The sequence below is a fragment of the Vicia villosa genome, unplaced genomic scaffold (genome assembly GCF_029867415.1).
Source record: "Vicia villosa cultivar HV-30 ecotype Madison, WI unplaced genomic scaffold, Vvil1.0 ctg.002156F_1_1, whole genome shotgun sequence".
Taxonomy (NCBI): Eukaryota; Viridiplantae; Streptophyta; class Magnoliopsida; order Fabales; family Fabaceae; genus Vicia; species Vicia villosa.
Window position 1 is genome coordinate 146,324 of NW_026705854.1, and position 72,089 is coordinate 218,412.

Sequence of the window (72,089 nt, forward strand, 5' to 3'; positions counted from 1 at the left end):
AGCTCAATTTCATGACTTCTCAAGGCGCTGATAAGCTCTTCCAGAGAAACTTCATTCAGATTCTTCGCAATCTTGAATGCAGTCACCATCGGACCCCATCTTCTGGGTAAGCTTCTGATGATCTTCTTTACATGATCAGCCTTGGTGTATCCTTTGTCAAGAACTCTCAATCCAGCAGTAAGAGTTTGAAATCTCGAAAACATCTTTTCAATGTCTTCATCATCCTCCATCTTGAAGGCTTCATACTTCTGGATTAAGGCAAGAGCTTTTGTCTCCTTGACTTGAGCATTTCCTTCATGAGTCATTTTCAAGGACTCATATATGTCATAGGCCGTTTCCCTGTTAGATATCTTCTCATACTCAGCATGAGAGATAGCATTCAGAAAAACAGTTCTACATTTATGATGATTCCTGAAAAGCTTCTTTTGATCATCATTCATTTCTTGCCTTGACAGCTTTACGCCTCTGGCATTTACAGGATGTTTGTAACCATCCATCAGAAGATCCCATAGATCACCATCTAGACCCAGAAAGTAACTTTCCAGTTTATCTTTCCAGTATTCAAAGTTTTCACCATCAAATACCGGCGGTCTAGTATAACCATTGTTACCGTTGTATTGCTCAGCAGAGCCAGATGTAGATGCAGGTGTAGGTATAGTCCTTTCACTTTCATCAACCATCTTTTAAATGAAGCGTTTTTCTCTTCCTGAATCTTTTCTAAACACGGTTAAGTGCTTGCACCTTAGAACCGGCGCTCTGATGCCAATTGAAGGATAGAAAAACACTTAGAAAGGGGGGGATTGAATAAGTGTGACTTTAAATCTTGGACGATAAAAATAAATGCACAAATATTTTTATCCTGGTTCGCTGTTAACGAAGCTACTCCAGTCCACCCCCGCAGAGATGATTTACCTCAACTGAGGATTTAATCCACTAATCGCACGGATTACAATGGTTTTCCACTTAGCCGCAACTAAGTCTTCCAGAGTCTTCTGATCACAACCTGATCACTCCAGGAACAACTGCTTAGTTCACTCCTAAGACTTTTTCTAGAGTCTACTGATCAACACGATCACTCTAGGCTTAGTTCACTCCTAAGACTTTCTGCTCAGCCAACTGCCAAGACTTCCTAGAGTATACTGATCAACTGATCACTCTAGTTCCTTACAACTTAATGTAATCTATTCAAGAGTTTACAAATGCTTCTTAAAAGCGATAATCACAACTGTGATATTTCTCTTACAATTTAAGCTTAATCTCACTAAGATATTACAACAGCAATGTAGTGAGCTTTGATGAAGATGAAGATTCTGAGCTTTTGATTGAACAGCGTTTCAGCAAGTTAATTTGAATTGTATTGGTGCGAAATCGTTAACCTTGCTTCTCATCAGAACTTCATATTTATAGGCGTTGAGAAGATGACCGTTGAATGCATTTAATGCTTTGCGTGTTCCGTACAGCTTTGCATTTAATGTTATACGCTTTTGTCAACTACCTCGAGCCTTGTTCACGCTGTGTCTACTGACGTAGCCTTTATTAGCTTTAACGTTCCTTTTGTCAGTCAGCGTAGTCTGCCACGTGTACTTCCTTCTGATCTGATGTTTGTGAATACGACGTTTGAATATCATCAGAGTCAAACAGCTTGGTGCAAAGCATCTTCTGATCTTCTGACCTTGAAGTGCTTCTGAGCGTGATACCATCTTCTGATCTTCAGTGCTTCTGATCTCATGTTCTTCTGATGCTTCCATAGACCCATGTTCTGATTCTGCTTCGACCATCTTCTGATGTCTTGCCAGACCATGTTCTGATGTTGCATGCTGAACCATTTGAGACACATCTTCTGAGCGCTGAATTATGCGTACTCTTTATATATATTTCCTGAAAGGGAAATTGCATTGGATTAGAGTACCATATTATCTTAAGCAAAATTCATATTATTGTTATCATCAAAACTAAGATAATTGATAAGAACAAATCTTGTTCTAACACACTTCTCTTGTGTGCTTGAAGTGTCCCGTGTCGATTTTTGACAGAGAATTTCTTGTTGATTTTGTGTGCTTGCCGTTGAGAGGTTTGGATGTGATCTTGGGGATGAACTGGTTAGAGCATAACCGTGTTCACATCAACTGCTATGATAAGTCTGTGAGGTTTTCTTCTCCTGAAGAGGAAGGTGTAGAGTTGTTGTCCGCTAGACAATTTCGTTTGTTAGTAAAAGAGGATGTTCAAGTGTTCGCATTGGTTGCTTCGATGTCTGTTGAGAATCAGGCTGTAATAGAAAGGTTGAAGGTAGTATGTGAATTTCCTGAAGTTTTCCCTGATGAAATTCCCGATGTGCCGCCTGAGAGAGAAGTTGAGTTCTCTATTGATCTTGTACCTGGTACTAGACCTGTGTCTATGGCACCGTACAGGATGTCTGCTTTAGAATTGTCTGAATTGAAGAAGCAGTTGGAAGAATTGCTTGAGAAGAGGTTTGTGAGACCTAGTGTGTCGCCGTGGGGAGCTCCAGTGTTATTGGTTAAGAAGAAAGATGGAAGTATGAGACTTTGTATTGATTATCGTCAGTTGAATAAGGTGACAATCAAGAACAAGTATCCACTTCCAAGAATTGATGACTTGATGGATCAATTGGTTGGTGCTCGCGTGTTTAGCAAGATTGACTTGAGGTCGGGTTACCATCAGATTAAAGTGAAAGATGAGGACATGCAGAAGACGGCTTTCAGAACACGTTATGGACATTATGAGTATTCCGTGATGCCCTTTGGTGTTACTAATGCACCTGGAGTATTTATGGAGTACATGAACCGCATTTTCCATGAGTATCTGGATCGTTTCGTGGTGGTGTTCATTGATGATATTTTGATTTACTCTAAATCAGAATCAGATCATGCTGAGCATTTGAAGTTGATATTGCAAGTCTTGAAAGAGAAGAAGTTGTATGCTAAGTTATCCAAGTGTGAGTTCTGGCTGGAGGAGGTTAGTTTTCTGGGGCATGTCATTTCTAGTGATGGTATTGCCGTGGATCCGTCTAAAGTTGATGCCGTGTTGAGATGGGATACTCCTAAGTCGGCTACCGAGGTTCTAAGCTTTTTGGGATTAGCCGGTTATTATAGAAGGTTCATTGAAGGTTTCTCTAAGTTAGCCCTTCCGTTGACTAAGTTGACTTGTAAGGGTAATGCTTTCGTGTGGGATGTTTCTTGTGAAGATAGTTTTACCGAGTTGAAGAAAAGGTTGACGTCGGCACCGATTTTGATATTGCCTAATCCGGAAGAATCATTCGTGGTTTATTGTGATGCTTCTAAGATGGGTTTAGGAGGTGTGCTCATGCAAAATGGTAAAGTTGTTGCTTATGCATCGAGACAGTTGAGAGTTCACGAGAAGAACTGTCCTACGCATGATTTAGAACTTGTTGCTGTAGTGTTCGTATTGAAGATTTGGAGACATTATCTTTATGGTTCTAGATTTGAAGTCTTTAGCGACCATAAGAGTTTGAAGTATCTGTTTGATCAGAAGGAATTGAATATGAGACAACGAAGGTGGTTAGAACAGTTGAAAGATTATGATTTCAGTTTGAATTATCATCCAGGAAAGGCTAATGTTGTTGCCGATGCTTTGAGTCGCAAGACTTTGCATATGTCGGCAATGATGGTTAAGGAGTTGGAATTAATTGAACAATTTCGAGATATGAGTTTGGTATGTGAAGTGACTCCTACGAGTGTTCGATTGGGTATGTTGAAGATTAACAATGATTTTCTGGATAGTGTCAGAGAGGCCCAGAAGTTGGATGTGAAGTTGGTTGATTCGATGATTGGAGTCGATCAAGTTGAGAATGGTGATTTCAAGTTAGATGCGCACGGTGTGTTGAGGTTCCGTGATCGGATTTGTATACCTGATGATGTGGATTTGAAAAGATCTATTCTTGAGGAAGGTCACAGGAGTAATCTGAGTATTCATCCCGGAGCTACGAAGATGTACCAAGATTTGAAGAGTTTGTTTTGGTGGCCTGGAATGAAGCGTGACATAGCTCAGTTTGTGTATGCATGTTTGACTTGTCAGAAGTCAAAAGTTGAACATCAGAAGCCTGCTGGTTTAATGCAACCGTTAGAAGTTCCTGAATGGAAATGGGATAGTATTTCCATGGATTTTGTGACAAGTTTGCCGAATACCGTGAGAGGACATGATTCGATTTGGGTGATTGTTGATAGGCTTACGAAGTCGGCTCATTTCATACCTATTAACATCACTTATCCGGTTTCGAAGTTGGCGGAAATTTATGTCCGTGTGATTGTGAAGTTGCATGGTGTCCCTTTGTGTATTGTTTCGGATAGAGATCCGAGGTTCACTTCAGATTTTTGGAAGAGTTTGCAAGAGGCGTTGGGTTCTAAGTTGAGGTTGAGTTCGGCGTATCATCCTCAGACCGATGGTCAAACGGAGAGAACGATTCAATCTTTGGAAGATTTGTTGAGATCTTGTGTTCTTGAGCAAGGAGGTACGTGGGATACTTATCTTCCATTGATCGAGTTCACTTACAACAATAGTTACCATTCGAGTATTGGGATGGCACCGTTTGAAGCGTTGTATGGTCGGAGATGTAGGACTCCGTTGTGTTGGCATGAATCTGGTGAGAGTGTAGTACTTGGACCAGAGATTGTTCGAGAAACTACCGAGAAGGTTAAGTTGATCCGTGAGAAGATGAAGGCTTCTCAGAGTAGGCAGAAGAGTTACCATGACAAGAGGAGGAAAGATTTAGAATTCCAAGCTGGTGACCATGTATTTCTAAGAGTTACGCCAACGACTGGTGTGGGAAGAGCCTTGAAGTCGAAGAAGCTCACTCCTCGTTTTATTGGACCATATCAGATTTCAGCGAAGGTTGGTAATGTGGCGTATAGGGTGGCTTTACCGCCCAATCTTTCGAATTTGCATGACGTGTTTCATGTGTCGCAACTTCGAAAGTATGTTTCGGATCCTTCGCATGTAATTCATATGGACGATGTGCAAGTGCGGGATAATCTCACGGTGGAGACTATGCCTATAAGGATTGAGGATCGCGAAACGAAGACTCTTATAGGCAAAGAGATTGCTTTGGTGAAGGTCGTTTTGTCGGGTGCTACCGGTGAAAGTATGACGTGGGAATTGGAGAGCAAGATGCGCGAGTCGTATCCTAAGTTATTCGATTGAGGTAATTTTCGAGGACGAAAATATTCTAAGTGGGGGAGAGTTGTAACGACCGTTTTTCTTTAATTATTTATTTATGTGGATTAATTGTGCATTATGTGTTAATTATATGTTTAATTGATTTTATGTTGTTTTATTTGGGAATTGTTAGTAAATAATATAAGGTAGTAAGTGTTGTGATTATTGGGCCTAAGTCGGTATTAGTAAGTGAGGGGTGTTAGTTAGAGCCCATTAGAAATTTAAGATAGTAAGGGTTTAACAAAACAAGGGTTTTAGGGGTTTTAGACTTAGAAGCTCATTTTGGCAAAGTTGTGAAAGAAGAGAAGAGTAGAGTGAAGAGAAAGAGGGGAATCTCAAGGTTGAAGCTAGAGTTGTCTTCAATCCAAACCTAGGGTAAGGGTGGGATTCTTTCATGCTAAAGGGATGTATGATGATGTTTTGAGTGGGGTTTTGATTATATGTTGTTATCCATGAATGTGTAGAAATTGAATAGAGATTGTTAGGGTTTATGCTAGACTTCTATGTGATTGTGAATCTAAGCATGATTGAAGATGTATTGATGTTAGAAGACCCATAATAGGTGTTATAATTGTGTCTATAACATGTATTATATTGATATTCGTGATGCTTGGTGTTTTCCAACTTGATTGGGTTAAGATTGGGGGTTTTTGGATGGGTTTCGTATGCTGTTTTCTGTGTTTGGGGTTTTCTGAAATCGCCAGTTCGCGCCGCGAACCCTGGTACGCGCCGCGAACCCTTGGCAGAAACTTTGGAAGTTCTGGATCTGCTCAGTTCGCGCCGCGACCCCTTGTTGGCGCCGCGAACTGCTTGGCAGAAAGTTGGGGATTTTTGGATTCGCTCAGTTCGCGCCGCGAACCCTGTTTTGCAGAATTTTTTCTAAACTTTGAAATGATGTATCTTTTGAACCGAAACTCCTTTTTAAGTGCCGTTTGGACCTACGTGAAGCCCTAATTGATGTCTTTCTATTGAATATGTTTAGTATAACTTTGGAAACTCTTGGAATCTCCTTGAATTGGATTTTTGTTGACATTTGATATCCGGAATTGATTATGTCGTTTAAGTTGATCATGTCGTATACGTAGATTATGTTGTTTGAGTCGACTATGTCGTTAAGTGTGATTGTGAATGTGCATCATTGAGTCACATTCATTGCATTGTTTGAGACGGCCCTAGTGGCAATTGTTTGAGACGGCCCTTTGTGGCGAATGTTTGAGACGGCCCAATGGCAATTGTTTGAGACGGGAGTTTACTCCAATGGTACCACATGCATTTGCATTGTTCGAGTCGCATAAGTAAAGTCGTATGATGAGTCGTATTTGAATATTTGCGTGTGCATAACATGAGTGTTATCTTGTTCCGATTTGATGGTTGTTTCGTTGGGCATGTGTGATAAATGACTATGTATGCCTTAATTGAGATAGAGATTATTGTCGTGAATGATGTGAATATTAGTAAGTGATGTATGTTGAGAAGTGGTGACCGATGTATGATTATTTCTCCGCTTTGAATATTATCATACGCTTCTTTATAATGAATGATATCTCACCCCTTCTGTTTGAATGTTGCCCTCCGTTGGTAACGTGCAGGTAATGACGCAGAGTAGTTGTGTACCTATAGCTCGAGTCGGTGTGTGTCAATGCTCTGATACGTAGCACTCGGAGAACGTTGGATTACTTGCTTACGTCTTGTTTCTTGTGTTTATCCTTGTTAAACTTGTCCCTATGTTATGCTAAGACTTGTTAGATGTATCGTGCCGTGTTTGGCCAAGATATTATGAGTTGTATTGTTTGTTGACATGTGATTTTTCCGCTGCGATGCAAGTACTTGATTGGCTGACAATGATTAATGATTTCGATATTGTTCTCCTACATTTGTGTTATGTATCTAAGTGATTGAGCATGAAGTATGTATGCGATGTTTGTTTTTTAAAATGTGACGCTCCGAATCGTTATGTTCTAATTGCTTGAGATTTTGTACTCTGATATTCCTGTTTATTGCGGGGTAGATTTGGGGTGTTACAGATCTTAGACCAATACTTCGGATACAAATCTGGAAAAAGCAAGGAGAATCGACAAGGAGGTAGCAAAAAACAAAGAGGGTCGAGGATGTGAGGGGCTTTACCAGCAAAAAATGGCCCAGGAAGTCGCCCTAGTCCAGAGAAAAGGGGTCAAACCAAGGAATTACCTAATAAAATCAAATGAGCCCATGATTATGGAAGTTGTCCTAAGAAGTGCATCTCAGACAGAAAAGACCAAAGAATAATCTAAGGGAAGGTTTCCAAGAGCATAGAAAACAACATATGTGGGACATATAAGACATTAGGAAGAAGAAGTTAGGAAGTCATCATAATTTAATGTGTATTGATATTGTTGTATAATTGCGATTGAGGAGGGATATATTTACTCCAAGAGTAAGTGTAGAAGACTTACTCCAAATCTTAACCATTGATTATCATTAATCTAACGATTTTAATTGATCATTTAATCTAATAATTTTTGGAAATATTTTTGTATATAAAAAATTAATTAAATTCGTTAGATTAATGATAATCAATAGTTAAGATTTGGAGTAAGTCTTCAACACTTACTCTTGGAGTAAATATATCCCTCCTCATTGCGATTATATGTATATATTTTATAAGTTTGTGATTGTACCGAAACTTTTATATATTCAGTCATGTAATGAAACTTCATTCATGATATGTTAAGATGTGTTAATTTATATTTATATTGTAGTATTTTGATGATAATAATGTCAAAAACATAGTTAAAAATTCCACACACATGCCCACAAACTACTCTACTTCCTCCCGAATTTTTAAAAAAATCAAAGTGGCAAATATTTGCGCATACAGACCATTTGAATATAGTCGATACCCAACTGGGAAGTGTTACGGGAATTCTTAAATATGTAGTACATCGCTTTACCAAAATTCTGAAAATTCCGGTAAAAAAGTATCCAAACAATTGGTTTATACCAAAATTTTCTAAAAATCCGATAAAAAAGGATAATATTGGTACCTGCATTTTAATAATTCCGGTAAAACTTCATGAATTATCCAAAAATATTTTGGTACATTGGAACACAAATCTTGTATAAACTCAAAAAAAATGGTGAGTAAACAGGGATTTTTGTAAAATTTGATATTTTGAACCAAATATCTAAATAAACGCCAGTTTTTATAAAATCTGAAAAATGATTTTATTGGTTTAGAAATATTATAATAAAATTGTAGACAATGTGGCTAGGTTTAATATTTAGAATGTCAGGTAAAATATTCGGTCTCTTCCAATTTGATCAGAGGTCTCTTGTTCTATATTATGGCCTTTTGGAGAAGAATATGAAAATTTCTCATCCATAATCCATATGTCTATCTTCCAAGGGTTTTTTCATTGGGAATTACTCTTCGCGCCCTTAGTGGTGCTCACTCACCCTAGTGGAAAATCATAATGTCTCTAAAATTCCAAACTTAACCTCCAAACGCATAAAAAATGCAACCACAATCAAGTCTCTGACCCAGGCCAAAATAGAACTGAAAAATTCTTAAGGTTAATGTCTGTATTTTTTATGGAGGTTGTAATACGGTGAACTGACTTTATTTGAAATGTTGCGGATAGCAAGAGCCGCCACCGAATTTTATTTTATCCAATTTTAGGAAAGGCTAAAAGAACAGGAAAAGACCTTTTAAAAAGATTTTGAGTTCGGGGGTAAGTTATACAAAGGGAAGGTGTAAGGCACCCTTTGCATCCATGGTTTTCCATGGGCTCTTAATTGCTTAGCTCACTTGTTTGCTTGTTTGAAAAGATTTTGAATAAGTTTGAATAAGAACTTTAGCTTGTAAATAAGCGTAGTCTTTTTGAAAAGTTTCTTTGAAAAGAAGTGGGAAAAGATTTTGAATTTGAATTTGAATTTGAAAAAGAGCAAGCAATTAATAGCAACTACCCTAAGTTTAGAAATTTGTTCTTTTAGCTTTTCAGGGGAAAAGGGTCTATCCATACCATGAGAGGGCAGGAAGTCTTTCAATTGGATGTTGAAGGGTCATCGAAATTATCGTTCGCCATAAGACTGTCTCATGCCATAAAGAGGGCAGGTAGTCTAAGGGAAGGATATAATAGTCATTTTTAGGCATCATGCGAGGATACCTTAGCAATTGGGACAATCATCTTTATAAGGCAACCTCGAGGGAGTTTCAATAACTTTGAAGGCAACGTTTGCTTTAGGTATCCTCGGAATCGAGGGACTTGACTATTTTTAGGCAACAAAATTAAGGCAACAAGGCAACAGTAATAAGGCAACAAGGCAACTAGAGGGATTACCCTAAAGGTGTGTGGGTGCAACAATCACGTGGTTAACTTCGATGATATTTATCTTGTAATTAGGTGATCTATACTAACCACGCAATTAAAATAAAATAAATGCAGAAATAAAATTTCCTACGCTATTACAATAAACACCTGTGGAAAAGATGAATAATAATTAGTTTTAAACATCTTTATCTTGAGCTTTGATCTCCCTCGAACCTTCGATTGACTCTGAACATCTGAGAACTTTGATTTTTCGAGGCAAATCATATTTTAGGCAAAGGCACAATAAAATTAAAATGTATTTAAAAAAGAAAGGAAATAGCAACTTAGCTTTGGGTTGAGCGTAGTCGGAGGATACTGGGGTAACCCTGAAAATCTGCACAAAAGAAAATAATTTTTAGTGTATGAATGATCTACAACCCTTAATTGATTAAATATCTATAAACCCTAAAAGAAAACTTATTGTGAGCAAAAGGGTTTATAAGGCTTAAAACGCGTTAGTGGATAACACCTACCAATAACAGTGATTAGTGATCATGATAAAAACGGGGTTTAAGGCATTAAATTAACCCAAAATAATTATCTAATTAATTAGTTTAAAGTATATATAAACATAATAATTTGTATTGCTAAAAACAAGAAGTCGAATTTCCGATTAAATAAATAATAAGTATGAAATTATTAAAAAAAAACTAATTTGTTAAAAACTAAATAAATAAAAAATAAAAAGTTATATTAAAAAAAAAAAGAAAAGTAATAAAGAAAATATTAAAAATAAAAATATAGAAAGAAAAATAGAAATAAAACTTAGTTGGGATCTAGTGTGAGAGCTTCATGATGGTCCATGGTGCAACTGCATGATCCTGTGCGTTGGATCTGGAACGTTGGAGATCTAATGGTGGAAAGATGAAGATGTATTGAGACTGCGTGAGGTCGCGCGTAAATGAATACATGAAAGATTTTTGTAAAAATTAATTGACGCCTGGGGGAATCAAACACACGAGCTGACGGTCCCAATTCCTCTCTTTGCCAACAAGTCCATGTGCGTTTGCTGTAATTGGATCAGACGAAGAAAAATAAATAAATAAATAAATAACTATTAAATGGAAAGTCAGAAAAGTTCAGAGTGGGACCCCCCTAGCGCGTTAACTGGCGTATCATCAAAAGAGAGAGAAAGGGAAATTCTGGGCCAGCCAATGGGACGATCGCACGCATGGTCAGCCCAGTCAGCGCCACTGTTCACCTCCTTCAACCTCATCACCTGCGACATTACCTGCGGAAATTACTGCAATATTTCCTGCGGATTTTGTTGCCATGCTGCCTTCATCAAACCTGCGTATCTGAAACACGAAGAACAACAACAACGAGCCATTCATGGGAACCCAGATTACCTAATTATGACCTCCTGAGTTCAATGGAGGAGTTGGTTTTGGCTGAAAACATTCCTAACCATGGATTCGAAGGAGTCGAAGCTTTTAACCTCAACCATGGCACACTGTCAATCCTGCATGAGAACTTGCAAACAATGGTTCAAAATTATCCTAAACATTATCATGAATAAATATATACGCATAAGATTAATCGAAAACGCATGAATCACGAGTTTGAGTTTATGAGAAACTTAGCAAACCGAAGGAGAGGAATGGAGGCGTTCTGTCCCATGGCTGGCTTCAAATACCACTTGTATATGCTCCTGGGATATTCAGAGGTACCATGTAATGATTAATTGGCATGGAAACCGGCTGAGAAAATTTTTTGGGCTTGCCCTAGTTTTGTGATTTTTTAAGGGTTTTGTGTGAGTTCTTGAGGCTGCCTCTTCCTCTTGTTTCCATCCTCTCTTTTCGTTCTAAATGATAGATTATATATAAGGACTAGGATTAGGTCAACAAGTTTAAGAAAAATCAATTGCTTTGATTGAGAAAATATTTGATTTGGAAATTGCATCCCAACTTTCTTTCTCGATCCAAATCTATTTCTATGCTTGCTTTCACGTGTTATTGGACCTTGGATGATGGTTTGAATCTGAATAAGTGAATAATAAATAATCCATGGAATATTCCTTCATTAAATTATAATTTTATTTGGTTTAAATTGATTTTAAGTGAATAAAATCAAAATAATTGAAATAAAATCATAAAATAATTTAAGATTGGATCATGGGCCATTTTTAAGCTTAGGATTTCGTGGGTAATCAAAAAGTTATGGCCCATTACTCAAGAACATGAAATTAGTCAATTAAAGCTTTATGCATTTTCTCAAATTTTGCCCAACTTTAACCATGTGTATATCTCTCAATTTTAACCCTATGGAGATGTTCTTGATATTTTTAGAAAGCTTAAGATGTCCTCTAAAACCTCCTTTTGGTTTCATCTCAATTGAGTTTACCATGTTCGAGTTATGAGCTTTGAGAAAAAATGACTTTTTGCGATCCTTTAGAAGGACCTGTAATGTTTTGGCTCATATCTCCCAAATGGTGCGTTTCTGGCCTTGGCTTGTGAGAGACAAATTTGTAGAGAATTCAATTTCCTTCAAAATGAGCTTGGGATGGGAAATTTGTGATGTTCCATGTGGAAGTTATGGCTGGTCAAAGTTGGGTTGACTTTCTCCTTAAAAACCCTAATTTAGAAACTTTTGAATTTGTTGATTTTTTATCTTTCCTTGATGAACCATGATCAATTCTTGATCAAATGGTGAATTATACTTCAAAATAAGAATGTTGACAAAAAATCAGGAGTTTTGACTGTACTTTGACCACAGTTGACTTTTAGGTCAAATTAGTCGACTGTTGACTTTCTGAGCAATTGAGTGATCAATCTTATGCCTCAGAGCTTGAAACTTGGCATGAGGACCCTTTGAAGCATATGATAGGCCATGGAATCCATTTGAGGTCTTAGAACTTGATTTTACTTTGAGAAATACAAAACCCTAGTTTGGAGGTTGTTGTTTAGGAGAGAGACTGCATGCTTCCTTCTTGTGTATTTTTGAGCATTTGAAAGTCAAATGGACTGAAATATGAATAAATATAATAGGCAAATTTTGGGGTATGACAGAGGTTAATGTTTGAATTTTATATGAAGGTTAAGTTTCGTACTTGTTTGATTTATATAACGCTTTAGACCTTCCTTATTCATTCTTCATTTTAGAAACTCTACTCATAATTCAAAATAGAGCTCATGAGCAAACTCCACTTCCATCTTTTTTCAAGATTTCTCACTACTTCTAATGCATTGTATTCAATCCTAGGACATCACTCATCCTCTACTCCCTTCCATTCAATCGAGGTTTCTAATTATGTAAGCTTTTTCATAATTTGGAAAGTTTTTCATTTCGTTCCTTTTTTTGGTTTGTAATGAATGTGTTACCTAAATAGGTTGTTTGTGGTTAATTAGCTTGCTGATAAAAGCATAGTGAATTGATTTCTAATGCAAGCATATAGATTTTTCAATTTTAGAGCGTAGGGATTTTGTCTGTTCGTGTGTTGCGTATGGAAGTTAACTTCCGAATTTTCCTAATATGCTTTGTTTGTTTAATTTTGCTTGTACTATCTCCCGATTTGAATTATTTGATTATGATATGATTTTACTGGTTTAATTAAAGGTAAAATTTATGACAACCAAGAGAGATTGAGGCATGGTAGAATGGCTAAGGATGCTTTCGTTCAGAGGGAAAAAACTAGATCCTCTCATCCATACATTGGTGCCACTTCATTAGATGTAGAAGTATCATCTTACAGAGTTCACGTGTCTCCGGCACCGTCTTTCTAGTGACATGAGTCCCATGTTGCTGTCCTAGAAGTCCAACCTTCTATTGTAGTTCCCTATGTTTATTGGGAGGCCATTAGACACCTCACTATTTTGTATGTATTCTTTTAAACATGTGTTATAAGATTTAAACATATATGAGATGGAGAGGTAAACTAAATTTTTATTTATTCTTTTAAACGTATGTTATAAGATTTGAACTTTTTGATGTTGTTGTATTTTTTACCGCACCGTGAGTCATTAAAATGTATCAACCACGGTAGGAAAATTGCAAAGCTGGCGCAACCTGGTGAAATATGGTTTCAAGATGTCATGCAACTATCTAGGCTGCAATATTAATGCATGATTAGATATAATTTTATTAACTATGGTTTGTTGTTTGCTTTTTTCTAGAGATGGCACTCAGAGACTTCTTCATTCCATCTTTTGACCAGTGAGATGTACGTCACACTTGATGATGTGTCATCCTTCTTGCATCTTTCAATCAGGGTAAGATTATTGAACTACTCCATACTCACTAGACTTGATGCATTGGAGATGATGGTGCAATATTTGGGAGATGAATTAGGTGATTCCCAACAATATAAAGATGACAGCAAGAAACATCTTATTTATAGTAATATATTTGAACCTGTACAGTTGCTAATATTTCATAACACTTGTGTTGTGTCGTTACTAATATTTCATTTGAACCATTTTAGGCATGAATCCTCCAGCAATTTCCACGTCTCTCCGATTGGGAATACATGGATTACTACGAGGAGGCTTTGCCAAGTGCTTGCTCCTTCATCTTTCTCATAAGGAATCAGGCAACCGAGTTATTCTGAATTTATCTTGATCGCATCGAGGTAGATGATATAAACTTCACATCATACATCGATCAATGTGATACACCCCTTTCAATGAGATATCCTTCTACTCTGGATGACTGGCTTATGGGTCATGACTGATGTATCCACATCTACCTGAGTTAGTCATTTGTTAGTTCGGGTATCTTCATGGTATTCATAGAGCCCCCACCTTTGATATTTCTCTCTCACTCCACTACAGAGATGTTAAAGAGATATTTGTAGAGTATCATTATCATTTAGTCCTAAAGGATGCACGTAGTGTGTCAACTCCTCAATCATGGAGTACTACATACGGCTACATCCAATGGTTTTTTAGAATGTCACATCCTTACATGACATCGGATGCAGAGGGAGAGCCACCTAGGCCAACTCATCGGGAGATATTGGAACAGAAGCAGGCTAGGGCTGACCATGTCTTTGATATATTGTCGATATATTAGTGTGTTGTGCCTATTGGGTGAACGGGCATAGAGAGAGGAAAGTTTCAGAAAGACACTCATGGGAGGACCACTATAGAGGCCATGATAGCTGAGGTGGTGCATGTCTTACAGTACATGAGGCGGAGGAGGAACTGGGGTCAGATGTGCCTGATAGTTGACTTTTTCTTTGTATGGTTAAATATATAAATCCCCCTGCAATGTTAGCGAATTCAAGTTTTAGCCCCTCGTAAAGTTTTTTTCCCACCCTGTCTTATGTTGATTCCATCATATATAACCCCCATTAGCCAGATGTCATGGAATCTTTGGAATTTTTTTTCAACTATACATAGGTGGCAATTATATTTACACATATAACATATTTGTTTAATTATTGGCTGATGACATAAGCCCTAAACAAATCATCACTTCTTTTATACCCCCCTTGCAAAATCAAAAATAGGGTTTACAAAGAGAACGAAGGGTTTGCGAAGAAGACGACTGAGTAGATGACGAAGACGACGACGGAGCCTACAATGTCCAAGGTATGTTGTATTTTTAAACTTCATCATTCTTAAATTGTAATACGGTACTTCTGTTATGCTTACTGATTAAGATATATGCACAAGATTTCGAACCTTTTACTATTACATTTCACCATGGGGGTGAATTTATTAGGGTTAATCCTGATGAAATTATTTACAGAGGGGGGTTGATTTGACTATAAATGGGCTTGCAGTTACTAACTGGATAATGGATAGTATTAGCAAGTTGGTGAGTGGGTGGGGGTATAAGAAAGGTACTTTTCGTTTAGGGACTAAAGTGTTAGAGATTCAAAAGGAATATATATTGATAAAAAAGGATGATGATGCATACGATTTTGCATCATTCTTTAGTGCAATGAATGTTGTTGTACATTTATTTGTGGAACATGATCTGGGAAGCTTGGATTCTGATGTTAAGGAACCTAACTGTGTCAATGAGGTCAATGAAGGGGATGAGTTAGAAGAGGAGATAGTTGAAGGCTTAGATGACAGTGAGGATGAGAGGGCTACTGCTCTTCATGATGGCTTTGAAGGAGATATCCCTGAAGGACTTAGTTTTACAGTGCCAATGAATGAAGATGTAAGTCTTAGTAGGCTTTTTGGTAGGCCCAATAAGAAAATGGATGGGGACGAATACCATAGTGATGAGTTAAATAGTAATGACCCGGATGATTCTTGTGATGAGGAAAGGCCCAAGTATGAAAGGTTTAGAAAAGAAAACCTCAACAAGGACTATAAGTTTAAGATGGGTATGGAATTTAATTCACTTGTGGAATTTAGGGAGGCTATTCGTGAGTGGTCAGTCCTCAATGGGAGAGAAATTACCTTTGTAAAAAATGAAAGTTATAGAGTTAGAGTCCAATGTAAAGCTAAATGTGGCTTTTTGGTCTTATGCTCTAAAGTGTCCCACAAACACACTTTTGCAATAAAAACACTTATGGATACCCACACATGTGCTAGGGTTTTGGATAACAAATCTGCCAACTCTAGGTGGGTGGCTAAACATGTGGTAAAGAGGTTGCAAAATTCTGATAATGTTAGGATAAGACATAATGCAAGATACCAGGAAAAATTTTGTTGTTGGGATTACTGTTGCAAAGGCATGGAAGGCAAAGTTAATAGCTAAGAAGGTGGTTGAAGGTGATATAGATAATCAGTATGCATCCATATGGAGGTATGCAACTGAACTAACAAGAGTTAATCTTGGTAACATTGTCAAGATCAATGTTGAAAGACCCATTCCTTCCATACAACCCAGGTTTGGATCCTTCTATTTTTGTTTTGATGGACGTAAGAAAGGATTTAATAATGGATGCAGACCCTTTGTGGGAGTTGATGTATGCCAATTGAAGACACAGTATGGTGGACAACTATTAGTTGTTGTGGGGAGAGATGCTAATGATCAATACTTTCCATGGGCTTTTGGAGTGGTTGAGATGAAACTAAGGAGAGCTGGAGGTGGTTCATACAACTATTGATGGAAGACATTGGTCAAGAGATGAGATATGTATTCATCTCTGAGTAACAGAAGGTATGGATATTCTTTACTGTTATTAATATTGTGATTTAGTTGTTATTATGTTGTAATTCTTTTTGTCTCTGCTGCAGGGATTAGTTGCTGTATTCGGGGAGATGTTTGACAGGATAGAACATAGATTGTGTCTCAGGCATCTATATGCCAATTTCAAGAAAAAATTTGGTGGTGGATCCCTCATTAGGGACCTGATGATGGGGGAAGCTAAAGCCACATACTATCAAGCATGGTCTTAGAAGATGAATGAATTGAAGAAGGTGGATCAAAATGCTTGGTCTTGGTTGATGGCAGTCCCCACAAAGAGTTGGTGTAAGCATGCCTTTACTTTTTACCCTAAATGCGATGTTTTGATGAACAAAATATCTGAATCCTTCAATGCTACAATACTAGTTACTAGGGACAAACCTATATTAACTATGTGTGAGTGGATAAGGAAATGTCTTATGAATAGGTTGTCTACATCTGCCACCAAACTAGAAAAGTGGAAACATAAATTCATGCCAATACCCAGAAGAAGGTTAGATAATGAGGTGTACAATAGTGCTCAGTGGTTGCCAACATGGTCCATATCTGAACAATTCCAAGTCACTCATAGTTACAACCACCAAGAGCTTATTATTGACATAGCTAAAAAGTCATGTAGCAGTAACTTCTAGGAGTTAGTGGGAATACCTTGTAGGCATGCAGTGGCAGATTTGAGTTATAGGAAGCAAAACCCATAAGACTTTGTTGATGAGTTTTACACCAGAGATAAATTTGCACTTTGTTATGGATTTTCAATAAGCCCTATCAATGGTCAGGATATGTAGCCAGAAGTGGAGATGGAACAAGTTTTACCACCCTCACACAAGAAAGGTCCAGGAAGGCCTAGGAAGGTAAAGATAAGAGAACTTGGAGAGGAAGGTGCAAGACAAAGAAGACATAAGGTTGAATACAAGTGCACAAAATGTGACAAGTCTGGTCATAATGCATTGACTTGCAAGTCATTGACACAAGATCCCAATGCTTTGAAAAGAAAGGTATAATGTTTTTGTAAATTTTTATCCAAATTCATAGTGTTGTACAATAATCTTACATGATATTATTTGTGCAGAGGAAAGTTAAAAAGACTGTTGAAGCTGAGAGTGCAGGGCATAATGATGGAGATAGTACAATGGATGATGCAGAAAACTCACTTCCTACTGATGGATAGAGTACAATAGTAACTGACTCTGAATTGCCCAATGATGTTCAGACTGAGACTGAAATAGCTGTACCAACTGTTATGAGTCAGACTACATCTACTGTGGCTAATTCCAATGCAACCAAGGAAACAAAAAGGAAAGAAGCCAGTTCTAAAAAGAAGACAGAGTGAAAGGATCAAGCTGAATTGGTTTAAGAAACCAATTACTGGCCCTGGGTCTAGTGAGCAGCCAATCACCATAGAAGATGTTGGAGAGAAGTCAGGTTCAAAAGACTTCAAACTAGGAGTGAAAACAAGGTTTTTGAAGACTTGGAAGACCAAGAAAATTATAGACTAATGTACTAAGTCTGCTGAAGTTGTTATCTTGTTTTAGACTTATGCACCAAGTGTGCTTTTTGTTATCTTGTTTTAGACATATGCACCAAGTGTGCCTTTTGTTATCTTGTTTAAGACTTATGCACCAAGTGTGCCTTTTGGTAACGATGTAACATTTTGTAACAGACATATGCACCATTTTGGTTATCTAACTTATTTCAACTATGCTGTCAAAAAATTATTTAAATCTTTTGTATTACAATTACCATTGAAATGGACATAAGTTAAACTTGAACTAAATGAATGTAACTTGAAAATGAAATCACACATAACAAAAAATTCCATTCATCAATAACAGACCAATTACAAACTTCAATTACCATTTAAAATTACAAACTTCAATAACAAACCAATTACCAACCATGACAAACCAAAAAGGTTTTACAAAATGATCACCTAACAACTACTTAAAATCATACAGAACTGCAAAAAACATCCATGACAGAACAATTGCAATCATCATCCAGAAATTCTTTATCCTTTCCAAAGCAACCTTTTTCTTCAATTTTTCCAGCTTCTTTGATCTATCCTCAACGTGACAATCGCAACATCTAGACGATGAAACTTCAGCCTCTCTAACCATGTCGTCCCAGAGAAACAATCCGCAACCATTCTGCAATTTTCCCCCAATATTATAACATCAATAATTGAAACCCTAAATCAGTAGAGGAATTACAATCTTGAATAAAACTCACCAAGGAATTTATGCATTTCCAGAATTTTCTGCTAGGATTTTCGAGAGTGTTAGATACCAACAACTTCATGGATTTGTTGCACTCACATCTTTGCAAACCCTTACTCGTTGATGAACACTTGCTTCCACCCATTGTTGTCTTCTTCGCAAGCCTTCTTCGTTGTCTTCACTCTTTCTTCGTTCTATACACCCTAATTTTGATTTTGCCCCAATTGTAACTACATATAACTTATGTCACCAGCCAATAATTAAACAAATATGCCATGTATGTAAATATAATTACCACTTGTGTATAGTTGTAAAAAAAAATCCAAAGATTCCATGACATCTGGCTCATGGGGGTATATATGATGGAATCAACATAAGATAGGGTGGAAAAAAAACTTTACGGGGGGCTAAAACCTGAATTCGCTAACATTGCAGGGGAATTTATATATTTAACCCTTCTTTGTATTATGATGATTTGTATTTTTATGAACAGTTATGATTTTTTATTTTGACTTAATATATGGTATTTTGATTGAATTATATAAGTGTGTGGGTTAATTGAATAACAATTATGTATACTTTGTATAAATGATTTAGAATATAAAAGTTATTAAAATATGTCAAACTTATAACAAATTTTATGCTGGTGATGAAAACTTATTGTCCTAAGGCTTAGTACGGAATTTAACTTATGTATTAATCACTGATAGTTGTAAAATAAACATATTATCATATTCATGAGTTTAAAATGTGTTCAAGGGTTAGTCCGGAACTTAACTTACAGACTCACTCTTCCATCAATATAAAGTTTAACTTCCGTACTATTTTTTTGACAAAATAAGGGTGGTTCACTCGTGAAATGTTTTGGTGTGTATGGAGGACTTCCGAAAGTTAACTTTTGTATTATTTCAGACATTTTCAAATTTTTTAAGACTCTCTAAGAGTGGGAAGAGCAATTCCCATTTGCATTCGTGGAGTGGCCCAAGCAAGGCAAAGCCCGGTTCTTCTAGCATGCTCGAGAAGCCACTCAATCATGGCCGTTCAATGCAACTATCCACCAATCATACTAAATTAAATCATCCACAAAACTTCTTTTTGTTAATAAAAACATATATCTCATATGTTTCATCTCAATTGAGCATACGAGATTCTAGTAGAAAATTATACAAAAAAAGTACTTACCATTTTGTTGATATACTGTTGTTTTCCTACACTGAGAAATTTAAGTTATAATGCAGTATGTATTCCATTCCATAAATCCATGGTAAGTCAAATTTCTTTACATCTTAGACAAGAATAACATTCATAGCTCTATAATGCCTTGACACTGAAAAACAAATTATATGCAAATGACAAGCGTTTATAAAGATCTAACATCAGTAAGAAATTAAGCAAAGAAATGAACCAAACTACTTTCCAAACAGTTTCCTGCGCCGAACCGATGACTTGCCTCGCAAGCCAGCAGCTTCACCAATCACAATATCATTCACCAAATCCTTGAATATCAATCTCTCAACATCCAACACAACTCCCGGTATTTCGCCGTTGAAATTTTCCCAGCATTCTGATCCATGAATCACATCTTCGCACAACAAACTCTTTAAACCGTCGTCCTCTTCATCGTCTTCTAGGCAGGTTTCAGTTTTCTTGGTCTGGACCTTTTCTATCTCGAAGCATAGTTCTTTGAGAAGCTTTTGGGAACTAAGGTTTTTCTTTGTGAGTTTGTTGGGCTGAAACCATGGTTCGGAAGAATAGCCTAGTTTGGCACCGAGGATTTCGTTCACTGAATCAAAGATGAGTTTTCGGTGGAATTTCTCGGTGTTTTGCTTTGAGAATGCGGATTTTTCGAAGGTGGTTTCTTCTTTTGAAAGCAAACTACTTGCTTTGGTTTGTTCCAAGACAAGGAATAACTCCGGGTTGATAGGATGACCCGACGAGTGTAGTTGAAATGTGAGAAATTCGGAACTCAGGTCTCTGAGTAAGAGACCGGAGGCTAGTAGTATTTCAGATATGTATCGGTGGTCTGGATTTGAGTTTTCGCATAGTGAAGCAATGTAATCGTTTCTAGCTTCGTCGTGGTTTGAGTTTAGCCGTCTAAGCTTCTGAACGAGATGATCTATGCTTTGTAATTTCTTGCGATTGATCTCTCCGGATCCCGTGCTGTTAAATGAAAGGCCTTCATCAGGCTTCCATTGATCTTTGACCTCATTGTCTTTGGAATCTTGATCATTACCTGCTGCAAAGTTTGATCCTATAATGAGATAAGTAAAATATAATAATTCTCAATTATTTTATTAGCTTATTTCCTAAAGTTCTTCAAGATAGCTTATGCACTAGTAAGAATGTACGAGATAGCTTGTAGAAACCGCTTATGAAATGTCCATAAGCGGTTTTTAACTTATTTTCTTAAGTTCTTCAAGATAGCTTATGAAAGCAGCTTATACTAAAACAGTTTGACTTTGCTTTATCTTTTGTTATAGAAATGGCTTAAATGTAAGCCATCATATGATAAGGGTATGCTATAAGTGCTTAATTAACTTGTTTATCCAAACATGGCCTTCTTCATTTGATGTTATTGGACCTAATATGAAAGAAGAAACTACCTTTTGGATTTTTAGGTATCTGCATTTCTGGCGACGCCACGTCGTCTGTGTACGGAGATCCATCAAGAACCGAGATAGGACTTGGATGTTCCAGGGCCTTAGTTGCGAGATCCTGCATAGTATCATCTTCATCCAACCTTGGAGTTGATTTCTACAACATTAGGTAAAAATAAAACAACATATTGTTAATCGATAAACGGAATATGCTATTGCTAAATATAGTAAGAAAAGTTTGATTCTTACTTTCTGAACTGTTTCTGAAACCAATTGCTTCATAGCTTTCAATGACGGACTTTGGCTGCCGTCTGTTACATTAGTCCGTAAACTACTAGTGACTTCAATATCTAATTTTGAGTCGACGGTCACGCCATCTGATGGAAGAGAAATTTCATCCCCTTGGTAAAAATTTCGAGAATCATTGCTTAGTTCACTCATTTGCTCTTCGCTATGCTGTGAGTTGACGACTTTGTCTTTGTGTCGTAATTTTCCACCCGGGGAAACTGATTCCGCTGCCTTTTTACCAGATTGTCTTCTTGACTTGTTTGCATCTGACGGTGAAGTAGGTATACGAGATCGCTTATCTAACTCCAACTTCTTCTGCTGCAATCTCGGACTCACGGAACCTGAATTCTTCACTGGACTTTGGTTATTTTCTCTTGGGAATTGTTGAGACCTTGATTGAGATTGTGGTGATCTAGTATTCTTGGTAATACTTGTTTTCTTTTCGGTGGAACTCGGAGAAGCGTCCCTGCGAATATTCTTCGGAGACTGATCTTTTAGAGGAGAAGATATGTTGTTTCTATTATGGGAAGCAGAAAAACCACCAATTGGAATAGTTGAAGAAGCCGAAAACTCGGATTTCTCAACAAGTTTTGCCGGTTTCATTATCACTATTGGAGAATCAAAAGCTCTTGCTGAGTCACTTCCCTTGATTGTAGATGATAGAGAATTGTTTCTCGGATTATTTGGTTGCTTTCCTGACCTCGAATTGTGATTTAGATTGGTAGCTTTCGGTTCATAGTCACCTCGACTTCCACCTGCGTTTGGAACTTGTTCGTCGTTTCGGCTCTCCAACAGACCCTTTTCTTGCATTGCTTCTAGTATCTGCTTTAGTGCTCTAAGATCTCTTCCCGATTGTTTGAATTCAAGGTCCTTTAATCTCTTCTCTATCTCGCTATAAACCGAAGGAAGTGATTCCGGTGTTCTTGCTTGAGCTTTTGCTATTTTTAAACTTGGCTTCGGAGAATTTCTATTTGAATCATGTTGCTTCCAAGGTGCTGGTTCAATCGGAAACTTTGAATTACTGACTGGTCTCATAACCACGTCAGGATTTTTCCGCCTTGGTGAAGTTGGATCTTTCGATGAGATTTTCGGAGATTTAGAAACACGGAGTGGTCTTATGAAACCATTGTTCGATGATCTTGGAATGTGACCGTTACTTTGCGCTGAGTAAGTTTCAGTTGAAGCTGATTGAGTATCGCCGGCCAAAGAGGAATCAGGTAATGCTTCCAAGCCCATTAGTTTTGCGACAACACTTGGTAGCCGATTCTGTATTGATGAAGACTGTTGTGGACTAGAGAATTTTTCATTGGAAGTGGAAGTGGCGCCGTAAGTGTTTCTCGAGCCGTGGTTAGGCTTCGAATCAGAGTTATAATTGCGCCACGAACCTTCCTTACTATCCAGTGAATGCCTTGGAAACTCTTTTATCTTCGGTGTCGATTTGATCGTCTCTCGAGATTCAAAAGATAAACGACTCATTTCTCTTCCGTCATAAGCCAACCAAGGAGCATCCTTCGAGACGGAATTCCAGTGTCCGTCTTTTACATCATGCGACGATCTCGGAAGTTCTTTCGTATTTTCTCCATAGTGCCAAGGTGCTTCTCGAAGCTTCGAAAGGACTCGGATCGACTCCCTTAGATCAATAGGCAAACTTTGCTTCTCGTCTATTTCAACTCCGTAAGATCTATCAACATATTTTGACTGCTGCAGAGGTCGCGGTGAATCCCTATGCTTCATGGCATGACCAGAAGATTGCTCTTTGGCTGTAGATTTTGAAGATGGCCCTCGAGGATCCCGATACATTGAATCCTTCACGACGTCACGTAGGTCAAGTGAGTGACGTCCGAAACGAGGAGAGATAGATGGTTGGTTCATAAATGTGTCCCTTGAAGGAGTTTCAAAGGAAGTCTCAACTTCAGCCTTAAAGTCCAAAGAGGACAAAGATGATGAACAAGACGAGAATGATGCTCTCGATGATTCTGTCGAAATTCTTCGCTTTTCATTCAAACCCGTGTTTAAGCTCGAATCCTGCAATAAATTAACCATACTTTATAAGCCAAATTTCAGCAATCGAAAGTATACGTACATAATAAAATCAGGAGAAAAACAGGTCAAATCATCTTGTCCCCTGTTTAAAACCTTATTCAATCATTTTCTCAAAAACAACTACGTAGCACCGACACTTCACATTCCAGGAGTGTCAAAAGTCCAAGACATGTCAGTGTCAGAAACCGAAATGACACCGACACATGTCCATTTTTCAAATTATTAGGTCCAGAGTCCGTGTCAGTTTTTCATAGATATAAAACGAGAGTAAAAACAAAGTTCATACGTTTGGGATTTGTCGATGTTGCAGACTATGATTGCTATCAGAATCTCTTTCCAAGCTTCCATCACTGTAATGCAAATTACCTGCGAAAAACACAAACATTAAAGTCAAACAATCTAACGAAACCGAAACATATCACCAGAGCCTAAAGCAATGAAAATCACACAAACCGACAATTTCATGGAGAACATCACCATACACAACATAACAAAATTCCAAATGAATTTACAGTAAGAAAAATACTAAAATCACAACATTCTTTTCAATGCAACTTAGATGCAATAAACAATTAACACTAATATGATATTAACACCTTCAATTAGTAAAATTAACAACTCAGATGGTAAAATTGAACATGTTACTAATTAGGGAAATACCAGAAGGAAGTCTCTTCTGTCGCGCCGTGAGTATCTGATGCCGGTCGAAAAGTTGAAAAATTCCAGTCATACAACCAATCTGCTTCTGCAGATCTTGGTTATCATCTGCTAAAGAATGCAGCAGCTTTGCAGCCATTGCAAGTCAACCCTTCAATTTCTCCTCAAAACTAAACTCAACCTCTCAAGTCTCAACCACCACAATCAAAATCAAAATCAACAACTACACCCTACACTACACCCTCTTCATCAAATAAATAAATAAATAAATAAGCACTTTTTTGATCTAAATTACTCTCAAAAGTCAAATCTACTCACACAACACTGAAATTTCCAAACCCCTTCTGAGTAAAGACAGTGATTCTTTTTCTACTGATAATATAGCAAAACAGAACCACAAAACCTCAAAGAACTCAAATGGAACAGTTTCAAGAGATATGAAGAAACACATAGAGAAAAATGCTTCAACAATTTCTAGAAGCACTTAAAAAATCACTCAAAGAAAAAACACCCTTTACATGAATCAAACTCCATCAAACTAAACACAGATTTGGGTTGTCAAAAACACATCAAAGATTAAAACTTTACAATGTTTCAAGCCTGAAACATTGTACAAAATCTTAGGGAAAAACCCAAAAAGCTTAATGACTGGTTTTTGAGAAAAGAAAAAAAAAACCTTGTTGGTTTCAGAAAAGAAACCAGACAATAGGGTGTGAGAAAATGGGTGGAGATAATACAAATAAGGAAGGGAGGGGAAAGAAACAAGGGTTGAAGAAAACACCAAAAGTGAAACCAATGTTGATGTAAAGAACAAAAATACAAGAAAGAAAGATATGTTAATGGAAGCTAAGGAAGGGAAAAGAAAGGGTCAATTTTTATTTAATTTTTTTTTGGTGGGGTGTGTCATAAAATTGTGCTAAACAATCTGGTTAGAGCTGTCAGAAAGATTTACTGTTTTTTTTTTATAGTTTTTCTTTTCTTTTTTCTTTTTGTTACTTAGTGTTTCTTCTTCTTCTTCTTTTTTTTAAGGCATATAGTTTTTTATCTAAAAAATAATAGAATTTTACATCTTACTAATAATATTAATATTAAAATAAATAAGTAAAATGTCTCATATTCAAATTCATATTTTTTATAAGATTTAAAACAAAAACATATATATATATATATATATATATATATATATATATATATATATATATATATATATATATTCAAACTCATAAACAATAACTTATAAAATGAACTCATATTTTTTATAAGATTTTTTACACTTAAATTGTATTAATTATTTTTTCAATACATATATTCAATTATGTAACATATTTTAGAATCTACGTTAAATATTTTTACATAAATATTTTTCTTTAAAAGATAAATTTATTAAATTATAGAAATAATCAACAAAATTAATATTTAAACTAACTTTTTAATTCTCCTAATTTATTCTAGATAATGTTATATTTAAAAATAAAGATAATACAAATTATTCTTAATTTCATTTTTATTAATAATATCTTTTTGTATTAATTTAAAAAAAATTATTAAATTATTAAAATAATAATATTGATCAGAACTATTTGGTTGATTTAAAAGATTAGTTTAAATTATTTTAAATATTCCAATGAGATGGTAAATATTTTTTAATTTAATTAAAAATTCAAAGTTAAAAATTCTATTAATTTCTCACGGTTTAAAAATTAGTTTCTCACATAAAAATATATAATTGATTAGTTTTGGTTTATTGAGATTGAAATTTGTTAGAATAAAGTTTTTTATTTTTTTATTTTGTGTTTATTGAGACTATGAAATTTAGTGGAATAAAGGTTTTTCTTTCATTATTTAAATTTTGATGGATTAGTTGATTATTTTTATTGGTGAGAAATATTTGTGTGGGTCATATAGTCCGGTGTCTCATAAGTCCATGATGATCCATGTGAGTTTGTGATATGTGATTTGTGTGTAGCTGTCTGCATGTGCATGTGACTTTGTCAGGACAGATAGGGTGTAATGTAATGTTTAATGTTTAGATAAATAATGGTGGGTGGAGCCATATAAACTAACTAACCATGTAGGGTTTGTTGAAGATTTAAGATTCATTATGAATCAATAAAGTTGATTTCTAATGTTAATTCATTTTGGTTTAAATTAATGTTTAATATAGTTTATGTTAAAAAAAGTAAAATAAATAAATTTTAAGTCAAATATATTAATGTTAGGTAAATAATGGTGGGTGGTACCTATAAAGATGTAACCGTGTGTATTTGATTATGGAACATTGAAGATTCATAATGAAGCCGTTTTACAAAAGAGTATATAAATTAGAAATGGCAAACTAGCTGTTTTACAAAAGAGTATATAAATTAGAGATGACAAATTGGCATATCCGTTACACGATAAACATTATATATTTTAAGATAAAAATTCTAAAATTTATATTAGTATTTGTACATGCAAAATCTTGAAGACAAAAAAAATAGAACATACATATTAAATGATAAACGTCTAACTGACTATTTTCGTTTTGCAAAAAGAAAAAAATGAAATGGAACAAGACGGATATCATGTAGGGTGTATATTTAAAAATTTGATCTGCATTACAAAAAAATAAGGACGCAACAAACCTGCGAACATTATACTATATATTTTAAGGTAAAATTTATAAAATTTATGTTCATTTTCGCACATGCAAAATCTTGAAAAAAATAAAATTGATCAGCGTATTAAAGGATGAACATCTAAAATTATAGTCAATCTAAAACAAACATGTTTGACGGGTCGGTTCCGTTTTATAATCCTAATATAAGTCAAATTAGGAATGAATAGAGTCTAAGTAGAGTAATAAATTCTCCTACAAAGTATAGCAAAAGGAGAAAAGTCTCCATTCCTTAACCTATTATACGGCTTTAACAACTCATAAAAATTGGACTTGAGGAGGCAGCATTATTGGAGGGTGTGATAAATGCCAAAATGGAACGGTTATTTAAAGAGAAAGAAATCCATTTAAATGGAAAATTAATGTAAGTTACTCCCCTTCATTATAATAAATGACTTATTTAATTATAAACAAATAGCTATTCTGATTGTGACAAGTGTGATACAATGTCATATTTGGCTGCCACTCACATGAAACAAATTAATCTCACTCACACTCAATTGGTCATTTTAGTTATGAAATCTAGGCGAGATGTTATCTTTTACAAAATTGTTGACTTGAGTATTTTGATCAAAATGTGTTTTAAGAGCAAAATGAAATAAAGAATAAATTTATATTTTTAGAAAATACAAAATTTGAAAAAATAAAATTGTATTTTCTCTCTTTAAGGAGGATTTTTTTGTTTTTCATATTCAAAATTTCAAAAAAATTGTTTTTATATTGATTTATATTAAATGAACTACGCATAACATTAGAGAAAGTTAGAATAAAATCTTGTATTATTTTTAATAATTCATTAGATTAAATGTGGAATACTTAGTATGTATATATACAATGTATGAAGTTAGTTATTCTAACTAACTATCCAAATCGTTTTTAATCAATTTTAGAAATAGTTATATCTTTTTTATTTATCATATAATAGTCTCCTACAAATTCATGATTGTTGAAGTGAGACAACTTTGACTTTGGTTATAAAGTCTTGAAACAAATTAGATGGCAAAGACTTTGTAAGAGCGTTTGATATTTTTGTCAATCCTGGAACATGGTGAATATGGAGTTTGCTTACTACTACTCTTTCACGAAAAAAGTGGGTGTCAAGCTTTGAGTGCTTGATCCTAGCATGTAGTTGTAAGAACAAAATTTGATTCTGCACCAGGCTTTATATTTTGATGATAACATTACATGATATTTTAGAGAATAATTTAGTACTCTAACGGTTTCCTTCTAGTGTGTAGTTTTTGCTAAAAGGTTCTGACTCTAAAGATAAGGTGTGTGACATTATTAGATTTTGAACTCAATGCACTCTGACTCTAGAAGAAACAAGTGGTGTTTACTGTTAGATTTTGGTTTGTTGGTTGCATTTTAGTAAAATAATAAGTTCAGCAAGATGTTGGACAAGATGTTGGACAATATGTCGTGACATGTTGCTACGACATTGCAGCCTGTGTTGTTTATATTTCTGGAAGATCTGTTTTTATTGTTCCAGAAGATTAGCAACGCATTGAAGATTGAATTCTTTGAAGATTTGGTTCAAAGCTGAAGAGATAACATAATATCTAATTTTCTTGATTGGATATCAAAATCTTTTGCCGTGCATTTGAAGATTTGATTACATATGATTTTATTTTATTTTATTTGTAAAAGGTTATAACCAAATTTAATATTCAAGCCCAAGCGTTGCATTGGCTTATAAAGGAAGGATTCTAAACCTAAAAAGATCACAAAACTAAGGAATAAGGAATAATATCTTTTAGGGTTTTGTTTGTTCTTTGTGTATGTCACTCATGTATCTTGTTTGATGTATAGAGTTTGACTGATTGTTCATTGTGATTCACTCATGAGCTTTTAAACAAGAGTGTAATATGTTTTATTGGAAGTGTGTTCTTCTGTCAATTGTTATTGTTGTCAATCACATGTGTGTGATTGTGGGAAGTGAGAGGGGGTTCTCATATCTAGGAGTGTCCTAGGTAGAAATTGCATAAGGTCGTGATTAGATGATAATATGTAAAGTAGGGTTGTCCAGCCTTAAACTAATTCTATCATACTAGATTTCCTTCCTGGCTTGGTAGCCCTAGAGTAGGTGAGTTGCACCGAAATAGGTTAACAATTAATTATGTCTTTTATCTTCTGCTATTTACTTCTGCATAATTTATTGGTTTGGTAAAAGTATTATGTCAGCAGATGATGTCTTAACATCTGTCTTGACATTCTGTTTTGGTGTTGGGACATCAGTCTTGACATCTATTTTAAGTGCCGAAATTTAAATTGGCATTAAAGGAGGCACCCTATTCTGTGTTGGGATAGCTCCAAGGAAGATATTTTCTGGTACTATGGAAAAAGAAAGAGTTTCAACAACAGATTACCACTCTTAGATGGCACCAATTATGACTATTGGAAGGCATGTATGATAACATTCTTAAAATCTATGGATAGCAAAATTTGGAAAGTTGTCTTAAAAGGTTAGAACCTACATGTTGTGAAGGACAAATACTACTAAAAATAAGACATTTAGATAAAGGATTTTACATCAAATTTTAAGATATATGATGTGAAAAATATTTGTCAAAGGATTTTACATCAGACATTTATTTCCAATTATGTGAAAAATATTTGATTTACGGAAAAATATAACACAGTGGCAGTTTTGTAAATAAAATGAAATTGTGTTACAAAGGATTTCACATCGGGCCTAGATTTGCACCGATGTGAAAAATAAAACACGATGGCAGTTTTGTAAATAACTTGACACTTTGTTATAAGGGAAAAATAAAACACGTCGGCCTTTACATCGGGCCTTTAATTCCACCGATGTGAAATGTCTTCCAAAACCCTAATATGCCTTACAAAACATAAATCATTTTTTTTGTTCTTCATTTTTCCTGCCTTCCGCCGTTCGCTCTGTGAACTTTCTTCTTCATCACTCTCCCTCCGTTCGACTGCTCTCCCTCTGTTCGACCGTGTCGTTTCCTCTTCCTTTGTTCGCTTTGTAGAGATTCGGGAAGCTTTCTCGACCACCTTCGTCTTCGTGGATTAACACCACCGCGCCGGTCCCTCTTAATCGGTTGCAGTCCTTATTTTCTCCTATGGTGAGTAACTTCCTTTCATGTATTTCTTAGTTTAAACTTTAAAACCTAAAAGGATCAAACTTTGAATAGGGCTTAGGTTAATTGATACTATTATATTGATTTTTTGCTATGTTTTGGTAATGAGGGAAGATTTGGACTCAAAATATAAAAATCAAATATTTCTTAGAAAATCCGCTGGATAATTAATTTGTTTCCTTTGGATAGTTTTGTTGGCCATTGTGCAACAGAAATTGGAATGATTGAAACAAACTATTTACTCTTTCACATTCAAATGTGTGTATCATCAGGATTTAAGATTGTGAACAAACATTTTTATCTTGTATTTTATCATCACCAATTTTAATCTTTTCTTAGATAATATATTAGATGAATCTAGCACAATTTCAAATTTCTATGGGCTCGTGATTAAGGATATCATTCTCGCTACATTCAATGGCTTCATCAGTATCCAAATTCAAATTATATTGTATTTTATATTGATTTTTTAATCACAAATGTTATGTTTTTTTATTAATTTTAATTATCAAATGAACATTTAGTCTTACCTTAGCTCAAGTTAAAACTAGCTGAACAATGTTATATTTAATGAGAATATGACAACAGTTATATGATATGGTCATGGACAATATTTTCTTATTTTTGTTCTCTTGTTTTTGTTTTGTGGTTAAAGTTAGTGTTGTGTGTGTATGTAATAATCATGTTGAAAAAATTATGATTGTATTTATTTATTTTCCTTCAGGGATTATTTGTTGTAGGGAGAGAAAATTGTCAACAATGATGAGCAAATGATATATCACATTAAAGCAGGGGGGTTTGTTGTTCTAGTCTTAGTTTTGTAACAGAGTGTTTGTGTATTGGCTTATTGGTTTCAATTGGTCGTTTTATTGGGGTATAAGTGTAGCAGTTTTTATTGTGTTATATAGGTCTTTATATGTGTGGTTCTTAATACTTATGTATATACATTGTATCATGCTACTATGTTCGACTTTCATTAATAAGTGACATTGTTTGAGTTTCAATATTGAGGCACCAAAACTTTGATATTAATATGTGTGGTTTATATTTTTTTGTTAGATTTGATAAATGTTGCAGGTGGTGTGTATGGTTGCTAATACCTATCAGGATGCTAGTGATGCCGTTGCTGCAATGGAACTTGAGTTGCAAACTTGCAAGGTTTGATCTATATTCCATATTATAATTGGGAACTAATGTGAAGGGAAACCGGTTTCCTAGTCTCCAATCATGAATTTTTAATGTTTTGTATTATGTGGCTGGTTGTTTACTTTTTGTTACTACATTTGCATAAAGTCTTGTTTGGACACCAAAATTTGGATTCACATTTTCTTTTACAGATTGGAATATTATGTATGTCTAGTAGTTCTCTGGTTTATTTCTTGTGAAATTATTGTCTGTTTAGGTGATATCATTTGATTGGTTTGACTTGCTCGAGTATGTTTACTATGATATTAATTATTTCTCATTAAAGTTGTCAACACTTTTAGGAGTCATTTTATAATGTTAGTGATACAAAATCGATTATCTCAAGAAGATTTGAATGTTATTTTACAAGCTGCAAGAAGGTATATTATATTTTACTCTTTGAGTTTATATTTCAAATATTATGAACACATATATTAAGTTAAAACAAGTATATTACATTTGAAGTATGAGATTTACTTACATTTGATTAATTAAATTGAACTTGAATGTGGATGAAATTGGGTAAAGTCCATTTATTTGGATGAGGGGTAGAAACAAACAAAGATGATATTTGTTGAGATGCAAAATGAGGTTTGTTTGAGTAAACAAGCTTGATCCGCGTTATCACTATAATCTTTAAAAGTAAACCATATAGAGGAACTTTTTCTGTTTTGTTGATATACATTGATATTGTGGTCGTCTTTTGTTCACTTCATCAGGAAATTGATCAAATCACGAAGAAAGTTGTTACAATGTGACTTTTGTTATAATATATTATATATCCTATATACATAAATTGTTACAAAAGTAATTTCATATTTTATGTGGCTTTATATGGATCTTTTTCTGAATTAGTGCTTTTGGGTATTGTTATTTACGTATTGTATTGTAGGTATTTGATGACTCAACATAAGTAATACAAGATGATTTGTTTGATTTGCGACTCCATTGGAAAAATGTTTCTTTGAGTTATATAAAGATTAAGTTTTATCTGGTGAGTTATATAGAATTCTCTCTCTCTCTCTCTCTCTCTCTCTCTCTCTCTCTCTCTATATATATATATATATATATATATATATATATATATATATATATATATATATATATATATATATATATATATATATATATATGTGTGTGATTTTTGTTTATTGACTTTGGTGTTGTCTGTTGATGTTTATTGGTGTTATTATTTATTGTCAGCAAATTGATTTTAGGGTTGTCTACTGAAGCTACAACTCATCTTCTTGTGGATTACATGTTGGTATTTCAAGTGTGAGAAAGGACTTATAAATGGTTGGATATTTTTGTATGTTTTCACTAATTTTGTTATTGTTGTAGTAGTCTACCGTGTGTAAACTTCCTTATAATTTTGTACACTTGTGTGTATCCTAGATTAATACTTTTGTAAATTAATTGTTCCTTTTGAAGAATATATGTGTGCATCCTAGATATTTGGTGTAATGAAATTACCCTTTAATGGTTATAAAAATATGAAAATAGAGACCTAAATGTGGTAGTGTAATATGCTGAAAAAATATAAAAATAGAGACCTAAATGATGTTTGTGTGATGTGGGAAAAATATGAAAAATAGGTAACAAAAAAATTACAGGAAATCCACCTCGATTCTGCTAAAAAATAGCCTAATTTTTTAAGAAAGATAGCAAACATATTTCATCGGACACGCCTTGCAACCGATGTAAAAACCTATATTTTACATCGAGCCATTAAGGAAACGGATGTTAAAACCTATATTTTACATCGGGCCATTAAGACAACTGATGTTACATATTATAGTTATTTTCACAAATTTAGAATTAACCCCCTATTTCACATTAGATATAATAGTCAACCGATATGGTAGGTGTATTTTTCACATCGGGCTATTGACCGATGTAAAATGTCTTTGATTTACTACATCACTTGACTTTACATCGGACCCAGACCCAATGTAAAATGTGTTTTTCGCCCGATGTAAAAAGTATTTCCTGCACTAGTGAAAGAAGGGAATGACACTTTGAAACTAGAAGATGAATGGTCTAAAGAAGAAGATGAACTTGCTCTTGGAAACTCCAAAGCTTTGAATGCCTTATTCAATGGTGTTTACAAAAATATGTTCAGGTTAATAAATACATGTATTGTGGCTAAAGATGCATGGGAAATTCTCAAAACTACTTATGAGGGGACTTCAAAAGTTAAAAATGTCAAGACTTCAGCTTCTCACCATTCAATTTGAGAATCTCAAGATTAAGGATGATGAATCCATTCTTGACTTCCACATGAGCATTCTTGATATTGCCAACACTACATGTGCCTTGGGAGAGAAAATGTCTGAAGAAAAGTTAGTTAGAAAAATTATCAGGTTTTTGCCTAAGAGATTTAACATGAAGGTGGCGACCATAAAGTAAGCCCAAGACATTAGCAGCATGAGAGTAGATGAACTTGTTGGGTCACTGTTTACCCAGAAAAATGGTAAACAAGCGCTAGTTTCCTTTTTAAAGGTTACTTTTGCGGAATCAACTAGAATATTCCAGGACTAATTGCTTTAATTTGTTTATTACGTGTATCTGGTTTGTATTAAATGCAGCAATAACTTTAAAGTAAAAGTAAACACTGAAATTAAAGGCTTTAAAGTAAATAAAAGCAGTAAAAGAGCAGTAAATGTGCACTGAAAATGAGATTTAACGTAACATGATTGCATAAATCAAACTGGTACGCATACGTACATTCCAAAGTTGCACTCGTCACTCATTATTGCACAGAGATTTGAGTTTACTTGTGTTTTGTAGAAAATGCGGACCTCAAACTGTTCCTATGGAACTTGCTTAAATAGTAAAAATAAAATAACTACTACTAACGGTCGACTGATTATCAGTCAACACGTGTCTTCGACATGCAAGATCTTCAACTGTGGGACCTCCACGCGTCCTGTGAAAACTGCCAGAAAATTGCTTGAAACTGCCTCTTTTCTGATGCCTTCCGACCTCAGTGCCTAACTTAAACAAAAACGTCTAAGTTTTTTGTTTGTTCTAGTCGAACCTCCATCTTGACTAAATCTAGTCGAACCTTGGTCAATGATGGTTTGTAGATAGTCGAACGACAGCTTTGACTAAACAAGACCTTTCATTCAGATTTTCCTCTTTAGATTGTTTAATAATCTCAACTGTTTTAAAGATTATTTACCATTATTTAATAAGTCGAAATCCTAGGGTAACAAATTGCCCCCCAAGCGACTTCTTTCGACTGACTTTAGGAAAGAGAAAAGATGGTGTTTCAGTTCTTTCCTGGGTTTCGACTTTTGTTCTCTTCTGACACCATGATTACTTTGCACATCCCTAGGTACTAATTATTACCTAATTCTTAGGTAGTGGGCTATAACTACTCCCCACTTTCTGAAAACAGTTTCCAAAGCGTTTCTCTGACATGACCTTTGATTTCACAACTTCTTTTTGCACGATTTTTTATGACGTCACTATCAGCTTATATATATGTGCAACTCTCTTCTCCTTTTTCTTTCTTTCTCGTTTTACTTCTCTTCTCAAACGTTTCAGAAAGAACCATCTCTTTTCCTATAACCTTTACCCATTTTCTTCTTCTCCTTTCATACACAACAATGGCAGCTACAACCACCAACACCACTGTGTACGCTACGGGTGCGAACTCTTTAGGGTTTATTATGTCCCGTGAAGAAGAAGAACAAGGATTAGATTTCATTCCTCAACCCAACCTTACTGAAGCCAAAGCCATCATTTGGCAAAACCAGATGTTAATCCCTGTTCAGATTACTGATAAATTAATGGCTTTCTCAGGGCCATTACCAGACCATCGAATAAACCGCTGGTTTCTTTCCTTGTTTTCAAACCACCATGCTTGTAGCTTTTGACAAACCGCGTCCTCTCGACTTGAAGTTTATGGACCCTACACTTAGGGTGTTTCGTTCGACCCCAGCTCCTGGCAACAAAGAGTACTTAGCTTGGCTTAATAAAGTCCAGGCGAAAAAGCAACAAAGGTGGGAAGAACTGGGCATCTTCGACGCCATACAACTATCCAGAACTGGTCATAGGGTTTGTCCTCCAATGCTACTTGCTTCGATCTTCTTCTGGGAAGGTTCGACTAACACCTTCCACCTTCCTTGTGGAATGATGACTCCCACTCTCTTCGACGTGGCTGCCATCACAGGGCTTTCGCCATTGGGTGAAATCTTCGACCCAACTCTTCCCACATAAATGAATTTCAATTTCACCAACGCTACCATCACCAAGTATATGCAAGATCATTATGACAAGTCGACAGAAGAAGTCTCTGATGAAGAGCATGTTGCCTTCCTCACCTACTGGCTCTCATACTATCTGTTTTGTCCAGGATCAGTTCAGATTGCTAAAGCTTACATACCTTTGGCTATTCAGATTGCTAAAGCTTACATATCTTTAGGTAAGCTTCTCCTAGCTTATCTCTATCATACCTTAGGTATAGCATCTTTAAGGATCAAACGCCTGCATGAGACTCCAAAACAACTCTCTCTGTCGGGACCTTATTGGCTCTTGCAACACTGGTTGAATGCTACCTTCGAGTCACATATAGGTTACACTGTTTCCAGGTCCATTCTAGAGGTCATGTATGACAGGAGGGTCGAAGGCATCAAACTTTCCTTTCAAACTCCTCAAGATGAGTCTAACAGACCCAACCTTCTCAAATATGTGAGATTGTTTTCTGAATTTAAAACATTCATAGCTTCTATGGCCCCTTTTTCCAATCGATGCTTTGGGCCAACTTGGTTCAAAGCTATTTTTCCTGGGAATACTCCTACTCTTCGAGCTCAATTAAATGCTATTTGGGCTGCCTTTCTAACCCCAACACTGCTTGCTCATCGTATTGAGTCGACTGGTAAGTGCTATGGGTTTGTGGGTTATCAACCAAACTTGGTCTCTCGACAATTTGGTTTGAGCCAGATGCTGCCCAAAAGCTTATATTCCCATGATGGTGATATTTGTTACTCTGGTCGACCGTTCACAGCCCGTCAACACCTCGACTGCTTGAAGTTTTATAACAAACAATCCTTGGAACATCCCACCTTCACTCTCCAAAACTCCTACTTTACAACCAAAGAATTCAATGAATGGTGGTCTCAATATTACCAACTGTTTGATGGAGACTCTTTCGTCAAAAAGCTGAACACTGCATTCGATGTACTGGAGGATCAACTTACTATAAGTAAGTTTTTTATGTCTATTTTCGTTTTCTTTATTACCAATGGCAGTGTTCTAATCACAATTTTAGACCTTTCAGGACCTGATCCTACTGTTCAAGTCGAAGTCCCTGCTCCTAAACCAGGTCTAAAGCGTCCAAGCACGTCGAACACCACCACTACCAAGAAAAACAAAACTATTAGAAAGGTATTTATCTTGACCTTTAATCTTTTGTCAATACTGCCTGAACCCTTGTTAATTATTATTCTTCCTTTTCAGTTGGTAGTTCCTACTGAATCAGACGAAACTACATCTCCACCAAATCAGGAAAGTGAGATCTTTTCACGACCCCCGCCTCTGACTCCACCAAAAAGACGAAAAGTTGCAAAGAACATTCCCAAAGTGGTTGTCAAGCCTCAAACAGCTCCAACAATTTCTCCGTCTCAAACTCTTCCTGAGGTAACTTAACATTCTCTTCCAATAAGTCTCTCAATATCTCTGTTTTCTAACACTTTTCTTGAACAGAATGCACCAACCGTCGACCATACTCAGGAGAAAGTTGTCGAGGTTGCTGAAAAGATTGCTGAAGCTACTCCTGACTCCAACCCTTTTAGCCCTCAGAGGACTGATGCTTTTGGAAGTAACACTGATTCGACTAACACTCCAGGTCGAAGTTGAACAGATCCTCAGGATAAACCCATTGTCGAAAAAACACCTGTCACAAAAAATGTTGAAGATGTCCCTCGACCAGAACACAATGCAGCTTCTCAGTCCAGACAACATCCTATTTGTCGCGGGGAAAAATCGTTGTCTTTTTTCGGGATGAGACACCTGATGCCTTCTTTGGGCTCGAGTGCTCAAAAAATGATTTTTCTTTTGTACGGACCAAACTTTTTATTGTTTCCAAAAGAGGAAAAGGAAAAAAGTTGCAATAACCTTAAAAGTGGGGGAGAGATCTTGGGTAAGAGGGTTGGTTATACGAAGGGAAGGTATTAGCACCCAACGTATCTATAGTACTCTATAGGTTTCTTTGTTTTATTTATTCCATTCTTGTTATGGTGGAGGTTCTTGTGAAATAGGTGGGACCTAAGGTGTTTGTTTGATTATGCTCGCAAAGATCATCGCGATCCTCTGCATACATATCCCTTAGAGGGAATCAGAGCATCTGTAGCTCGGGGTCTACGGGTGCTAAGGTTTGAATGGTTTTTTTTGTTTTGTTTTGCTCGCCAAGGATCAACCTTGTGCCTACGTATTCTCAAAGGGATGTTGAGAAAGTCAGAGCAATCGTAGTTCCCACTTATGCTAGTGGAAGCAAAGGAAAATAGACAAATGTCGTCTAAATGCTAGATGTATCTAATCTATATCATCACATACATCTGTTTGATTTGTTTGAAAATCTTTTCATTATAAGCCCGGGGCCATGCCACTTAGGGTGCTTAGAATGATAAAGATGTTTTTGTTGTTTAACCAGCCTTGTGGCAAAAGTTTCAATGAAGTCAGCCTTGTGACAAAAACTTTGATTAATCAGCCAGCCTTGTGGCAAAAGTTTCAATGAAGTCAGCCTTGTGACAAAAACTTTGATTAATCATCCAGTACGGTGGTAAAACAGTTTGATTGATTAGCCAGCCTTGTGGCAAAAAGGTTTGATTGATTAGCCAGCCTTGCGGCAAAAAAGGTTTGATTGATTAGCCAGCCTTGTGGCAAAAAAGGTTTGATTGATAAGTTTGATTGTTTGTGATGATATAGAAGAGATACTCCTATCATAGAGATGATAAATGTCTAATCTCCTAGGGTATTTGTTTTGGATATTGGGGATGCTTATAAGAAGCCCGTGGGTCCTTGTACGAAGCCCAAGAGGAGGCTATCCGAGGGTCCTTGCATTGTAAGCCCAAGAGGAGGCTATGGGAGGGACAATCCAGGGTCCTTGCATTGTAAGCCCAAGAGGAGGCTATGGGAGGGTCACTCGTTTGTACAAAGCCCAAGGGGAGGCATGGTATAGTTGGTCTGAGCTCTTAGAGCGATTTCACCGGGAAACCATACTCTATGTCCTAACCTAAACTAGTGGAGATTCTTTGCACGAAGCCCAATAGGAGGCTATGGGGAACCTAGTGTTGTACTAAGTTGAACAAGCACACATATCACACATATGAACAAACATGAACAAGTATGAACAAACATGAACAAGTATGAACAATTATATATATATATGACAAAGTGTGTGTATATAATGGAGTTTATGAAGGAAATATACCTGTAAGCATGATCCATTTGTATACACAGGGGCTCGGGACTCACACTCGGGGAGAGGTCCACTTGAGTTCATTCAAAGCTATGTAAACAGGTTTTTACAAAGGCTTGGGACTTATACCTACGTGGAGGCCCGTGTTTTATTTACAAAACATGGTTGATTGTTTTTATTCACAGACGCGAGGTTTCGCTTTTGTAAAACTGTTTGAAAGTTTGTTTTGAAAGTTTATTCTGTTTGAAGAAAAACTGTACAAAAAAGAAAAAGGAGTGGGACTTACACTCTCTAATATTCGAGAGGCCCCACTTCGTTTTGAAAATCAATTGATCAATTAAAAAGATTTAATCAAAAAGAAGTGGTTTATCGTTTTGAAAAGAATCGCGATCGCTCGTTTTAAAACGATTTGAATATGAGAAAAATTAACTTAATTAAGTTGAAAACAAGTTTTAATGCTTAATTAAGACCCAAGTGATTAGGGTTTGATCACAAAAAATATTTACAAGTAATTAAGTTTGAAAAAATCAAATAAAACAATATTTAAAGTATTTGAAAATACCTAAAAACATGTCATTTTAAACCTAATTAAAAGTATATTAAATAAATCTTTTTTTGTGATTTTTTTTGATATTGTCAAAATATGTATATTAAATAAGAAGTGTTTAAAAAATGAAGAAAAAATAAGTTATTTTGATGGGTTAAATTAATTGGTGAAGTTGTGAAGAAAATAGAGAAAAATAGTGTCAAAAAATAAGGTTTTGTCTTCACTAGGGCTTGAACCCACGCCCTGAGGTTCACTACTCAAAACAACAACCAACTGAGCTGCGCGTGCAGCTTGTTTATGATACGCTTCCATTCAATTATATTTTCAAACAAATATTTGAAATTTCCAAACCAAAAACGCGCCAAGAACACAACCCTAACTGAATTTTGAATTTCATCAAATCTGTGTTGTTTTGATCAGGTAAAGGGTCTATTCCACTTGGTTTTTCACGACGAACATGATGATGACCTTTAATTTCATTTATTTTTGCTCTAAGGTGATCAATTTTGTGATGAACACTAAGAACCCTAATTCTGAGTTTCAATCTGAAATCGTGTATAATTGATGAATTGTGAAATTGATTGAGGGCTATTGATCAGTGATAGTGCAGAAACAAGATAGCAACTCAATTTTTCATTTATGATGCATGTATGTATGAGTTTGAAGTTCAAGAGAGCTTACCTTCAAAAACGGCCAACTGAGAATCGAATTCTGCAATAGAGGTGTTACAGAAGTTGTTTGATGATCTGGATAGCTTCAATGGACCTTATGGAAGGTGTCTGGATGCTTGGAACCATCTGAATTCATCTGAGCATAGCCATGGTACCCGACCTGCATAAGCTTCAAGAGTGAATCGAATTTGAAGATGGAGGTGTTTCAGGTTATGGATGATGATTGGTATAGCTCATATATGATATATGGAATGTGTTTGAAGCATTAGTTTGGACAGAAATGAGCTTGTGTGGATTTTGGCATGATAAGGCTCATTTGATGTTCATATGGAGGTTGAAAAGTGAATCTGAGTTTTGGGGTGATTTGGGGTGTGTGAGTGGTTCAAACACATCCCATATGATGTTTATGAGTTGTTAGAACCATCACTTTGGCCATAACTTCAATGATTTGGAGGTTGAGTTTTCTACCTCTTTGAAAACTATGAAACTTGCAATTCAAGAAAGAAGAGAGAAAACCTATAATTGTGAGGTTTTGGTGTGATTTGAAGAGTGATTTGAACCTCTATTTATAGGCCAAGGATTCTGAATGAAGAGCTCTTGCAAGTTGCTTCAAGAATGATGATTTGGCTTAAGAGATAAAATGGAATCTTTCACATTAAATGCAAATGGTTAAAGTAACTAAACCATGGTTATTTTGGCCAAGCTTCTTATCTCTTTCCTATCTGATCTTAAACCAGAAAATATCTCTCAATCATTGCTTTGGTGTGTCATCACTTGAATTATAGGTCATGTAGTCTTGAAACTTAGTGAAAAATGGTGAAAATTCAAGTGAAAATGATCACTAAATGCATAATTCAAAACCATAGCTACACTCCATATTTTTTCATGCTCTTGGACATTTTGGAAAGCTCATGTTGCATACTTCAAAACCCTAGTTGAAAGTTTCTTCAAGACCTTTAAGGAAATGGGTGAAAAAGATCCATGAACTTTGAGAAAAATGAGATTTCAAGTGAAGTTTTCAAAAAGTACCAACTTTGAAGCACCATATCTCTTAAATGGTTGATCTTATGGAAAAAAATTATATGTGTCAAAGTTGTTTATTGGATCAAAATCTACAACTTTCATGTTGGAAGTTTTTTTCAGTTTGTAGGTGAAATTTTGAGAAATTCCCTTCCAAAGTTTGGAAAAAACCATTGAAAAACACTTAGAAATTTTTCTAAGTATGAAAAGTCAAACTTTTGACTTTTGATTCTTGATTGATTTTCTTGATTTTTCTTGATCAAATGACTTCTCATATCATATATTGATGATTCAAAACTTCAAAAGTCATGGTTGACCAAAATTCCCCAAAAGTCAATGGTGATCTTGTACAGTTGACTTTTTCAGACGAATCGCGTTTCTGGAGATTTCAAATGAAACAGGCTATCCTCACCAAATGAATAGTATGAATGGACCATATTGAAGCATTAGAGGATATTGAGCCATGTTTTGAGTTGTGGCACCATGTCCTGATTAAAAAGTCAGTTGCTCAGTGAATTAGGTCAAAAACCCTAATTGTCGACCTGATGAAATTGATGCCTGTAGGTCTTGAATTGAGATGTAATTTCCATTGTATATTGTCATAGGAATTATTTGAGGATGATTGAAACCTTTGATTGACTTCCTGGGGGTTTTTAGGGTTTCCCAAATGTGATCCCTGATTTCAGTCCCTGATAGTTTAAAACCCTGATCTGAGGATTTGTCTGATCAATCTTTGTGCAGAAGATGTTATGAGCCAATGGATTAAGTCAAAATGATGCACTTGGGGTCTTGAGGTCATGTCCCAAGTCATTATGTCAATCTCTGAGCAAAAGTCAGGAGTATGCTGTCTTCAGTCAAAACCCTAATTCAGTCGATTCAAAGCTGTTGAGTTTGTTGAAGTGAATCTCTGGGGACCAAATGTTGATTGTTGATGAAGATAGTTCTTTTGAAATGAAGGGAGAACAAAACCCTAATTGATTGTTACTTGTACTGATGAGTGATTTCCTGATTAAACCCTGCTGAGCACAAGTAGCAAACACAAGCTATGCAATTTGTTAGAGATGCAAATGATGCATATGCAAATGATATGAGGTGGTATCTTAGGTCAAAAATTGGGGTATGACAGATGCCCCTATTTAAGTTTCTTCAACCTGAGACATGAAGATTGAAAATCTTCGTTTTGATAGGGTGGAAGAGACTTAAATATCAGAAGACGCAAATTTTGGACCTAAGATACCAAAATTGCGAATGATGCAAGGATATCTTTACCGAGGGATATCAAAACTGACTCCGCTGGGGAAAAGAGATTGGGAAGGATGTCTCAATCCGTTTTAGGAAGAGAATCCGTTTTCTTTCTTGTCGGGGAAGCCAGTGTACGCTTCACCGGGGAATGATAGTTTTGTAAGAAAAGCTTACCTATCGACATTATCGACTATCAACACAGGGATAGACTTGTTTAATAATGCGAAGGTGAAAGGTATGAAACTGTGTTACCGACTACCAGCATGGTGATAGACTTGTCATGGTAAAGAGAGTTTCAAAGGTTTGGTTAATATTACCGACTATCAGCATGGTGATAGACATGTTTAATAATATAACCAGAAAAAAGGTTACCGACTACCAGCCTTGTGATAGCGGTTTTGAAGACATGATCAATTATCAGCCAAGTGATAAAATGATCCTGGAGACTTTGCTAGGGAAATTACTGGTTATTCAGCCTTGTGAACAGTAATAAGACCCTGATCGTCAAATGATCTTCATGATTGATTTCCTAGAGAGGAAAAAGCTTTTGAAAGAGACATAAGCTGCTCAGATGATGAGGCTATTGCTTATTGTCTGTTTTTCACGACTCTGTTTGGAGAATCGGAATTTGAATCTTTGGTAAAGACAGGGTTCTAACCAAGAATGAATTGGAAAGAAATAGTCAAACAAGACTTTGCACCCATGAGGAATGAACTCAACTGGGGATCTCCTCCTTTGTTTTGAAAGGAGAAACTAAAGCAACCTTCTTCCACGAGGAATGATCTCAGTGGGGAACTGGAAAAAGAAGATGTTCTTTTCTGCTTATGAGTGACAACCTACTTGGAGAGATGACACGCCCATACTTGTTTCTCTTTTTTTCTCTTCTTTTTTTTCTTTTTTTTCTTTTTTTGAGGATAAATATATCCTAAACAAGTGATTTTAAAGCAAACATTGAAAAATGCAAGAATGCATAAATGATGCAAATATGTATGAATGATGAATGTCATGAATGTAGCATGCATGCTGACGAGACTGACAGACAAAGAAGTATATACTGGAGAGGGACCGACGTCGCAATACAACCAGATACTTGGCAAATGTTCTTCAACACGGTGTAGATAACACGGGTGATGAATGGTGTTGCGTGTTTTAAACTTCTCTGGGGAAGATAAGCATTTTTACTTATTGAGAGGGAAGAACTTCTTCACTGGAGATGGAAAATCTTCGTCACTGGGGATAAAAGACCTTCTTTACTGGGGATAGAAGAGCTTCTTCACTGGGGATAGAAGAGCTTTTCCTATCATAATCTTTGATTCATCCTATGGAGATAGCTGTTGATGTTCCTTCGGTTGTTCACAACTCAAAGGAAAATTTCGCTTTTATTTTGAAAAAAGAAAAGTGAAGTAAATTCATTTAAAACTTTTTTCTTTTTTTTTTTCAAAAGTGAATAACACAATTAAAGCGTCATTTTGCAAGCTAAAAGAAATTAGAGATTGCAGACAAATGGGCACAAGGCTCAAATTTATTTAATAGGATGGTAATCAGCTAAAGGCGTGATTCCATGGAGTATTTACAAAAGTTGGAAATGGTAATTATGCGGAAAAGGCTACATTGAAAGCAATAACCACTATTCCCCCTAACAACTTTGAGTTCCAACTGTGTTTGTTGCTTCAGATTGATAATGATTTGATCGAAGATCCTTTGATGGAAAAAGACTCCTCAGGTGACGAAGTACGGACTGATGCAGTTACTTTGTCATAAATCCCTAACTTTTTCCTAGATTGCCCTTTCAGGTTTTCAATCTACCAGGATGAATTTTTTTCTGTTTATTGTCTCTAATTTTTGCCTGGACCGCCCTTTCAGGTTTTCAGTCCACCGAGACGCTCATTTTTGCCTAAGTCGCCCTTTGCGGGTTTTCAACTTACCGAGCTGTTTTTTTGTATTTTTAGACAAAGTACTTCTTGACTGCATCAGCATTCACAGGATGTGGGAGTTCATCACCATCCATGGTTGCAAGAGTCATGGCGCCGCCAGAAAATGTTCTTTTGACAACACACGGGCCTTCGTAATTAGGAGACCATTTGCCCCTAGAATCTGGTTGAAAAGACAAGATCTTTTTAAGCACGAGGTCGCCTTCTCGAAATTCACGAGGTCGAACCTTCTTGTTGAAAGCTTGTTTCATCCTTGCTTGGTATAACTGTCCATGGCATAGAGCAGTCATACGTTTTTCTTCGATTAAGTTCAACTGATCGTATCTGTTTTGACACCATTCAGCCTCTGATAACTTAGTCTCCATGAGGACTCTCATTGATGGTATTTCAACTTCTACGGGGAGCACAGCTTCCATGCCGTATACTAGAGAAAAGGGAGTTGCCCCTGTTGAAGTACGCACTGAAGTACGGTACCCATGTAAAGCAAATGGTAGCATTTCATGCCAATCTTTGTAAGTGACGACCATTTTCTGGACGATCCTCTTAATGTTCTTGTTGGCGGCTTCAACGGCGCCGTTCATTTTTGGCCTGTAAGGAGAAGAGTTATGATGCTCAATCTTGAATTCCTCACACAATTCTTTCATCATCTTGTTATTCAAGTTCGAACCATTGTCAGTAATGATCTTGCTGGGAATACCATATCGGCAAATGATGTTGTTCTTGATAAACCTTACAACCACTTGTCTTGTAACATTGGCATAAGATGCTGCTTCGACCCATTTGGTGAAGTAATCAATAGCTACCAAGATGAAACGATGACCGTTTGAAGCTTTTGGTTCGATCATTCCAATCATGTCGATACCCCACATGGAAAAAGGCCATGGAGACGAGAGAACGTTGAGTAGAGTCGGTGGCACATGGATCTTATCTGCATAGATCTGGCACTTGTGACATCTCTTCACGTGTTTGTAACAGTCTGATTCCATTGTCAACCAATAGTATCCTGCTCTTAAGATCTTTCTGGACATCGCATGCCCGTTTGAATGAGTTCCAAAGGACCCTTCATGCACTTCATGCATTAACATGTCTGCTTCGTGTCTGTCTACGCATCTGAGCAAAACCATATCGAAGTTTCTTTTGTATAGCACATCTCCGTTCAGGAAGAAACTGCCAGAAAGTCTCCTTAGAGTCTTCTTGTCTTTGTTTGATGCCCCAAGCGGGTACTCTTGAGTTTGAAGGAAGCGTTTGATGTCGTGGAACCACGGTTTATCATCGATGACTGCTTCAGTTGCAAACACATAGGCGGGCCTTTCAAGGCGCGTAATTCTGACTGTAGGCATATCGTTCCAATGATTGACTTTGAACATGGAAGATAAAGTAGCCAAGGCGTCTGCCATTCGATTCTGATCTCGAGGTACATGATGCAATTCAACCTTGTTGAAGAAAGTCAACAGACGTCTTGCATAATCTCTGTAAGGAATCAAGCCAGGGTGGTAAGTTTCCCACTTGTCTTTGATTTGGTTGATCACGAGGGCTGAATCTCCATATATGTCGAGGATTTTGATCCTTAAGTCAATGGCTTCTTCGAGACCCATGATACAAGCTTCATATTCTGCGATGTTGTTGGTGCACTCGAATAGCAATCTGGCGGAGAACGGGATATGAGTACCCTTGGGAGTGATGATGATTGCCCCAATTCCATTGCCAAAAGCGTTTACTGCTCCATCAAAAATTAGGCCCCATCTTGATCCAGGTTCAGGACCTTCTTCAGGTAACGGTTCATCACAATCTTTCATCTTCAAGTACAAGACATCTTCATCAGGAAAGTCAAGCTTGAGAGATTGATATTCATTAATTGGTTGATGCGCCAAGTGATCGGCGAGAATGCTTCCTTTGACTGCTTTTTGAGCACGGTACTCAATGTCATACTCAGATAACAGCATTTGCCATCGGGCAATCCTTCCTGTTAATGCAGGCTTTTCAAAGACGTATTTGATCGGATCCATTTTGGAGATTAACCAAGTAGTATTGTTGATCATGTATTGGCGGAGACGTTTTGAAGCCCAAGCCAAAGCACAACATGTTTTTTCGAGCATGGAGTAACGAGACTCACAGTCTGTGAATTTCTTACTTAGGTAATAGATGGCATGCTCCTTCTTACCGGTTTCATCTTGTTGTCCAAGCATACAGCCCATGGATTCTTCTAACACAGTAAGGTACATGATTAATGGTCTTCCTTCAACTGGAGGAATCAATATTGGTGGTTCTAACAGGTACTCTTTGATACTGTCGAACGCTTTCTGGCAATCTTCAGTCCATACAACCCCTTGATCTTTGCGGAGAAGCTTGAAAATTGGCCCACATGTAGCAGTCATTTGAGAGATAAATCTGGAGATATAGTTCAATCGTCCGAGAAATCCTCTTACTTGCTTTTCAGTCTTTGGTACAGGCATTTCTTGAATAGCTCTGACTTTGTCGGGATCTACTTCAATACCTCTTTGGCTGACAATGAAACCCAAGAGTTTTCCAGATCTAACCCCAAAAGTACATTTGTTAGGATTCAAGCGAAGCTGATATTTCCTTAGTCGTTGAAACAACTTCAAAAGGTATTCAATATGTTCTTCTTCTGTGCTGGACTTGGCTATCATGTCGTCCACATAAACTTCAATTTCTTTATGCATCATGTCATGAAAGAGAGTAGTCATTGCCCTTTGGTAAGTTGCGCCTGCATTCTTCAATCCAAATGGCATCACTTTGTAGCAAAAGGTACCCCATGGGGTGATGAAAGATGTCTTCTCCATGTCTTCAGGAGCCATCTTGATCTGATTATAACCGGAGAACCCGTCCATGAAGGAAAAGACGTTGAACTTAGCGGTGTTATCAACCAACATGTCAATATGTGGTAATGGAAAGTCATCTTTTGGACTGGCCTTGTTCAAGTCACGGTAGTCAACACACATTCTGACTTTGCCATCTTTCTTCGGAACTGGCACTATGTTGGCCAACCATTGAGGATATTCTGAGGTGACAAGAAAACCTGCGTCGAGTTGCTTTTGAACTTCCACTTTGATCTTATTAGCCATATCAGGGTGAGTCCTTCGTAATTTCTGCTTAACTGGCGGACATTCTGGCTTCAATGGCAAGTAATGCTGAACAATATTGGTATCCAACCCAGGCATGTCTTGGTAGGACCAGGAAAACACGTCAACATATTCTTTGAGGAGGTCTGTCAACTTACTCTTGACATCAGTATCAAGGAGCGATCCAATGGTCACTTCTTTTTTGTCTTCTTCAGAACCCAAGTTGATCTTTTCTAAAGGCTCTTTGTGAGGCAGAATGGCTCTTTCCTCGTGCTTAAGTAATCGAGAAATCTCGTCTGGGATCTCCTCTTCTTCCTCTTCTTCGGCTTCGAACACAGGAAACTCAAAGTTGGGAGAGGGCATAGGGTTATTGCATTCAATGGGTTTATCAATAGTTAATCTGCACATGTGATTTATATTTATTTCAGAAAATTTATGAATGCAAGAGTGTATGCAGATTTTTTTGAAAAAGTTTTTTCATTTTGGTTTTTTAGGATTACCATTTCCAGAAAAAGCAAAAAATAAAACATATAATGTAGGGAATTCAAAATGACACTTTATTTATGATTCATTTTTGAAACAAAGCCCTAAACACAAACTCATTTGTCTTGGGCGGGACAAAGAGGGAAACTTTTAAAACAAAGCCCTATACACAAAGTTATTTGGGCGGAACATTTAAAAGCAAAGCCCTATAAAACATCTCTCTGCTTTGGGCAAGGCAGGAGGTCAAAATAACAGCGAAGTGATTACTTTGAGCGGCGAACAACATTCGGAACGTCGACAGCTTTCCAGTAGCAACGAACTCCTCTGTGTATTATGTATTCAGGAAAATTCTCCCCAGAATTATCTTCAGTATTGACATTGACCGCTGGTCGAGCAGGATTTGAAGGTCCTGGTTTGTCAACCTTGTTCTTTGTAGAGTTGAAACAGTCTTCTTCTACTTCTTGAAGAGCATAAGATGAGTCACAATCTCCAGAATTTTCAGGATGTATTTCCCAGTCTTCAGGATGAAGAGATTCATTGTCAGCGACACTTTCTGAGTCAACTGCGGGATCATCTTCCCCTTCATCTTCAAAAATGGCATTTATGTGATAATAACCATCATCAGGATTATTAATCTTGGCAGATGCGTTGAATCTGAAATCTTCAGTAATTTCAGGCTGCTGAGAGAATTGACAGGGCGGACAAGCCTCTTCTGGTTGACTATTATATTCAAAGGAATCTCCCCATCCAGTTGGTTGGATATCTTCAATCGCAACCTTTGAACTTTCAGGTGCAGTATATTTCACCATATAATCAAATTTTCCACTTGGTTGTCCCAAGGTGTCCCAGATTTCTGCAGGAACAGGTTCAGTTTCATTGCCTTTGGATTTCTCTGAAGGAGGATGTGGTTCTTCCTGAGATATGTATCCTGAGTCATTGAGATAACATTTCCATTCTTCTTCAGGATTAGGTAGACCTTCTTCGATACATTCTTCGATAAGGACATTAACCTCTTGAGGAATTGGATTAAGGAATCCTCCACTAATGAACGCTTCTTTGATCGGACGAAGGGTTTCATCCTTCTTAGTGCAGTTTGAGAATGTTGGTGAACATCCGAGACCTGCTCTAGTTTCATTTTTGGTAGGGATCACAACTTTCCCCCAGCCAGTGGTAATTCCATCTTTCACTACTTTTACCGCCTCTTTGTAAGAAGAGATCGATGCTTTCTTTTTGGAAGACTCGTCTTCTAAAGAGAGACCTTGGAACTGCGTTCCTTCCACATCATCAGCACTGATAAAAGAGAAATTGGACAAATGACTCACCATCAAGGCTTGTTCTCCACTTATCGTTACCAATTTTCCATTTGTTACAAATTTTAACTTTTGATGGAGCGTAGAAGTTACTGCCCCTGCTTCATGGATCCATGGTCGTCCTAACAGACAGCTATAAGCAGCTTGTATGTCCATGACCTGGAAGATGATTTGGAACGTATGTGGACCAATTGTCATGGGAAGGTTGACTTCGCCAATAACCGATTTTCGCGATCCATCAAATGCTTTGACTACCACACCACTGAACTTCATAGGCATTCCTTGGTAAGACAAACGAGCAAGAGTCGTCTTTGGCATAACATTCAAGGAAGATCCGGTGTCTACTAACACATTGGACAAAGAGTCTGACTGACAGTTCATAGAAATGTGCAAAGCAAGATTGTGATTTCTACCCTCCTCGGGGAGTTCTTCATCACAGAAGCTTAAATTGTTGCAAGCTATTATGTTGGCTATTATCCCATCAAAGTGATCAACAGTCACATCATGATCTACAAAAGCTTGATCTAAGACCTTCATCAGGGCTTCCCTGTGGGCTTCTGAATTCAACAGCAATGAAAGTATTGAGATTTTTGAAGGAGTCTGCATAAGCTGATCCACAATCTTGTATTCACTTCTTTTGATAAGCTTCAAAATTTCATCAAAGTCAGGATTCACATTGGTTCCACTGGATTGACCAACATCAGTGTTTGGATTACTGACAGGAGTTTCCACAGGATTCCCTACTGGTGTATTAACAGGATTTTGCCTGGTTGCAGGAGCAACAGGCTGTTTTGGAGGTAATGGAGTATACACACGTCCACTTCTTGTTACTCGACTCACATCAGCGATGTGCACGACAGATGAAAGAGTAGGTAAAGGAACTTCTTGTCCATTTTTTATCATTGTGGCATTGTAATTGTATGGAACTGCCTTGTCAGAGTCATAGGGAACAGGTCCAGGTAGACAAATGATCAAAGGAGCAACAGGAACCTTCGGCTTGTTATAAGTAACTTCCATGCGCTCAGGCATGTTGAAATGAGGAACGATGACGTTAACTGTAGGCATTTCCGAGTTGATATCTGAGACTAAAAGCTCATGCGGATAGCATCCTATCATGTTAACTTCATTTTCATTCCTATTTCTGTAGATCTGAATAGTACCATTATCCAACAGAACTTGGAGATCTCTTCTCACAATCGAACATCCATGAGAATCTACACAACATATGCTACAGGAACCATAGTGATGCTGGCGAAAATTCTGCCCTCGACAGAGAGTGGCGTGCATTTGTACCAAATTGGCTCTGGAGAAATTGATATTATAGACTCGGTACGGACCAGGACATCCATACACCATGTTTACAACATGCCCTCCATGATTGGGCAGCGGATTTGCTTGCACATTTGGATTCAAATTTCTGAAAGAGAGGAGATTAGATCTTAGCAACCTCTGAACTTCATGTTTCAAAGCTATGCAATGCTCGAGATCATGGCCAGGTGCTCCTTGATGATAAGGGCATGAGACCTCAGCTTTGTACCACCATGGGAGTTTCTCAGGTACTGGTGGTGGTGCTTTAGTTTGAACAAGACCTCTTTCAATCAAAGCAGGGTACAATTCTGTGTAGGTCATTGGAATCGGATCAAACTGTGGAGCTCTTTGTACACGATTCTGATTATTGTTAAACTGCTGAGCCTGTTGTCGAGGCTGTTGTTGTTGAAACTGCGGAGTAAATCCCGGATTCGGTGTTGTATTAACATTAACGGCTGGTGCGATAGCAGCTACCTGTCGTTGGCGATTGACATTTCCTCTTGGCTTCCCTTGGGATACCATGTCAACACTTTGTTCTTTCTTCTTTGGGAAACCACTTCCAAACTTTTTGGTTCCGCTTGAAGATCCACCTTCTTTAGTTAGACGTCCGGTTCGGACTCCTTCTTCTAGACGCATCCCCATGTTTACCATTTCGGTGAAATCACTTGGAGCACTAGCAATCATGCGTTCATAGTAAAACGGACTGAGAGTATTCAAGAAGATCTTTGTCATCTCTTTTTCTTTTAACGGTGGATTAATCTGAGCAGCAGTTTCTCTCCATCGTTGGGCATACTCTTTGAAAGTTTCATGGTCTTTCTGAGCCATGGATCGAAGCTGATCTCTGTCCGGAGCCATATCCGAGTTATACTTGTATTGTCGGACAAAGGCCTCGCCTAGATCGTTGAAAGTTCGAATATTGGTGCTATCCAAGCCTGTGTACCACTTCAGTGCGGCACCAGTCAAACTGTCTTGAAAGTAATGGATAAGCAACTGATGATTATCTGCATAAGTAGACATCTTCCTGGCATACATCACAAGATGACTTTGTGGACAAGAACTTCCTTTGTATTTCTCAAAGTCTGGGACCTTGAATTTAGCTGGTATTTGTACACTGGGAACCAAACATAGCTCCTGGGCATTCTTTCCAAACAAATCTTTTCCCCGAATAGCTTTGACTTCTAGCTGAATCTTGTTGAACTGCTCTTGGAGATCTCCTACAAGATTACGCTGATTTGTGCTATCACCTTGATCATGATAAATCTCATTGCCATCATAAGGAACAGTGTGAATCGTAGGAGTCGGAACTGTCATAGTGGGCTGAGAAAGTGCCATAGTGACTTGAGAAAAAGTTACCCCCTGATTTGGAGTAAACTGTGAACTTTGTGCAGCAGGCGCTTCAGTTGTAGCTGTTTGAACCCCAGAGAAATTATGGCGAAATCCTGTACCAAAGCTGAAAGGCGTGCCCCAACCTTCTGGCATGGAGAAAGATGGAATACCGAACGCAACTGTAGAAACTGGAGTAGTGACTTCAGATGTTACCGTTGCTTGACTGTTGGGTGGCGGCGGCTGATTTTGTGCGGCCATTAAGGAGTCAACCAGAGTAGTGAGACTTTCCAACTTTTCTTGAAGGGTGGTCACCGTACCACGAAGCTCAATATTCTCTTGTTCAGAGTGTTCCATTACTCTTCTTCTGCTTGAACGAGTATTGTATATGTGATCTGATTGCGAGCGCGGTCGAGAAACTTTGAGACGCGACAGCTTGACGATCTATTGGAGAAAGATCCAAAAGATGAGACTCTATACAACAGACTCGATATGCAGAATGATGTATGCAAAAAGAAGTTTATGATTTTTCCAAACATTTTAAAGATTATTTCCTTTGCAAACATTTGAACACAAACTATTCTTTTATTGAAATAATGGGAAATGTTACAACATTGGAGCGTAGCTCCTTACAGAATCAAATGATACATGAAAATTTAAATAAATCCTAAGCATCTTCATCAGACGAAGAACCAAATGCATTGTGCAACTTGAGCTTCATGATTTCTTTCCCATAGCGAGCTTTCAACTCGGCCTTTTCAGCTCTCAGCTTGTCAACCACATTCTTCCAATTGTCAGGTATCGGAGCGTTGCTTGTTGAGCCTTCAAGCTTTTTCTTGCTCTCTTTGATGTATCTTCTGATTGCGGCATCTTTCCGACGGATCTTCTCATCTTTGTTCATGAGCCATCCATCCTGATAATAGAGAGTTTCTTCATGTTCTTTCACTTGTTTCTTCAACTTTCTATTTTCCACATCAGTTCTTCGAAACTTTTCTTTCCAAGCGTCTTTCTCTATCCTCATCTTGGTCAAAGTGTCTTGGTATTCCTCCATAGTGGGAATGTTGGGTCGTTGAGGCACCACAGGGAACATGGGTTTTTCATAATCATAAGGCATTTGAAACTCCCTTGCTCTTTTCCTTACCCAACAGGTGTAGGCGCTCGTAGCGATACAGTTCTTTGTCTCACCTTTTTCTTTCCATCGGATGTCGTACCAGGCTTTCACCATTTTTGTTTTCAACCCCTGAGGATCATTTCCTTCCTGATAAAAGTAACTTTCCACTGTAGGTCCAATGGGTTTAGTTGAATTTGCATACCCGAGTTGTCGTCGGGCTAGGACTGGATTGTAGTTAATTCCTCCTTGTGTACCAATGAGGGGTACGTTGGCGAATTCTCCACAGCTTTCAATGGTTTCCGTACCGCAGCGAGCCAAGGTATACCACTGAATATCATTATTAGTAAGAGACATAAGTCTTTGAGACCATCGTAAACCTTCCCGGTTTTCCGTGAAAATGGGAGACTTAGGTAAGTGTGAAACAATCCATTTAAACAACAGAGGTGCACAACATACAATAATTCCACCACCTTGGTGATTCCTATGATGGACGGAGAAATACATGTCACCAAGCAGAGTCGGAACGAGATTTCCATTCAAAAAGACCTTTATGGCATTGATATCAACAAAGTCGTCGATATTGGGAAACAGAACCAACCCATAGATGAGCAAGGCTAGTACAGCTTCAAAAGCTATCATGCTACCAGTTTCGATGAAGTCAAAGGCTTTCTTTATTAGAAACTGTGAAGGCAAACCTGGAAGGTTTCCTTTGGTAGTCCAATTACTCTCTACTTCAGATTTCTTCAAGTGAGTTCCTGTTGCAATGACTGGTGACTTAGGAATGGCTTCCAAACCATTGAAAGGTATTTTGTCAGACACAGGAATACCCAAAAGATTGGCATATTCTTCCAAGGTTGGTACCAACTGATAGTCTGGAAAGGTAAAACACCGGTAGACGGGATCATAAAACTGAACCAGAGTTTTGAGAAGCCCTTCATCAACATGAGTGTTCAAGATAGGCAAAAGCTTTCCATGGCTTTTCCTAAAATCAGAAGGATCTTGTACAAAAGATGCTAACTCTTTCAGTCTTTCCACATTAGGCTCTTTGAAACCGTACCTCTTGGTATACCTTTTTTCCATAACTTAACCCTATAATGTTTGCAAAGAAAATTCTCTAAATTTTTTTGGAAAAATCATGTTTTTATGGAAAGAGATTTTTTATTATTTTTTTATGGATGTATGAATGCGTGGATGGATGGATGCCACATATTCAAACATGGTAAAGCAAACATGGTAGTTCAAACATGGTAACACATACATGGTAATACAGACATGGCAACACAAATATGGTACACACAGGTTCAAAGGTCCAGCGTCACGAGCATGAGGTCAGAGAACCAAACATGGGATAGTTCTAGTTAATCACCTGCAAAACATGTTCTACTGATACGTCAGAGTCTACATTTTTCTTTCGGATATTACCGGCTTTCCACAATTAAACTCATGAGCCAGCAATATTCTCAAGAAAAACTCGTCTGAGTGTGGTTCTCCGCATGACAACTAATCCAAGTCTTCACCTGAATAGTTTCTGCACCACAACCTAATAAGGCCAGGATGGGTTGGGGTTCTACGGTCTCTCAGCTTCTACAGTTCAATGAAAGCAATAATGTCTTCGCAATTAACTCGCTAAACATATATTACAAACAAGGAACCTCCACTGAGCGGAAGGATTCTCACGTGCGCCTGCACATGACTATACCCTCCACCTAATTTCTTATGTGTACTTAATCCGGGTTAGGATTTGTCCATAATGTATCACTTGTAACAGAATCCACACAAGTAACAGAACCAAAGAACCACACATGTAACTAGAATAAAATAAAAACAAAACAAATAGAAATAACCCTTTCTTTGGAAACAATAAAAAGATGTTCCCCAGTGAAGTCGCCATTTTTCTGTCGCGGGGAAAAATCGTTGTCTTTTTTCGGGATGAGACACCTGATGCCTTCTTTGGGCTCGAGTGCTCAAAAAATGATTTTTCTTTTGTACGGACCAAACTTTTTATTGTTTCCAAAAGAGGAAAAGGAAAAAAGTTGCAATAACCTTAAAAGTGGGGGAGAGATCTTGGGTAAGAGGGTTGGTTATACGAAGGGAAGGTATTAGCACCCAACGTATCTATAGTACTCTATAGGTTTCTTTGTTTTATTTATTCCATTCTTGTTATGGTGGAGGTTCTTGTGAAATAGGTGGGACCTAAGGTGTTTGTTTGATTATGCTCGCAAAGATCATCGCGATCCTCTGCATACATATCCCTTAGAGGGAATCAGAGCATCTGTAGCTCGGGGTCTACGGGTGCTAAGGTTTGAATGGTTTTTTTTGTTTTGTTTTGCTCGCCAAGGATCGACCTTGTGCCTACGTATTCTCAAAGGGATGTTGAGAAAGTCAGAGCAATCGTAGTTCCCACTTATGCTAGTGGAAGCAAAGGAAAATAGACAAATGTCGTCTAAATGCTAGATGTATCTAATCTATATCATCACATACATCTGTTTGATTTGTTTGAAAATCTTTTCATTATAAGCCCGGGGCCATGCCACTTAGGGTGCTTAGAATGATAAAGATGTTTTTGTTGTTTAACCAGCCTTGTGGCAAAAGTTTCAATGAAGTCAGCCTTGTGACAAAAACTTTGATTAATCAGCCAGCCTTGTGGCAAAAGTTTCAATGAAGTCAGCCTTGTGACAAAAACTTTGATTAATCATCCAATACGGTGGTAAAACAGTTTGATTGATTAGCCAGCCTTGTGGCAAAAAGGTTTGATTGATTAGCCAGCCTTGCGGCAAAAAAGGTTTGATTGATTAGCCAGCCTTGTGGCAAAAAAGGTTTGATTGATAAGTTTGATTGTTTGTGATGATATAGAAGAGATACTCCTATCATAGAGATGATAAATGTCTAATCTCCTAGGGTATTTGTTTTGGATATTGGGGATGCTTATAAGAAGCCCGTGGGTCCTTGTACGAAGCCCAAGAGGAGGCTATCCGAGGGTCCTTGCATTGTAAGCCCAAGAGGAGGCTATGGGAGGGACAATCCAGGGTCCTTGCATTGTAAGCCCAAGAGGAGGCTATGGGAGGGTCACTCGTTTGTACAAAGCCCAAGGGGAGGCATGGTATAGTTGGTCTGAGCTCTTAGAGCGATTTCACCGGGAAACCATACTCTATGTCCTAACCTAAACTAGTGGAGATTCTTTGCACGAAGCCCAATAGGAGGCTATGGGGAACCTAGTGTTGTACTAAGTTGAACAAGCACACATATCACACATATGAACAAACATGAACAAGTATGAACAAACATGAACAAGTATGAACAATTATATATATATATGACAAAGTGTGTGTATATAATGGAGTTTATGAAGGAAATATACCTGTAAGCATGATCCATTTGTATACACAGGGGCTCGGGACTCACACTCGGGGAGAGGTCCACTTGAGTTCATTCAAAGCTATGTAAACAGGTTTTTACAAAGGCTTGGGACTTATACCTACGTGGAGGCCCGTGTTTTATTTACAAAACATGGTTGATTGTTTTTATTCACAGACGCGAGGTTTCGCTTTTGTAAAACTGTTTGAAAGTTTGTTTTGAAAGTTTATTCTGTTTGAAGAAAAACTGTACAAAAAAGAAAAAGGAGTGGGACTTACACTCTCTAATATTCGAGAGGCCCCACTTCGTTTTGAAAATCAATTGATCAATTAAAAAGATTTAATCAAAAAGAAGTGGTTTATCGTTTTGAAAAGAATCGCGATCGCTCGTTTTAAAACGATTTGAATATGAGAAAAATTAACTTAATTAAGTTGAAAACAAGTTTTAATGCTTAATTAAGACCCAAGTGATTAGGGTTTGATCACAAAAAATATTTACAAGTAATTAAGTTTGAAAAAATCAAATAAAACAATATTTAAAGTATTTGAAAATACCTAAAAACATGTCATTTTAAACCTAATTAAAAGTATATTAAATAAATCTTTTTTTGTGATTTTTTTTGATATTGTCAAAATATGTATATTAAATAAGAAGTGTTTAAAAAATGAAGAAAAAATAAGTTATTTTGATGGGTTAAATTAATTGGTGAAGTTGTGAAGAAAATAGAGAAAAATAGTGTCAAAAAATAAGGTTTTGTCTTCACTAGGGCTTGAACCCACGCCCTGAGGTTCACTACTCAAAACAACAACCAACTGAGCTGCGCGTGCAGCTTGTTTATGATACGCTTCCATTCAATTATATTTTCAAACAAATATTTGAAATTTCCAAACCAAAAACGCGCCAAGAACACAACCCTAACTGAATTTTGAATTTCATCAAATCTGTGTTGTTTTGATCAGGTAAAGGGTCTATTCCACTTGGTTTTTCACGACGAACATGATGATGACCTTTAATTTCATTTATTTTTGCTCTAAGGTGATCAATTTTGTGATGAACACTAAGAACCCTAATTCTGAGTTTCAATCTGAAATCGTGTATAATTGATGAATTGTGAAATTGATTGAGGGCTATTGATCAGTGATAGTGCAGAAACAAGATAGCAACTCAATTTTTCATTTATGATGCATGTATGTATGAGTTTGAAGTTCAAGAGAGCTTACCTTCAAAAACGGCCAACTGAGAATCGAATTCTGCAATAGAGGTGTTACAGAAGTTGTTTGATGATCTGGATAGCTTCAATGGACCTTATGGAAGGTGTCTGGATGCTTGGAACCATCTGAATTCATCTGAGCATAGCCATGGTACCCGACCTGCATAAGCTTCAAGAGTGAATCGAATTTGAAGATGGAGGTGTTTCAGGTTATGGATGATGATTGGTATAGCTCATATATGATATATGGAATGTGTTTGAAGCATTAGTTTGGACAGAAATGAGCTTGTGTGGATTTTGGCATGATAAGGCTCATTTGATGTTCATATGGAGGTTGAAAAGTGAATCTGAGTTTTGGGGTGATTTGGGGTGTGTGAGTGGTTCAAACACATCCCATATGATGTTTATGAGTTGTTAGAACCATCACTTTGGCCATAACTTCAATGATTTGGAGGTTGAGTTTTCTACCTCTTTGAAAACTATGAAACTTGCAATTCAAGAAAGAAGAGAGAAAACCTATAATTGTGAGGTTTTGGTGTGATTTGAAGAGTGATTTGAACCTCTATTTATAGGCCAAGGATTCTGAATGAAGAGCTCTTGCAAGTTGCTTCAAGAATGATGATTTGGCTTAAGAGATAAAATGGAATCTTTCACATTAAATGCAAATGGTTAAAGTAACTAAACCATGGTTATTTTGGCCAAGCTTCTTATCTCTTTCCTATCTGATCTTAAACCAGAAAATATCTCTCAATCATTGCTTTGGTGTGTCATCACTTGAATTATAGGTCATGTAGTCTTGAAACTTAGTGAAAAATGGTGAAAATTCAAGTGAAAATGATCACTAAATGCATAATTCAAAACCATAGCTACACTCCATATTTTTTCATGCTCTTGGACATTTTGGAAAGCTCATGTTGCATACTTCAAAACCCTAGTTGAAAGTTTCTTCAAGACCTTTAAGGAAATGGGTGAAAAAGATCCATGAACTTTGAGAAAAATGAGATTTCAAGTGAAGTTTTCAAAAAGTACCAACTTTGAAGCACCATATCTCTTAAATGGTTGATCTTATGGAAAAAAATTATATGTGTCAAAGTTGTTTATTGGATCAAAATCTACAACTTTCATGTTGGAAGTTTTTTTCAGTTTGTAGGTGAAATTTTGAGAAATTCCCTTCCAAAGTTTGGAAAAAACCATTGAAAAACACTTAGAAATTTTTCTAAGTATGAAAAGTCAAACTTTTGACTTTTGATTCTTGATTGATTTTCTTGATTTTTCTTGATCAAATGACTTCTCATATCATATATTGATGATTCAAAACTTCAAAAGTCATGGTTGACCAAAATTCCCCAAAAGTCAATGGTGATCTTGTACAGTTGACTTTTTCAGACGAATCGCGTTTCTGGAGATTTCAAATGAAACAGGCTATCCTCACCAAATGAATAGTATGAATGGACCATATTGAAGCATTAGAGGATATTGAGCCATGTTTTGAGTTGTGGCACCATGTCCTGATTAAAAAGTCAGTTGCTCAGTGAATTAGGTCAAAAACCCTAATTGTCGACCTGATGAAATTGATGCCTGTAGGTCTTGAATTGAGATGTAATTTCCATTGTATATTGTCATAGGAATTATTTGAGGATGATTGAAACCTTTGATTGACTTCCTGGGGGTTTTTAGGGTTTCCCAAATGTGATCCCTGATTTCAGTCCCTGATAGTTTAAAACCCTGATCTGAGGATTTGTCTGATCAATCTTTGTGCAGAAGATGTTATGAGCCAATGGATTAAGTCAAAATGATGCACTTGGGGTCTTGAGGTCATGTCCCAAGTCATTATGTCAATCTCTGAGCAAAAGTCAGGAGTATGTTGTCTTCAGTCAAAACCCTAATTCAGTCGATTCAAAGCTGTTGAGTTTGTTGAAGTGAATCTCTGGGGACCAAATGTTGATTGTTGATGAAGATAGTTCTTTTGAAATGAAGGGAGAACAAAACCCTAATTGATTGTTACTTGTACTGATGAGTGATTTCCTGATTAAACCCTTCTGAGCACAAGTAGCAAACACAAGCTATGCAATTTGTTAGAGATGCAAATGATGCATATGCAAATGATATGAGGTGGTATCTTAGGTCAAAAATTGGGGTATGACACTATTGCTGATGATACTAACTCCAACAGTTCTCTTAGTCGGGAGGAAATTCTGGACTTGAAGAAGACTAATCCTTTAGAAGCTCTCTTTCGACTTCAGAAGCTGCGACCAAGTTCTTTTGAGATTCCTGCTCAATCGACCAATCCTGATGCTGAGATTGAAGCTCCTCTTGTCGAAGCTATATGCCAGCTAAAAGCCCATCTGGACGAACCTGAGTTTCTCGCTGTTCTTGAGAGTTCTGAACATCTTGGTGGAGAAATTCGTAAGATCCTAGACTTACTAATCAAAGCTTCTCTTCCAGCAGTTGTTGTTCAATTCTTCTTTGACTTTGAGGCGTACTTTGACCAGCTCTGGAGGGACCTCATGACGAAGAAGAACATTACTCGTCAGGCAAAGAACAAAGAGCGTGAACTGGAGAGGGAATGGGATGCCAGTGCAGCTTTGACCAAAAAGGTTGAAGCATTTCAGGAAAAAACTTTAAAGTTTTCTGATAAGAAGGGAGAGATCGACAACAAAATTGCTGACTACAAAGCTCAAATTGATGCTCTCAACAAGAAGATTCAAGGTCTTGAACAAGAGAAAATCAATTTAGCCCAAACTGAAGAAATCCCTTCGCCTGAAATTATTAACCAAGAAGTCTTGAAAGGACTTGGTCATGGTGAAAATGCCCTTAAGTTGGAAAGCAACATTCGACAACTTAAGCAAAACTTGTCTCGACTTGATTCTAAGATCGACTTTGAGTCAGCCAAGCTAGCTTATTTTAGGAACAACTTTCCAACTTTGTAATTTTGTTTTCGACTAACTGGCTATATTTTGTAATGTCTACCAATGCTCTTTATAAGGAACTTTTTGTAATGATTGGCCAAATTTTTAGCCATTTTAATATAATCTTTTGGTTTTATTCTATTATGCGAATTTCTTGAAGTATAGGTTTATATTTCTTCAAATATTTACCGTTTATCCTCAAGATTCGACCATCTGAATTTAGTTCTTCAATTTCATATGCATTGTTTGAAAATATTTGCAAAATTTTGAACGGTCCTTCCCAACTTGGGGACCATTTGCCCAATAACTTATTCCTTTGATCCATGGGTAAAATAACTTTCCATACATAATCACCTATCATGAATGTTTTTTCTTTGACTTTCTTGTTGTAAGCTTTCGCCACTTTTTTCTTTTGTTTTATCAACCTATCCAACGCTATTAGTCGTTCTTCGTCTAATTCTACTAATTCGTCTAACATCATACTCCAGTATTCATCAGACGAAAGACTGTTTTGTCGTTGAATTCTAGCTGACTGTAAATGAATTTCTGCAGGCAACACAGCATCATGCCCAAAAGTCAAACGAAATGGGGTAGTATTTATTGCTTCCTTTGGTGACGTTCGACAAGCCCAAAGGATTTGGTCGAGCGTTTGATGCCAATTTTTTGGCTTTCTCCCCACATGCTTTTTTATCAAATTTATAATAACTTTGTTAGCAGCTTCGACCTGACCATTAGCCTGAGCGTAATATGGAGTGGATGTTAGCAATTTAAATCCTGTCTCTGCTGCAAAAGCTTGCATCTTTCGACCAACAAACACTGATCCTTGATCAGTAGTAATAGTTTCTGGAATCCCATATCTGTAAATAATGTGTTTTTGTATGAAACTAATCACTGTTTCTTGATCAGCATTGACTAGTGGAATTGCTTCTATCCATTTAGTAAAATAATCTATTCCCACTAAAATGAATCTTTGTTGCTTAGAAGATGCAGGTTTGATTTCTCCTATTAAATCCAAAGCCCATCCTCTAAAAGGCCAAGGTTTGACAATGGCATGCAATTCACTGGCTGGAACATGTTGAATGCCTGAAAATTTCTGGCACTCTTGGCATCCTCTTGCATAATCAATACAGTCTTTTAGCATTGTCGGCCAATATAAACCTTGTCTAAACAACAACCATTTCATCTTATGGCCTGACTGATGAGCTCCACAAACACCACTATGAACCTCTGACACAACCAAATATGCTTCAGCTTCACTTAAGCATTTCAACAATACACCTTCAGCTGTTTTCTTGTATAAATCATTTCCTAATATCACATAGTTTAGAGCTCTATATTTAATCTTTCGATCGGTTCCTCCGACTGGATTATTTAGGTATTGGACCAATGGGTTTCTCTAGTCAGAATCTGTCATATTGTCGATGGCAAAAATTTCTAAGGCATACAAATCTTTACATTCAACTTTGTCATCTACCCCCCCAAATTTTGACGTCGACAATTGACCTAACTTGTCTGATATTTCATGAGTTTCTTTCTCTTTGATATCGACCATATCTTCTAACTTGTTTTTAGAAACTCTATAGCCAGAAGCAATCTGTGCCAATTCATTAGCAATGTTATTCTCAGATCTTGGTACATGCAAGATCTCGATATGTTCAAACTTCTCTAACAAGCATATCACTATTGCATAGTACACTATTAGATTTTCTTTGATGCATTTATACTCTTTCTTGATTTGTCGAATTACCAGCTCAGAATCACCTCGAATTTCAACTCGCTTTGCCCCCAAGTCTATCAGGGATTTCAAACCAGTTATCAAAGCTTCGTATTCGACTTCGTTATTAGAACATACATCCTTCATTTTATAATGGAACTTGGTTGGCATTCCTTCAGGAGAAATAATCAGGACTCCAATTCCTGATCCATTTTTATGACTAGAACCATCAAAAAACAACTTCCAATTAGTTTGATCGACTAGATTTGCAGATAGCTCGACTAACCCATGGTCAACTATAAAATCAGCAACAACCTGTCCTTTCATAGCTTTTAAAGGAACATACGTTAAGGATAATTCAGTTAGCGCTAAGGCCCATTTACCAATTCGACTATGCAAAATTGGTTTAGACAACATATGTTTAATAACATCAAAATGAGAGGACACATACACATCAACAGGCTTTATATATTGCTTAAGTTTGTTACATGAGAAATACAAGCATAAACATAACTTTTTAATATCATTATACCTAGTTTCAACAGCCACTAAGGTTCGACTTAGATAATATATAGCTCTTTCGACGCCATTATCATCCTCTTGGGCTAACATACTCCCAATTGTCGAACCTGATGCAGCTATGTACAATTTCATACTCTTTGTCCTATTAGATTGCTTTCGTCTTGTTTTGGTTTATTTCAATACCTTTCTTGTGAACCACGAAGCCCAGGAAATCTCCTGCATGTACACCAAAAGCACATTTTAAAGGATTTATTTTGAGTCCATATTTTCTCATTCGTTCAAAAGACTGTCGAAGATGGTCTAAATGACCATTTTCAGAGTTAGATTTTATTACAATATCATCTATATAAACCTGCATAAACTTGTCAATAAAATCATGAAACATGGAATTCATAGCTCGTTGGTATGTAGCTCCAGCATTTTTTAAACCAAAGGGCATTACTACCCATTCATAATTTCCTAAAGCACCTGGGCATCGAAACGCCGTTTTAGATACATCTTCGTCAGCTATAAAAATTTGGTTATATCCTGAATATCCATCTAATAAACTGAGATATTCAAACCCAGCTGCGGAGTCGACTAACATTTCAGCAACCGGCATGGGATATTCATCTTTAGGGCTAGCCTTATTTAAATCTCTAAAATCTATGCATATACGAAGGCTACCATTTTTCTTTATTACAGGCACTATATTAGCTAACCATTCGACATACCTCGCAGTTCGAATAAACTTGCTTTTCAGCAATCTTTCAATTTCTACTTTGATTTTTTCCATAACCTCTGGCGCAAATCTTCTAGGAAGCTGCTTGATAGGTTTCTTACCTGGGTTTAATGGTAGTCAATGCTCCACTACATGTCGACCCAACCCAGGCATTTCATGATAATCCCAAGCAAAACAATCTTTATATTCTTTCAACAGTCGAACCAACTTGGTCTTTAGGTCAGTTGTAAGTTTTGTACTTACATAAGTAGGTCTTCTAGTGACTCCGTAACCTAAGTCAACTTCCTCAAGAGGATCTTGAGCTTGCATTCTTTTTACCGATCCTAATGGATCCATTTCGAAGCCTAAAGGTTCGTCATCGTATATCCCATCAAACCTTTCGACCTGGTGATCGATTTCCTGATTGTTTGCATTTTTTACCATCATGGCCTCAATGGCCATATTTTTCTCTAGTTCGGCTTCTAAAGCCATTTTTTCTCTGTTCTCGGCCAAATAAGCCGTTATTCGAGCCAGATATTCTGACTCAGTGGTCATCATCTTTGACTGTTGTCCTCTCCTCTGGAGGACTTTCATGATTCAATGGTTCATTAGGATCTTCTTTATTCCAAATGAAACCATAATTTGGGTCCAAGTTCAGATACTTAGACACGCTTTCATCAGAAGAATACACCTCTTCTGCTTTGTGGCAAGGGGCTACATTTGCCAGATGCTGGTCGAAGTGCCTGCGACCACTCTCAGTTTTGTAATAGCTTTGGTCAGCTTCAACATTCTCCACTATACCATCTGGCCTCCAAATGGCCACACGCTGATGCAAAGTAGAGGGAACTGCCCCTATGCCATGGATCCATTCTCGACCTAGAAGTAACTTGAAATTAGCTTGAGATGCAATCACCATAAAGATGGTTGACCTGACAGTCGAACCAACAACCAATTTCACCTGAATCACTCCAAGTATTCCACTTGTCTTGCCCTCATAGTTAGACAGCACCATATTATGATGCCTTAAGTCTTTGTCGGATTTACCCACTTTCTGAAGTGAAGAGTAAGGCATTAAGTTCACAGCAGCCCCACCATCGACAAACACTTTGTTTATTGGAACCCCATCCACTTTTGCCCTTATGAATAAAGGCTTCAAATGATACATCATTCCTCGACCTGGTCTCTCAAACACAGCCTTTTGTTCTTCCACTACTCCTTTTCCCATTACATAGTAACAAACGGGTGTTTCTTCCACATTTTCGTCTAGAAGAAAATCATCTTCATTTTCAGACACCTCGGATATTCTGTCGAACTCTGCTGGAAGTACGGATACAATTCCACAGTCAATTAACAACTCATCTGATTCTATGTCAAAGTTGTCGTCGACCTCTTCGTCCGACAATGGGGAATACTCAGGCTCTTTTCCTGTACTGAGAGTCGGAGCATCATCATCAACTAATTCTTTGATAAGTTTCTTTCCCAGGATCATTCCTGCGGCCAACCTCTCATTTGCCACTTTGGCCTGCTCTTCAGTCAATCTCCTCTGAAAAGGTTTCGGCTGGTAGTGAGAGAAACCTGCCTGCATCATCTTTGAGTTTTCCTGGCCATTCTTATGGCTTCTTTGGTAACGCCTCCACTGCGTTCGAGTCATGGGATTCTTTCCTTTGTAATTTGGAGATATATAGTCTTTCCTCTTAGATCCACTATCAGTCCAAGAGCCTTCAGCATTTGCTCCAGTACCTTGGATCTGCCATTCTGGACGTTTACCTCCTCTGAAGTTAATGGGTTTCACCCACTTGTCCTCAGGGACATCCGTCTTAGGTCGAAAAGTCTTTGGCTTCTCAAACCTTTTCCTGTACTCTCCAGCCCTTCGACCACTGTTTTCTCCTGTATACATGAATTGACGATTCTTGCCTCGACGAGGGTCGAACCTCACTTTGTTTGCAGCATCAACATTGAAAACAGCATCACACCTCGGACATAATCCAACTTGAGAGTTGTTGTTGTGACACCTCTCAAGGAATTTCAAAAGGCTCTCGTTTGGTTCAGGATAGACCATGTTCAAGATTTTGCCATCAGTAGCACCATCTTGCTTTCCGCCGAAACCATCAGTAGTTTCGACCATCATCACATCAGCAAGCTCAGTATAGTGAGCCTCTTCGACTTGCAAGGGATCAGTATCCACTTGCATTGATGACTTTGGATTTTCTCCAAACTGTAACCTTCCTTCTTTCAAAGCTTTCTGCACCAAATCCCTGAAAAGAACACATTGAGAAGTCTTATGACCCAGGAAATTATGAAATTTACAAAATCCTCTTTTTTTATTTTGTTCAAGAGGAGGATTCTTAAGTCCTGGGGGTACTATGATTTGCCCATCAGTTACTAACAAATCAAATATCTCATCACATTTTGTTATATCGAATGAATACGTTTTACTAGAAAATTTATCATTTTTGCTTTCGATCGGATTTTTATCTTTTGAGGGCTTGAGTAATTTACAAATATATGGTGGTCCCGGCTTCAATTCAGCCACATTGACCTCTCCCTCTTCGTATTCACTATCACTATCAGAGTCGAACTCATTTGTAGTAACATAAGCTATCTTTTCTTTCTTATGATATTTACTAACTCTGGCTTTTTCAGCTTTTAGCCTTTCGACCTGGCGTACTCTGTCTGCCAGTTGTGCCATATCCCTTAAATGTTGGGTATCTAATTTCTTCCTTATGGAATAATCTAACCCACCTGCGGCCATTTCGACTAACTCATGTTCAGGAATTTGTGTAAAACTTCTAGCTTTCAATAACCTGAACCGGTTAAGGTAGTCATCGACCGTTTCTGTACTCTTTCGCCTAACTCCAGCTAATTCTTTCAAACTAATCTTCGACTGTCCCATATAAAACTGTTCATGGAACAATCGTTCTAACTGACTCCATGAAAATACGGATTGTGGAGGTAAGGTCGTGAACCAAGTAAAGGCATTTTTTGTTAAAGAACTTGGAAAATATTTCACTTTTAAATTCTCATTGTTTGCTAATTCTCCAGCCTCTGTCTGGAACCTAGCAATATGTTCGACTGTCGATTCGCCAGTCTCACCAGCAAATTTGGTAAATTTTGGAATTTTCCAATCTCTAGGCAATTCTGTCTGCCTTACGTACTTTGACAATGGGGAAACAAAATTTGGTCTGTGCAAACCTATATTTATTCCATTCTGAACTAAGATTTGTTCGACTACATTAGAGATATTATTGTGTCCAACATTGACATCTTGCTGGATATTTCTAAGAACCTGATCAGCATCTTGATGCCTTTGTACTACTTTAGGGATTTCTTGTTCAATTTGTTCCCCATTTCTAGGAGCTTCAACTACTCTAACATTTGACCCTTGTGGAGTCGAAAGGTTTGGTTGTGGGGGTGCTCCAAAGAAATATGCTATTCTGGCCATTTGTCTAGCCAATATTTCATAACTTTGGTTCGTGTTGTTTATCATGGGAGTAAAAACAGTTCCCATTTGTTGAGTAAGGGCATTCACCATTTCATGATTACTTTCGTCTATTTGTTGTCGAATTGACAACATTGACGTAGTACTTAACGATGGTAAAGCCTGGTTATTGTAACCTATGCCCATAGGTCGAACCCCTGGATTTGACGTGCTTGTTGCCATCATGCTGTCGGAATATAATGAAGGATTTGTGTGCAATCCTTGCATCATAGACGTAGGCATTCCAAATTGAGGGTTAAAACCTGTTGGAGGTAGCATTCCGTGAAACGGCGGTCGTAATGGGTTAAACGGTGACCGTACATTCATTGGTGATGATACCAATGTTGCTGCCGTCGATCCACCAATATTTGTTGTTCTAACTGGCGACGAATTTACAGCATTTTGTGATGTTGTTCCGGTTAGAACAACTCCTTGGTTTCCAGAAAGGTCAGAATCACTTGCATTAACTTCAGACATGTTAGTTAATTTTTGACCACTTCTTAGAATCATACATAACTAATGCACTATAAAATATAAAACAAACAGCAATTGACGAGTCCCACCGGGTGTGCCAATTTGTTTACCCAGAAAAATGGTAAACAAGCGCTAGTTTCCTTTTTAAAGGTTACTTTTGCGGAATCAACTAGAATATTCCAGGACTAATTGCTTTAATTTGTTTATTACGTGTATCTGGTTTGTATTAAATGCAGCAATAACTTTAAAGTAAAAGTAAACACTGAAATTAAAGACTTTAAAGTAAATAAAAGCAGTAAAAGAGCAGTAAATGTGCACTGAAAATGAGATTTAACGTAACATGATTGCATAAATCAAACTGGTACGCATACGTACATTCCAAAGTTGCACTCGTCACTCATTATTGCATAGAGATTTGAGTTTACTTGTGTTTTGTAGAAAATGCGGACCTCAAACTGTTCCTATGGAACTTGCTTAAATAGTAAAAATAAAATAACTACTACTAACGGTCGACTGATTATCAGTCAACACGTGTCTTCGACATGCAAGATCTTCAACTGTGGGACCTCCACGCGTCCTGTGAAAACTGCCAGAAAACTGCTTGAAACTGCCTCTTTTCTGATGCCTTCCGACCTCAGTGCCTAACTTAAACAAAAACGTCTAAGTTTTTTGTTTGTTCTAGTCGAACCTCCATCTTGACTAAATCTAGTCGAACCTTGGTCAATGATGGTTTGTAGATAGTCGAACGACAACTTTGACTAAACAAGACCTTTCAGTCAGATTTTCCTCTTTAGATTCTTTAATAATCTCAACTGTTTTAAAGATTATTTACCATTATTTAATAAGTCGAAATCCTAGGGTAACAGTCACTTCAAACGTTTGAATTAGCTATTAGTGACAAATATGAAAATAATAACAAGCGCATAGCTTTTGTTTCTAACACTAAAGATGAAAAGGGCCAATGTGACCTTGATATTGAGGAAGATGTATCAAATACCATTGTGTTACTTAGGAGGCAATTTAACAAGATGTCGAAGAGATTAGACAGAAGGGCAAGACCTAATGTCAAGAACATCTCACCCGGCATCAGCAAGGACTCTAGTTCTCATAGAAGGAATAGAACTCAAGACAAGCCCAGTCAATATAGAGGGATTCATTGTTTTGAATATGAAGGATTTTGTCACATTAAGCCTGAATGTTCTACATTTCCCAATAAACATAAGAAGGGTCTTGTTAGTACAAGATTTGGTTTAGTATTTAATCTTTAAATTTTGATGATAACAATACATATATTTGTCATGTAACAATTTTGTGCTCTAATTATTTCTTAAGTGTGCAGATTTACTATTTTGGTTGATTAAGGATTGTTGTCCAGAAAATCATAAGAATCATCATCACGCATTAGAATAACTATTCATCTCAATTCTAAAATGACATCAGCAGTTCTGAAGAATGTCGAATGACTCATTAGAAAAATTATTTACAAATGTTCTGAAGCTAAGTTGTTCTTCAAGATCATTAATCAAGATTTCAAGCTCAGATAAGCTTTTGCTTCCAGCTCAGAAATACAAGAATGCGTCGTTCAAATAAGCTGCTGCTTTCAACTCTGAAGACTTCTTTCTGACTCTGAAGAATATTTTCTCTTGGAATGTCTACGTTACATGATCTTTTCCATGTTTTCTCTACTTCAGATAAGAAGTACATCTCAAAAGGAGAATGATCAGACAACTTGCAATAGAAGCAATATGGTTCAACAGTACATCACCTTTTTCATTATTGCAGGATGTATTGCACGATTCCATCTTTGGTGTGCTCTTTTTCCCCCACGATCTTTTAGAGTCGTTACATCAAGCTGCAAGGAAAGTTTCAACTCATCCTTCTCAACAAACACAAATTTGAAGAAGCTGCCAATTCACAATGCTACTCAAGCTATATTTCAAAACTCAACAAATAAACTTCAAAGAGAAAAAGAGCAAGAAATATCTTAAAGAAACGTTACTGAACACTCAATTGTGAGAAATCTAGTTTATAAGAATCTCTAGAACACAAGAGTATTTGCTCATTAGACTGTGTTAACATTTGTGCTAAACTGGTTATGTTTCAATATTCTTTTTAGAAGCAATATCTTGTAAACATTATCATTTGTAAATATGTTGAGATTTGTCTCCTCAAGTGACTAGGTTGTTAGTTTGTATACTTGGGAGAGCTAAGGTGTCTTTCTAGACTCTTAGAGGTTGTTTGTAATCTTTCAAGATTAGTGGATTAAGTCCTTTTCTAAGGAGAAATCACTTTGGCAGGTGACAAGATTAGCCTTTTCTAAGGTGAACTTTTATAACCGAATGTGTTATTTTTCTTCACTATCAACTATCTCATTAACCTTTGTTAATAGTTTTCTGAGAAGACATGTTTTTATAAAACCCAATTCAAACCCCCTTTCTTATGTTTTTCTCTACCTCCAAGTCTTTTTGTGTCTTGGTCTGATAATGATGAATCAGAAGATGAAACTAATGTTGTGACTGCTCTCATTGGAAGATAGGGATCTGATGTAGAATCTTGTGGAGAGAATGATTCTTATGTGGATCCGGACGTGTCTTACAAGAAGCCATGTATCAGAAGTGATGAAAGCTGTGAGACAAAAGAAGACCAGAAAAAAATCATAGCTCGACTAAAAATGAAAGGGAGAAACTTCTGAGTATTGTGTCTGATATTCAAAAAGAGGTAAGTTTCCTAAATTCCAAACTTGACAACATGTCTTTGAGAGGGATGAACAATGGGACTGATATGATGAAAGAGGTTGGAGATATATGAGTTAATTATCAATATGATAATAAACAAAGAAAAATGTATATAGAGAAGTTCTTTCTTTCTAAAAAGAAGAAAATGATCACCATGTCCACTCACATGTTATAACATTCTGGGAGACATGATGAAACTTCAGCTAAATCTTAATCCTCAACTTAGAGATGTCATTATTGTGGTAAGTATGGTCATATAAAGCCTTTTTGTTGCAAATTGTATGGAGTTCAAAAACCTTCAGCTCATTTTAAGGCTAATCTAGTGAGTAAAAAGAGATGTTCTAAAGATATGGATGTTAACCTTATAACTCATACTTCTTTGAGAGCTTCAACTAGAGAAGATTGGTACTTTGAAAGTGGATGCTCTACATATATGAAAGGGGCTCAAAAGTTGTTGGTGGATATCAAATCTCAGCCCACAGGTTCTATCAAATTTGGTGATGGATCTAAAGGTGAAATTAAAGGAGTTGGAAAATTGGTATGTGTTCGCTCTCATAGCCTAGAAGGTATTCTTCTTGTGAAAGGACTAACTACTAATTTCATTAGAATTAGTCAGTTGTGTGCCCAAGGACAGTTAGTAAATTTCTCAAAGTCAGAATGTTTAGTCAAAGATGATAAAAGGCTATTTTTATGAAGGGTATAAGGTTTAAAGCCAACTCATATCTGTGGGAACCTCAAGTAACTGCTTATTCTTCCACATGTTTAATAACCAAGGAGGATGAGGTGAAGTTATGACACTGAATGCTTAGACACCTTCATCTCAAAATAATGAAGGAAATCATATCTAAAGGAGCCATTAGAGGAATGCCAGAACTAAAGATTGAGGAAAGGAAAGTTTGTGGTGAGTGTGAGATTAGGAAGCAACCCAAGATGTCACACCTAATGTTGCAACATCATATCACTTCCAAAGTATTGGAACTTCTTCATATGGATTCAATGGGACTAATGCCGATAGAAAGCTTGGGCAGAAAGAGTTATGTCTATATGGTTATAGATGATTTTTCTGGATTTACATGGGTAAACTTTCTTAGAGAAAAATCAGACACATTTGAAGTCTTCAAAGATCTATGTCAAAGTATTCAAAAGGAGAAAAATAGTTTGATTGTCTAGGTTAGGAGTGACCATTACAAGAAGTTTGAGAATGCAAAATTCTCTGAATTTTGTGCTTCTGAAGATATTAGTCCTGGATTTTATTTTTTCATCACTTCTCAACAAGATGGAATTGTTGAGCAGCAGACTAGGGCAATACAAGAATCAGCTATAGTCATGCTTCATGCTAAGCAATTGCCATTATAGTTTTGGGGTGAGGCAATGAATACTGCATGTTATGCTCATAATAGGGTCACTTTGAGGGGAGGCACTTTACAACTCTCCATGAATTATGGAAAAGAAGGAAGTCTACAGTCAAAGACTTTCATATCTTTGGAAGCAAATGCTATATCTTGACTAACAAAGATCAAAAGGATAAGAAGGATCCCATAAGTGATGAAGGGATATTTTTGGGTTACTCTTCAAATAGCAGAGCGAGTTTTTAAATCCAAAACTAGAGTTACAATGGAATCCATAAGTTTGGTGATTGATGATTCAATCATTGAAAAAGAGATGAATGTCAAAGACAATGTTAAAACGTCATCCATGCAGACTAATGGGGAAGGGAGAGAAGTAATTTGCGAGTTCACAAGTATTGAATTAGGTATCTCTCAAGTCACTTCAGGTATCTCTATTAGAGTTCAGACAGAACAATCCAAGAAAATCATTACAAGACACCTTAATGAAGGGGACATTCCTGAATTAAATAAGGAAATATCAAGTTCATGTCTTGTTTCTAAACTTGAACCAAGGATGATCCCTATGATTCAATAGAATATTTAAAATGTATCATTGGAACAAGGTTTTATGGTGTGCTTTACTCTCACAACATAAAACTCATGCTACAATTTTTTTGCACTACAAAGTGGGATAGTAGTGCTGATGGATGTCTCTCTTTGAGAAACAGTCTGATTTTCTGGTTCAATAAGAAGAAAATATGTGCTTCTTAGTGTACTACTGAAGCTGAATATGGTGAAAAACGAAAAAGTTACTCTCAACTAGTGTGGATGAAATAGAT

At 36.9% G+C, this 72,089-nt stretch overlaps 2 protein-coding genes across 4 annotated transcripts; both read right to left on the minus strand.

Annotated features, from left to right (window-relative positions):
* Positions 1 to 20,055: 20,055 nt before the first annotated feature.
* On the minus strand, positions 20,056 to 25,287 carry LOC131638052 (protein LONGIFOLIA 2-like). Of its 3 annotated transcripts, none has more exons than XM_058908614.1 (5): positions 24,433 to 25,287; positions 24,059 to 24,138; positions 21,691 to 23,754; positions 21,448 to 21,598; positions 20,056 to 21,077 (listed from the first exon to the last, which is right to left on the minus strand). In XM_058908614.1, exons 1-5 carry the CDS (start codon positions 24,566 to 24,568, stop codon positions 20,254 to 20,256), a joined length of 3,255 nt encoding a protein of 1,084 aa, XP_058764597.1. In that variant the 5' UTR covers positions 24,569 to 25,287; the 3' UTR covers positions 20,056 to 20,253. The 3 variants fall into 3 exon arrangements, with proteins under 3 accessions (XP_058764597.1, XP_058764596.1, XP_058764594.1); XM_058908613.1 differs by having other exon boundaries at positions 20,056 to 21,080; XM_058908611.1 differs by having other exon boundaries at positions 20,056 to 21,095.
* A 36,408-nt stretch (positions 25,288 to 61,695) lies between these two features.
* Positions 61,696 to 62,340, minus strand: LOC131638050 (uncharacterized). Its single transcript, XM_058908609.1, has 2 exons — positions 62,047 to 62,340; positions 61,696 to 61,893 (listed from the first exon to the last, which is right to left on the minus strand). The coding sequence occupies exons 1-2, from the start codon at positions 62,338 to 62,340 to the stop codon at positions 61,696 to 61,698; spliced, it is 492 nt and encodes a 163-aa protein (XP_058764592.1).
* Between the last annotated feature and the right edge of the window lie 9,749 nt (positions 62,341 to 72,089).

Coding starts and splice junctions, on each gene's coding strand:
- LOC131638052 (XM_058908611.1), bottom strand. CDS start 24,568: ATGGCTGCAAAGCTGCTGCATTCTTTAGCAGATGATAACCAAGATCTG. Junction 23,755..24,058: donor AACATCGACAAATCCCAAAC/GTATGAACTTTG, acceptor AATTTATTGCAG/GATTCGAGCTTAAACACGGG. Junction 21,096..21,447: donor GATACCTAAAAATCCAAAAG/GTAGTTTCTTCT, acceptor ATCTCATTATAG/GATCAAACTTTGCAGCAGGT.
- LOC131638050 (XM_058908609.1), bottom strand. CDS start 62,340: ATGAAAGGACAGGTTGTTGCTGATTTTATAGTTGACCATGGGTTAGTC. Junction 61,894..62,046: donor TTCGAGGTGATTCTGAGCTG/GTAATTCGACAA, acceptor GAATTGGCACAG/ATTGCTTCTGGCTATAGAGT.